Source organism: Durio zibethinus, chromosome 2 (assembly GCF_047325235.1).
Source record: "Durio zibethinus cultivar Kanyao isolate XHJ-2024 chromosome 2, ASM4732523v1, whole genome shotgun sequence".
Taxonomy (NCBI): Eukaryota; Viridiplantae; Streptophyta; class Magnoliopsida; order Malvales; family Malvaceae; genus Durio; species Durio zibethinus.
The window spans coordinates 39,317,389-39,372,547 of NC_143163.1; the positions used below are offsets into that span (position 1 = coordinate 39,317,389).

At 30.4% G+C, this 55,159-nt stretch overlaps 7 protein-coding genes across 10 annotated transcripts; 4 read left to right on the top strand and 3 right to left on the bottom strand.

Moving 5' to 3' along the window:
* Window positions 1–7,805: 7,805 nt before the first annotated feature.
* LOC149520217 (ethylene-responsive transcription factor ERF118-like) lies at window positions 7,806–9,184 on the bottom strand. The gene has a single exon (XM_089756795.1). The coding sequence runs from the start codon at window positions 9,182–9,184 to the stop codon at window positions 8,168–8,170; it is 1,017 nt and encodes a 338-aa protein (XP_089612921.1). The 3' UTR covers window positions 7,806–8,167.
* An 85-nt stretch (window positions 9,185–9,269) lies between these two features.
* On the bottom strand, window positions 9,270–10,774 carry LOC111318380 (uncharacterized). 2 transcript variants are annotated; one of them, XM_022921215.2, is made up of 4 exons: window positions 10,428–10,774; window positions 10,191–10,326; window positions 9,942–9,981; window positions 9,722–9,841 (listed from the first exon to the last, which is right to left on the bottom strand). In XM_022921215.2, exons 1-4 carry the CDS (start codon window positions 10,437–10,439, stop codon window positions 9,733–9,735), a joined length of 297 nt encoding a protein of 98 aa, XP_022776950.2. In that variant the 5' UTR covers window positions 10,440–10,774; the 3' UTR covers window positions 9,722–9,732. The 2 variants fall into 2 exon arrangements, with proteins under 2 accessions (XP_022776948.2, XP_022776950.2); XM_022921213.2 differs by lacking the exons at window positions 10,191–10,326; window positions 10,428–10,774 and adding an exon at window positions 9,270–9,407 and having other exon boundaries at window positions 9,562–9,841; window positions 9,942–10,162.
* Window positions 10,775–14,201: 3,427 nt separating this feature from the next.
* On the bottom strand, window positions 14,202–19,007 carry LOC111318381 (alpha-xylosidase 1-like). Its single transcript, XM_022921216.2, has 3 exons — window positions 18,740–19,007; window positions 17,944–18,626; window positions 14,202–16,317 (listed from the first exon to the last, which is right to left on the bottom strand). Exons 1-3 carry the CDS (start codon window positions 18,973–18,975, stop codon window positions 14,435–14,437), a joined length of 2,802 nt encoding a protein of 933 aa, XP_022776951.2. The 5' UTR covers window positions 18,976–19,007; the 3' UTR covers window positions 14,202–14,434.
* A 14,149-nt stretch (window positions 19,008–33,156) lies between these two features.
* LOC111317634 (protein NIM1-INTERACTING 2-like) lies at window positions 33,157–33,922 on the top strand. Its single transcript, XM_022920070.2, has one exon. The coding sequence runs from the start codon at window positions 33,421–33,423 to the stop codon at window positions 33,745–33,747; it is 327 nt and encodes a 108-aa protein (XP_022775805.2). The 5' UTR covers window positions 33,157–33,420; the 3' UTR covers window positions 33,748–33,922.
* Window positions 33,923–35,323: 1,401 nt separating this feature from the next.
* Window positions 35,324–36,604, top strand: LOC149520218 (uncharacterized). The gene is made up of 3 exons (XM_089755074.1): window positions 35,324–35,332; window positions 35,789–35,809; window positions 35,929–36,604. The coding sequence occupies exons 1-3, from the start codon at window positions 35,324–35,326 to the stop codon at window positions 36,433–36,435; spliced, it is 537 nt and encodes a 178-aa protein (XP_089611200.1). The 3' UTR covers window positions 36,436–36,604.
* Window positions 36,605–44,891: 8,287 nt separating this feature from the next.
* LOC111318383 (uncharacterized) lies at window positions 44,892–46,069 on the top strand. The gene has a single exon (XM_022921217.2). The coding sequence runs from the start codon at window positions 45,191–45,193 to the stop codon at window positions 45,755–45,757; it is 567 nt and encodes a 188-aa protein (XP_022776952.1). The 5' UTR covers window positions 44,892–45,190; the 3' UTR covers window positions 45,758–46,069.
* Window positions 46,070–49,488: 3,419 nt separating this feature from the next.
* On the top strand, window positions 49,489–54,910 carry LOC111318384 (ubiquitin receptor RAD23d-like). Of its 3 annotated transcripts, XM_022921218.2 has the most exons (12): window positions 49,489–49,612; window positions 50,669–50,830; window positions 51,246–51,299; window positions 52,172–52,242; window positions 52,317–52,364; window positions 52,531–52,708; window positions 53,446–53,598; window positions 53,680–53,748; window positions 53,863–53,910; window positions 54,010–54,119; window positions 54,206–54,284; window positions 54,591–54,910. In XM_022921218.2, the coding sequence occupies exons 1-12, from the start codon at window positions 49,547–49,549 to the stop codon at window positions 54,705–54,707; spliced, it is 1,155 nt and encodes a 384-aa protein (XP_022776953.1). In that variant the 5' UTR covers window positions 49,489–49,546; the 3' UTR covers window positions 54,708–54,910. The 3 variants fall into 3 exon arrangements, with proteins under 3 accessions (XP_022776953.1, XP_022776954.1, XP_022776958.1); XM_022921219.2 differs by lacking the exon at window positions 51,246–51,299; XM_022921223.2 differs by lacking the exons at window positions 50,669–50,830; window positions 51,246–51,299.
* The last annotated feature ends 249 nt before the right edge of the window (window positions 54,911–55,159 follow it).

Sequence of the window (55,159 nt, forward strand, 5' to 3'; positions counted from 1 at the left end):
GAGAGATCATAAACCACTAAGTGAAACACGAGGAAAAACTGTGTCCTAGACAAAAATTATGGTTATCCTTATGTGACCCAAATTATTGTTCTTGACAGCCTAATTTGTCCAATTAAAGCTTGCCACATACTGCTTTATAGGCTGATAATAATCTTTCACACATAACAGACAAACTGGTGATTTCGATCATGGGGCTTCCTCCTCGTCGATCTACCAAAGTTTTTTTATTGCAAATTTTCAACTTGCATCCAATAAGAGAATGACACCTACTGAATATTGATGTCAGATCACTGTTTCATAAAAGACAAGATTATGACCACCGCTGAAATTGTGTCTCTGAACGTGTTTTTTATGATCAGACTGTGATTGCTGTTATAGTCGAAAAGCTTTCATCAAAATCTTGAAGACACTGATATTTTATTCCATGCACATGCTTGAAATGTTTAGGAATTCAAAGAATGAAGATGGTTTCAGTAACATAAAGAGAACATACTCACTAGATAACAGAATTGATTTTACTGCAATTAATGTGATCACACAGCTTCTAGAGCCAAAACAAATAATAATATCTATAGAAATGTGGTGGGGAAAATGATGACGCCCTAAAGGGTTTTGTTTATGAGGCCTAATACTACAAACAAGAAATAGACATCACATTGTTTAAGCATTTTCTCAATGTCCTTTCAAGAATCGATGCCTCTAATATAATTTTTAGCAAAAGTTTGATCCGATAGATGTTTTAGCATTGCAACGTGGAAGATATGGCCAGAAGCAGCTTATTTTTAGCAATTGTGTGTTAATCAATATTGTCTACTTTTACATGGAAGCCCTTGCATTGTTACACACATATATGTACAAAGGCTGGCAGCTGAAATAAAATTAAATCACAGATAGTTAGGCATGCTTCATTCTTCCTTGTTTCACTTTTGTTGCCTAGTTAGTTTAGGAACTAATTTTGTTGATTTCTACATATGATATGTATTAAATAATTAAGGGTCTATTTTCTTAAATTAACATTTTTAACTATCTTTAGTCCACATCTATAATCATTTGTTAACCGGAGTTATAATAATAACGTGATTTTTTTACTTCTTGTTTTCAAAATTAATTTTAATTAAAATTAATGGATTCAAACTCTAATGTATAATAAGTTAATTAATATGAGATAAAAAAATAAAACAAATTTCCTACACATAAATTATACATATATATATAATTTCTTTCAATTTAATTCTTATGTTGTCAAATATTTTTTATGAAATTTTAACACACATATATGATGATTCCGATGTACTAAATGAAGACATCACTTTTAATACGTTCATACCATAAAAAACCTTATAATAAATGTCTTTAAAACAAAGAAAAGCAAGCAAAACCATTTCGCTCAAGGAGTCAAAAGGGATGGAATTAGGCTAAAAGGGGGCCACAATACCTAGAGCAACAAGTTTTATAAGTGACTGGAGATGGAAATTAAATAATGTTTTGAATGCACAGAAACAAGGGAAATATGGTACTTTGAACATCAAAGAAAACGACAACCAGAAAAAAAGTATACTCTTTCTCACTGGTGAGGCAAATGCACTTCATAATATTGTAAAAGACACACATCAAATTAAGCCATTCCTTATTTATTCCAATTTGGAAGATGATTTGAATTTGTCAAGTGTTAAATTTATCCTTTGAAGAAGGAACAAATAATTTCTGTATTTCTTAGAACAACATACTAAGCACAAAGCCACAAGCCAACTTAAAACTTTCTTGAGAATTTACTAAAAAAAAATCTTAAGAAAAATAAAAAGGGATTAGCACAACCTTGCTTTTTGACCAAGAGATACATTGCATTGGATACTGGTAGAGTCGCTGTCTCATTAATCTATTATATCTTACTTTCAAACGTTCATTTTGCATGTAAAAGTCCATATCTTTTAGCTCATAAAGCAAGGTTCATTCCAAACCTACTTTGGTTAGAAATACTCTGTTAATTGTAAAGTTTTAATTTAATTAAAAACGTAATTATGTGCATTAATTAACCTCCCGCTCGAGATCAAATGAAAAATATAATAATTAATATCTTAAGTAATAGTTAGATACCAATATGATTTGTTGAAAATGAATATGATTAATTAATCATAAAATATAAATTTTAATTTAATTATTCCATGTAATCATTTAATTCATATCTCTATCTCCAGATTGTGACATTTTTTATATTAAAAAAAATATAACTAATCATAAATCATAAGCCTCCTTTGTTGCTTCTCAATCGACGAATATATATTATCTTTTATTATTAGGTCACTCCTCTCTCTTTATAATCAATTCTCTGTCTTCCATCGCAAAGACCAGCATTAGTAAAATTAATAATACATCAATAATGTGTATCAATTAACTTAACGATTTTAGTTAGTTTTTTTTACACTTTAAATCCTATAGAAAAGAAAACTTCACTCCTTCTCGAAAGAATCCGCTTGCAAATTCCTTAATAAGAAGGTGGATAAATCATTTGGATTAAGTCTCATAATTTTTTTTATAATTAATTTTCTTTTAAGTAATTATATCAGTTTCTTGATTGATTATCAAATTTATAATTTCACTTTAGATTATCATGCTAATTAGGCGGCTAATTCCTATGAAAGTGAAGTGTGAAGGGAGTCGTAACCTTTGACATTTCTATAGAAATTTTTAAGCGCTATTCTCCAAATAATTTTTCCAAGTAAAGAAGAAAAGGATTCCCATCTCTAATGTTAATTAAGCAAAAAATAAAGACTATTAATTAAAAAAATTTATATTTGATGTACTATCAATATATAGATATTATCATTAATGACACTTCGTAAAAACTTAATTTTAAATATATTTGCTTTATAATATTTTAAAATTAATTATTTTCATGAAGCATCATTATGTGGTTCATTGTTTGTATATAGCATTTATATATTGATAACGTACTAAATATAAACTCTAAAAAAATTTGTTAGATTAAGTTACAAGGCGTGCAAGGATTAGTTTAGACTTTAAATCCTAATTGATAGAAACTTTGAAAATGTAAGCAAAGGTGCTGTTCAAGCTCTAATTAAGATCATTGACTTAATTTGCATATATTTTCAGATTACTATATACTATTCTTAAATATTCCTTGGTATACTTGCTTACTGATCTTCTATGACAATGAAGTTTAATTTTAATTAAATATATATGACCCTTTCCTTTGGCAGCATTAGATTTCAACGTTCAACAAATTATTAACGTTGTCAAGTTTATAATTTCTTTTTATGATGTGATAAGATATTTTCAAACTTTATCCAAACCTAATTTGTTTTTTTAGATAATGTGAAGGGTACAATATCCTAAATTGATCTTGTTTCTAATTTTCAATTCATCACTTGTTTTTTTCTGAGAAAGAATTTTATGCATTGCAAGAATTAAACCCAAATAAAAAATGTTATAAATTTAGATTTGTCAACGGACCACCTTAATGAATTCGAATTTGGTTTTTAAGCTCGAACTCATCCAGATTAACTTAACAAAAATTTTTATTTAATTTTTACTATAAAATATATTTAAAATATTAATATATTAATATAATATTTTTATTTTTTCGAATTTCTTAGACCCGGCTTGGACCATGGCCACCTCTGATCATAAGGTATGGATGGCAAAAAGCATCCATAATTAATTTCAAGATTGATGCAAACTTGACATTTTTAACTGAAAAAAGAGACGAAGTATGTTAAAAAGCTGATATGATTCTTTATGTTTATTCGAGAAAAAAGCTAGTAATGCAAGGAAGGTTTGCAGTATTTTTTTTTTTTTTTAAAGGAGAGTAATACCTTATTACATAAACAAAAAATATGATTTGTTCGAACCTAATCTTTAATATCTTCTTTAAAGCTTCTTTGTAAATCAGAGCCTGCGATATTCTTTTCTTTTGCCACCAAGGTTAGGCATGAAGGGCTTTTCAAGAGCAAAAATTTTCAAAGTTTCAAACTCTGACCATGTACACAATTCCTCACGTGGATATAAGATAGCCTAGTATTCTTATCCTTGAAAATGCCATGGATTGGGATGGGATTTTTTTCTTTTTGTTAGGAATATATGTTATATCAGGAAAGCCCACATTTCTACACTCTAGTTCAGTTCTAAATACATGCCAATAATGTAAAGTGTCCTGCTTGCTTTACTATTTAAAGCTCTAACAGGACCAGACGGCAATTAACGTTTGCAAAGTTGCAATTTCACACTGAGATTTTTCTTTGAAATAATCCAACTTTTGTTATTGAAGGACCAAATTAAAGAGGACCAACCAGACATGAATGAACCTTCCCCAAAACTTCACTTTTCAATAAATACTCTTTCCTTTCGATTTTTTTTTTCCTTTACATCTAGAAAGGGTAGGCTTGTGGCCTAATGAATTTGATTAATTTTGTTGTTGATTTTTGCGTGGAGGTTTCTCCTTTGTGCTTTTCACATGCTGCATTGAAATGGATGTGTAATATATACAGACTAATACAGTCACTTCAAGTCAATTCTACAAGTTACTTCGGTTTTGCATAGAATTTGATCAGATTAAAAGAACCCAGACTTTCCAATGGTAGATACGTTGATGAAATAATAATAAATTAAGCTTCCCTACCAACACAGGCGTTTATTGATTCTATTTTTTTTTCTTTTGGTCAATGATAAGGTTGGCTGGAGTAAGACAAAAAAAATTTGTTGTCATCATTAAATATCTTAATTTGTTCCTGCTCTCCATCAGATTTAAGACTTCTTAATTATTTAAGGGTAAGGAGGCCTGTAGATGTTAATTAAGAATTATTTAATTACTATTTTAAGAAAAAATTTTATATCTTTTTACAAAAAAAAATATATAACTAATTTAAATTTGCAACCTCTCAATATTAATTCTAATGTCATGTCAACTAATATTCACTTAAATAATTCTTAATTAATGACTATTAGACACCCATTTAACTGGAATAGTATTCATCATCATCAATATTATTATAAACTCGATTCCATTGAATTTTAATTTTAAATTTCTTGATTGGCATTCATTTACCCTCAAGAATTAGAATATAATTGCTGTAAAAATTGTCAAAAAAAAAAAAATGTTAAAATCATTGATGTTCCTGAGCTTGGGTCTGAAATACGGTTGTTTCCAAAAAAATAATCCACAGGTAAGAGAAACTAGAAAGAAGAGGATGAATACATATTTTCTTTTTCACAAATCTTTATTTCGTACACAATATTATCATAGATTTGTTCATTGCATGGATTTTTGCTATTGCTAGGTAAGGTTAGCAATTTGACCCAAGATCCAAATGTTAGGATTGTGCCTTGAATTTTTATTTTTTTTTTTGGTTAAAAAAATTTAGGCCTAGGAAAAATCATTTTATTTTAAAATATATCTTATTTTTTCATCGAAGATTTACATTAAACTTATAAATCATTCATAAAAAAAATTATTAATAAAAATAGAACTTATACTTTATAAACCACATATTTAATCTTTATTAACTCAATCAACTTCTTTTGTCACTTTGACCCATGGTGGGGCCGCGACATATTGCAAAATTAATTAATACAGGAATAACAAGCACCTAACTAGAATTTAAAAAAAAAACAAACAAACAAACAAATAGATAAAAACTTCCTTGAATAATCTATAAAAATGGAGAATCAAGAAATCCCTGCTTGGGCTCTCCTTCTCTAATCAGACCTAATCATAGGCTTTTGGGCCTTTCAATTGTTTGCTCATTCACTAAGTGGCCCATGCTTCCGCTTCTCCACATGATACCAAAGGAGGTGGGAAAACGGATTGCTTGGGTTTCATCTTTGTTTTACTTTTGTCTTTTTGGGTTGCTCCTAGGGATTAAAGCAACAAAATATCTTCCCCTATTATTAATTATTATTATTATTTACATTAAAAAGCCTATTTCCCAAACCTACCAGCAGAAACGACTGAGTTATAAATTCGAACGAGAAGGGATCTGTTATCTTTTAGTAATATATAATAATGATGGTGGCCACCTCGTATAGCCAGGCAAAAATGGACCTCTGTCTCAGTTCTTCATTCAGCACACTTAAAAAACCCATGTGGCATTGCTTACAAGCTACTCAAGCAAATATCTTTGCAACTAATATGATTATCAGCTAATTAACAGATATAATCAACAATCACTGTAGCCATCAACTCAGTTTAATTTTCCAGTAAATACTTAATCCCATTAACCTAACTTTTAAGTCTTATATCACTCTTTTCATGTATTATTATTATTATTATGTTATTTGTTGAATGATTTATTGAGTGATTTCATTGATTTTTTTTTCTTTTTCGAAATTCTTACGATCTGTTAGGGCATTTACTTAAAAACCATTATAATTGAATTTAAGGTTGAATTGTACTCTTATCATATGGATCTCTAGCCCAAAACAAAAGTTCACTTAACATAAACCAACAAAACTTTTTGACTTCTGCAAATAAAGTGGGACGAATGAGAAAAAAAAAAAAAAAAAAACACATATTCAACTTGACCAAGACAAAATATGGAATCCCATTTTTTGGTTGGCTTGACATATTTGCACCGGTCCCCATTAAAAGATGCTCTGAAGAACGTCATACAGTAAAACCATTAGATCAAAATCTAATTCAAATATAGTTTTAAAGAAAAAAAAAAGGAATAAATAATTAAATGGTGAAAAGGCAAAATACATATACTTTCAACCAATAAAATGAAAGTCAGCCCAAACAGTGTTACTCAAATTAATTAATTAATCTTAATGATGCCATACCTCATTAGCTGACCAAATTTGAAAACTATTTAATGCATAGTTTAGATTCAAGTATTTTAGTAGAGTATTAATATTTTTAAATCTAATAATATTATTAAATTTCTCAAATCACAAATATAAAAAAATAAATAAATTAGAGAAAAGAAAATTCAATGTATGATTGTTTTAGTTGTTAGAAATTTGAGACCATGACCATTGACTTAAAAAATGGAGCAATTTGCGCAAGACCAATTCACCTTCGTCTGCCCAAGTGGGATCCTCTGTTCATTTTCTGCAAACCCACGGGGGACGGCGATCTGGCAAAATCAAATCACTTCCACGAAATAATTAACCCCCTCCCCCCCCAACCCACGTCCAAACTATTAATAAGATCAAACATGTTCACGTTCCAATCACACTCTGGTCTAAGCGGAAACATCTGCAACAAATATAGTCCAAAAAAAGAATTATTTTTTATTTTTATATACTGGCAATGTACTTAAAAATCATCATTTGTAAACTATTTGTGCAGAAATCATACTGAAATTGAAGATTTGCAAGATTTGTCCTTTTTTGGCTTCTGAGTTCCAATTGATCCAATTAAGTGATGGAAAGTGGCATATCTTCTGGTGGAAAAAAAGTGAATGTTGAATAGAACTTTAGACATTACGCTCTGCTGCAACTGGTCTAAAGAATTAGTCCGACTTTGCTACTTTTAACTCCAACTTTAGCAGAAAATTGGCAGCAAGAAATAGAGAATGAAATCCAGCCGTTCCCTTAGAATCAAAGCATTAGTTACATGTAATTTTCAATTCCAACTAGAAGATCCCACCACCCACCTTTTTTTTTTCCCCTTAAAAAATAATGGACCTGATAATCTATACCACTAGTCTTTAGATTTATAAAGAGCCCAGATTCATTGAACCGCTATGACCAAATCAAATTATAATATTACTACCAAACACCTAGGAAAAAATAATCGCATGCTTCATCTAAGTAGAGCACAAAAGTAAAGCAAACTAAGATGCAAATTATATCAAATAGAAACTTTATTCCAAATATAATATCTTAAACATGTGAGGATGAGCGATAAAGATCAAAATTGATCAACAGATCAAGCAGTTTTCTCAGATAGCTAAATCCCTTGGACGGCTCAGAAGCACAAGAAAAAAACCAAAGGATTTTTCACCCCTCAAGAGGAGGAGGCTCATTCCTCTTTAATTCAGAAAACATGTAAATTAACTCACTCACAAAAAAGCAGTTCCCAATTATCTCATCTTGGAGAGTCCCTGAGATCTCTGATACCCTCAAACATTAATTAAAAACTTAAATATACTCCCAACTACTAAGATTATACCATTGAATTAATACTACTAATGCCTAACTGCAAAACTTATGGGCATACAATGTTGAGGGGGGGTTCTTCGCCAAAAAGAAAATCATCAGTGCTGAAATCACAATCAGGGAGCTCACTAGGTTCATCAGCTTCGATCCCACAAATACTGAGGTCTTCAATGCTGCAATAATCCTGCAACGTCATGCCAAAACCATTGACAAACAGATAATCAGCAGGCTCTGCATCTAAGTTAAGCTCTTGTCCAACTGAACCAGACAGTAATGGATCATCAATGAAACAGAAATCCGGTATCTGTAAATTGGCAAAGTTTGCATCAAACTCTACTTTGTTTGCACCCCCACAATCATCATTGTTATTTGAGGCTGAAACAGATTCAGAAGTATCCAATTCGAGCACTGATAATGGCGAAGTATGTGATAAAAGGCTCTCAGACTCTTCAGAAGTAGCAGGAACAGAGCTACTGTTGAGAGATGGAGCAGCTGAACATGAAGCATCATTGCTTTTATCAGAGGAAGCAGAAGCAGCAGCAGCAGCAGCCAAAGCCTCAAATTCGAGCTTTTTAGCATCATAAGCCTTAGCTGCATCTTCAAGGGTGTCGTACGTTCCCAACCAAATCCTGTTTTTCTTCAGTGGGTGCCTGATCTCTGCAGCCCATTTGCCCCACTTCCTTTGACGAACACCAACAGGTTTTTTGGTTTTAGCCACTAGAGATTTGTCATCAAGGATTTTACTCAAAGCCCTTTTCCTGCTAATAGGGGTTTTAGAGTTACTGTCTTGAGATGATGTCTCAAATTCAAGAGGTTTTGACCGAGAAGCCAAACCTAAAACAGGAAGTTTAATGTCATGAAAAACACGTTTTCCCCTTGGGGCGTTCCTAGCAATAGCTCTCTCTGATTCATCTTCACTTGAAGATGAATCGGTGGCATAAGGATCATGAAAGATAACACGAACTTTTCTTATCATTTGGGTTTCTTCTTCACCAACGATTGATTGGATTTTCTTGGACTTTTTGCAGGATTTATTTAGATTCATGGTTTGTTTTCGAGATGACATTTTTGGCAGCAAAAACTGGTAACAACTCACTTAAAACCCCCCTCAAAATACCCGGAAAATTGCGGACAACTATGAAAACAAAATCAAGGGCAAAAAGAGTAAACAAAATCTGAGACTATCAAACCGGTTTTATCAAGTATGAGCCCCTCTGAGAAACAAGAAAAGATAGAAGAATCGTTGTTTTATGTGAAAACCCCCAAAACACTTTACTCCAGAACAAGTCCTGCAAATAAAACAAAAAACAAGATCTATATCAAAACACTGATAACACCCAAAAATAATCACAAAAACACCAGATTCAGATAAAAAAACAGAAATGAAAAAAGAACTGAAACATGGGTTTTTAATCAAAAGGCAGGGTTTATTCGTTGACAAACCTTTTTGGTATCAAACGCATCGAAGCTGTCGGGAACACGAGATTCAGTCTCTGCCAGTAGAAGCAGAGGATCATGCAATAGTAAGAAGAAACAATTGTTGTTGAGGATAAAAGCCAGAGCTGCAACTGAGCCCCAATCAAAACCAGATCAAACTCAGCCGTCATAAATCCACTAATCAGCCTCCCTTAGCTCTTCGAAAGCGCAACAAAAGATATCACCAGAGAGAAACCACAACAACAGTACCAGCCTATCACTAAAGCCCCAGCTTCGCCTTTTTTCCCTATCAAGAGAAACCGAAACCGAAACCAAAATATCGTCTTAGCTAGTGCTACATATAGCAGGAGAATAATAAAAGAAAAAGACAGAGAAAAGGAGCTTACAAATCTATGGCTCTGATTTTTCCCTCTCCAACTGCATAACCTGACAAAAATCAGCTAAGATAGTTATTGTCGCTTCCCTTTGAACAGTCATATAGACTACAGGTAGAGACCAGAGTGAAAAAAAATGACCGACTAGCGATGAACATGGACACAAATGTCTATGGAAGAAACGTCATAAAAAATTCATTAAAAAATGTCTCCATTTCCCTAAAAAAAATCTAGAAAAAATAATATTAGTAGTTACAATACCTTTTACCTTTTGTGGGTTTGGACTGACTCTGGATTTTCTTCTTTTTATTCTATCCTTGACGTCTCTTTCTCGTTTCTTCGGCTCTGTTCTCTTCTTTCCCCAACGCCATTCGCCTTTTCCCAAGCAGTCAAAAACCTGCATTAAAGAGAATTTTATATTTATCACATATATTTATTGATTTATGGTAAATAAAATAAAAAAGGAAAATGAGCTGTCATGCGCATCCATTGTGTTACCGATCTTATCATGTCATGCGTATCATGTTTCCCAGCCTCAATTTCTTTTATTTGCGCGAGGTTTTTCAACAACACATTCCACTCGCGATTGTGTCCACGCTCGAATCGTTCATAACCTTAACTTTGGAGCCATGAGATCGGCCTCTTTGGTGGCGTGTTCGTTGCACGTGTGAGGTGAGGGATTGGGGATGGAGTGTCTGACGTCCGCAGCTTTTGATTGGTAAATGAAGCGCCGCGAGTCGGCAACGAATGGGTAAGGGTTTTCTTGGCATGTATCGATGAATTCTCGTAATATATGGGGCCTAGGACTCTTATAAATTACAATGTTGCCACTGATGAAGTGACGAGTATTTCTTTTCTCCCACAATTTTACCTTCTTAGGATTCCTTGGCATTCCTTTTTCACTTTTCTTGTTAGATTTTTAGAGAAAATCTCGGTTTTTTCAATTAATGATAAAATAAAAGAATTCAAAAACAATCAGATCAAATTTAAAATTTTCTTTTCTTAATTATCAGAATTTTTAGTAATTATTTTGGGTAGAAGAGATTTATTTCTATAATCATTAAAAATATTGCTTGCGCTTTCACTTTATTTTCATTTTTGTACTTAATGTTTTAAATAAAATAATATTGTATTATTTTACAGAAAAAAAAGGAAAAAAAAGTTTTTGACTTGCAATTAGCCCTTTGATTGGGAAAAAGACACGTGAACAAATAGAACCTGTTGCAATTTAGAAACTTCAAAAGCAAGGTAGCTTAATAATTCTTTTTTTTTTGCTTTTGATAACTTTGTTTTGTTGTTATGATTTATTAATAAAATATCAAATTTTTAACTTCAATAATTAAATTTTAAATTTTAAAAATTTTATTTGAAAAATGCTAATTGAATGAAACAAATAGTAATTTTTTTATTCAAAGAATCTTATCTTTAAAAAATTAATATTTTGTAAATAAAATCTAAAAGTTATAACTATTTAATCTGTTTATTGAAAGATGGCATTATAACACATATTATTAAAATTTTATATTTAATAAATTATCAGTAAATTATATAATAATAATTTTAAATAATTTTAAATTTTTAAAAATTAAATATAATTAACTTTAAAAATATATTTGAAATTAAATTTTTTAATGAAATATTAATATATAGTTAACTACTAATGAATAATATTTATACAAATGATAATATATTAAATATAAATTATTATATTTATTTCTTTACTTTCGACAATTAAATGTCAAAAAGTTAAATGAAAGCTACCCTATCCGTTTTTTCTGTTTACATTAACGGCATCGTAAATGGAGTATAATATAAGAAATTGCATATATAACGCCATGTCGTGGAAATCCGACACCCAATATTTAAGACAACCAACGCCCATATTTTACAATAACTATGCATTCATATTCGAATGGGCTAATGCTATTAATTACTCATAAATTATATAAAATTATTTATTACGTTATTTAAACTTTTAAAATATTTAATATGATATTTAAATTATAATTTATAAATTTATTAACTAATATAATATTTAAATGATTGATTATTTGTCATGTATCTTAATTTAAAATTAAACATATTAAAAAATAAATATTATATTAATTAATATAATCAATAATTTAAATTCCTATAAAATAACATTTGAATATTTTTGGTTTTTTTCATTTCAAATTTTATTTATCCACTTTCAAATGTTACTTTTTCAACACAAATACAAATTACATGATTTCAAACCTTTATATTTTGTAAAAGATACTTAAAACCCTTTAGAAAACATATTTTTATAAGATATGCAAAAGCTAACTTATACTTTATTTTATGGGTGTAGAAAAAAAAAAAAAAAAAGTAGGGTCATATTTTCATCATATATACATTATATTAAAGAAAATTTTCTATGCTAAATCCAAAAGTTCTAAGTTTATAAAATTATAGATTTATTATCTCGTTATTTCTTTAAAAAGTTAATACAATGATAATGAGATATTATTTTAAGTTTATGATGATCACACATGAATTTTAAAAGTTGGATTTAATTTTGTTCTTACTTTGTTATTTTTTTCAAAGAAGAAGATAAATGATTTGTTTAGGTATAAGAGTAAATATTTCTTTATTAAATTAAATGTATTAAAAAAATACAATCATAATTAAATAAATTTTAATATACATCAAAGAAACCAATAAGGTCATCAAATTAACCACCTATCAATCATCATCTAATTTTGAATAGAACTTGAATCTAAAGACTTAAAATTTTAAATATTTTATGCTTATTATTGAGATAAGATTTTATTAATAAATAAATAAATAAAAGTTAAAATTAATCTATGTAATAATATATTTAAAATATTTCACATGTTAAATTTTAATTGAAAATTTTTATTAGAGGTCAAATTGTATAATATAATATCAATATAAGATTGTTAATATTTGAAGAAAAATGTTTAATTTAAAAGTTTAAATATTTTATTCTTACTATTGAGACAAGATTTTATTAATAAATAAAAGTTAAAATTAATGTAATAATATATTTAAAATATGTCATACTTTACATTTTTATTGAATATTTTATTAGAGGACAAATTGTATAATATAATATAATATAAGATTATTAATATTTGAAGAAAAGTGTTAATTAACATATAATGATACTTTTTTAAAGGCATATTATTTTTTAAATAAATTAAAATTAAAATAGATTAAAATTTCTAAAAATAATGGGGCCTTAAATTACTGCAGCGGCTTCTAAAGAAATTACTGGTTATTACAATGCTGAGTTGTCAGCTGTTACGCAGCGGAACAAAATCAGAGGGCCACGTCATCATTCTCAGCATGACAGTAACGACCCTTCAATTCTAGAGAAAAGCGACGAATAAAAAAAAAAAAAAGTAGAAAAGAAAAACGAGAAAAAAACAAAGGAAGGAAACAAAAGTTACTGCAAACCGGGACTTTCCACGCAATTGCAGACAAAAAAGGGTCCTCCCTCCTTAATCCTCATCATCATCGACCAACCCCAACAAATGGCAGACACATGTCCCAAATCAACACGTGTCGACCGATGCTTTTGTGTAGGACCGAAAATAGGTGTTTTTGGCGGGAATGAATAGTGCCGTGGACTCCACGTCACCTCCTTTGGCGGGAAACCGACGCTACCTTTCACTATCGGTCCACTCATCTTCATTTGCGTAGCCCACCTGGCCTCTGCTCCAAAAACTAATTCCGCCTCCCGGCCTTTTGAGCTTTTGGTCAACTTGTCATGCATGCATCCATTAGGCATGCGATGCTCTCATCATCATCATCATCATCATCATCATCATTATCATAAACATAGATTTAATTTAATATAAACAGACTAGTGCAAGACTGAATGCGTGAGGAGGAGAGGGGTCACGTGACTTGTGATGACAAATATCCAATGGACATAAAGTGGACTTTCCTTTTTCTTGTTGTGCCAGTATTGGGCATGGGAAATGAGCAGTGGGGACGTTTTAGTTGGTGGCGATGCGGGACAAGATATCAGTGCTCTTTTCTTTTTTTTTTTTTTGGTAGGTATTGAATTTGGGTGGCGAAGCATGCATTCATTGGATTCACTGATGCTCGCTCGATGCAAACATGGCCACGTGCCTCGAGCCCTCGACTGCTCTGCTACACTCCAAAGCTCCCGCTCTTTCAATAAAAAATTCATTTCCCTAGTGCATGGTCGGCTGTGCTACAATAGTTATAACATATACCATACGTCCATACCAGTATAATACTATTAAGTCGAACTCATTTGAGACCCAAATTTTGCATTACTGCATTTTAAACCACAACATCGATTAACAGCCTCTAAGCATGCAATGAAGATTTAGACCTCACTTTGTTTTTGCTTGGTCGCATGGAAAAGGATGGGCACACATTAAGCTCATCGCCTCACCATGAAGAACCACAATTATGGAACAGCAAATCATCAACAATGAAAGGGAAAAAAATACCAAAAAGTACTTAAAAGTCTGAAGAAGAACTTAATGATCTTGTACCCCCATTTTCCAGGACATGACAAAGTTCTTTCCAACAGGTAACCTCAAACCTGTAACCTCTACCATCAAAGAGGTCTTCCTGTCTTGTCCATCATCAAGATCTTGCAGCTGCTTCTGTTCCGTTGAGCTCAATTCTACGCTGGAAGCACCGATGGCTACTGGAATTCCATTAATTTCAAGAGCAGATGTCTCTCTATTTCCACCCAGTCCCAACACAGTTACCTTCTCAATTATCCAACCTTTGTCTAAAGCAAACTTGCCATCCTGAACTTCTGACCAAACCTTCACAGTTCCTTTGTTCATTGTTGCATATAATTGGACATACGTTGAACAGTCATTTCCAAGTTTCATTTCTGGAAGCTCGTCATTGTCAAGATAAAGGTTTCCTTTGGCTTGTCCTTCACTAGTCCCAGCAGGAAAAGTCACTACAAGAGTGAATGGTGTCATTCTAGCTTCCTTTGAGATCATACCACCCTGCTGCATTGGTAGTATGATATTCTGGAACAAATGTACATTAACCTCAAGCAAAGGTGCATCGAGGGTAACGTACTGTCCCTTTGACACAATGGTTTCTGTCATATCAAAGACATTGTACCAAGAACCCGGAGGGAAGAGTGCTTTAACCTCAGTTTTCCCCTGCTCAAGCACTGGAGACACCATGAGACTGCTTCCTAGCAAGAATTGGGTGCTCAGCCCATAACACTCCTTGTAAGCAGGAAACGAGAAGAAAAGTGGCCTGGCTATTGGTGCTCCACTTATATGAGCCTCATATGTCAGCGTGTAGAGGTAAGGAAGAAGTTTATACCTCATCCCTAGAGCATTTTTAGCAGATTTGGTGACAGTCTCCCACTGATACAGCTCCTGTCTAGGAGAGTAGTAATTTGCATGATCCCTAGAGAAAGGGTAAAAAGCACCTACTTGGATCCAACGGTTACACAACTCTTCTGTTGGAGCAGGATAGAACCCACATATATCAGCACCAACCATTGGAACCCCAAATATACCAAAATTAAGCACAGTAGTTATTGAATACTTCAAATCTTCCCAAGTGCCCTTATTATCACCTGTCCAATGAGCAGCATATTTTCCTGAACCAACATATGTAGAGCGTGACAATATAAATGGCCGTTTGCCTTCAAGCCCTTGGAGGGCCTTGTGAGTAGCTATGGCTTGAGAAAAGCCATAAAGACTATGAGCATCATACTCTAAAACACCATTGTAGTGAACTGCGCTAGTGGCGATAGTTTTGTACCCTATTGGTACCTGCAAACCTGAAGCATTTATCTTGTATGGTGGATCATCCCATCTTGTCTTTGTTATGTTCTTGCAGTCCAAGCAACAGATCCAACCAGGTCCAGTGCCACTTGGACACTGCTTTCCTTTTGGAATTGTGCACTTCCCACTACAGAAATTTGAAGCTTCATTCATGTCAATCCAGAGCCCATCAACAGGGACAAGTGCATGAAATCGTCGAATTTCATCACCCCACCATGCAACAGTTTTAGGGTTGAGGAAGTCTGGAAAATTAACAGCCCCGGGCCACACCTGGGCCAAGTAGGGCTCACCCTCATACTTGATAAATACGTCATTGGCAATGGCTCTTTGGTATACACCATAACTAGAATTAACACCAATTCCAGGATCAATTATGACAATGTATTTCATGCCTATGCTATGTATTTTGTCGAGGAATGCCAGAAGCTTTGGACGGGGGTAGTTGACTGGGTTAAGGGTGAAGTCCTTATGGCCATCCATATGATCATCATCATTCCAGATCACATCAAGTGGGATCTTGGCCTTCTTGTAGTTCTCAACAACATCTTCAACTACAGAAAGGTTATGGTAACCCCATCGACATTGGTGAAACCCTGTTCATCAAATTTATACAAACAAAAAATATGAATATATTTTATTAATCTCAAGTCTCTACTGCTCATGTAAGATACTAAAAAAGAAATGCAAAAACGAAAAAAAGGAAGACCTTCAAGCACTCTCCTGCTAAATGAACAGAATTAGCATCAGTACAGCAAGAGAAGAAAATAATTGAGGAGTTAGTCAGATTAGCTCTAATGCTGATAGTCTTCACTTAACACAAGAAAAGGAAAATCTAATGACCAATTGTATTTGCTGTTCTATCCCTTCTTTACTTAGTTTCATTTTTCACAAAATGAGTATTGGGATGAAATTTTGCAGCAAAAGATTGTTATGGCATCAAAATCCAGGAAATTTCTAGCAACATCTAAATGACTCAACTGCAAGGATTTCCCCATAACTCAAGTAAATATTTTACCATTCTACCTATAAGCGATGACACGCAGCGGCAACTCCACATGCTAGTGCCTAAATACGAACAGATTAGTCAATTTGATCATGAGATATTTATCATTTGTAAGCTGTGTTATAGGAGATGCCCTAAAAATTTGTAAAAAACAAGCCTCAAAGTCACATGCGAGTCTACTATTTTTTTACAATTAGAATTCTATTATACATGGTGCCTTTGATGAGGAAAAAGGAGCAGAAAAACTAGTTTTTAACTTTGATCATATAACTACTGACACAAAAGGTGCTATAACATGAAGGGCAGCACAAATTATTTGGCTTTAGATACCCCACAGGATAAGGAGTCTAAACAGAGCTTTGGAACATGTGTGACAAATGCTTGAGGGTACATCCATCTAGGGTTAGCGTCAAGTTAGGGCCTACTAAGTAATTATTATAGCATTGTGATAAAGATGTGATAGTGGCCATCCAATTTCCACCTCATGTAGGGAAGATGATATTGAGCAGCGTACAGGTAAAGAGTGAGAAAGATAGTGCCTCCATGGGGGTTCCACAAGTTGCTTTTTACTGAATGGGTTAGCACTAGCAGGTCAAAGTTATTCCAATTCTAAAATAAAAAATCTAAAAGTAAAATAAAATAAGTACCGGGAACTTAATCATTGATTGTATCACTATAAAGACCTAAAACGCCAAAAGTCATTTTATCATTGATCAAAGCAAAAAGATTTCTTAGATCTAAAAGGTTGCTTCTGGAAAATTAATATACCAAGACATAGATAGATGGGGACTTTAAACAAGACAATAAAGCAAAGCAGATATGGGACCAATCCACCTACCCACATTAAAATGGGAACATAACATCTCCATCCTAATACATTAGACAAATAGCAGATATAATCATGGCTCCAGCTGATTAAGAGATCATATCAGCAATCTTACTCTTCACTATTCATCACACCAAGGTTTCTTATATAAATATTGACAGATTGCCTATTTTGATTCAAAATTATGCGGCATATGGTTTATTAATGCAACATCCACCATCAAAATTTAACCTTTAAGAATGAAGAATATAGTCATATCTGTAATATTTTATTAGTCAATTCCATTAGATTTAGCTTCAGAACTTTGCCTAATTAATCTTAGTAAAACATAAATGCAATGCCAGAAAACAGAAGAAAGAAAAAATAGAAGTGAGAAAATGGAAGGCATACCTAGAGACCAGTAAGGCATGGGAGCAGGCCTGCCGATAAGCGAGGTGTATTGATCAACAACGGCAAGGGGAGTGGGTCCAGCAAAGAAATAAAAGTCAAAAACACCACCAATAATCTTATACGTCAATGAATTCCCTCTGTAAAACACATCCATGCCATTGCTGTTCAACAAGAGAACAGCATGTGCAAACGGCTCACCACCCACATTCCTCAAGTCCATATAAACAGGGTGGGACCCATACAAATCAGTGTTCAGATTAATAGCCGACACATCGGTTGTGTACAATGTGTAAGGGTCATTGGGATACAGCTTGATTCCATGCGGTTGAGTGTTCTCTCCAAGTCCATACAGTGAAGCATCTTCAGGCAACTGAGTGGAAATCTCCAAGTACTGGTCTTTAAACACCATTTCTCCAAATGAGTCTGATCCACCTGAGCTGGAATTGAAAAGGGTCTGCCCATTTGATTTCCTTTTCACTGCAAAGCTAAAAGGGTCAACTGTGTAGCTGAATATGAGCTCGGACCCCGCAAGCTCTGAGACTGTTATAGGGTTCTTTCTTGATCTCCCAATCGTTTGTTTTGACACAGGTGGTTGGTCTCTTGGTAAAAGACTGTATGGGAGTTCCCATCTCCGCTTCTCTGCATCTGTTATGTGTACCCTCAAACGATCTTGAGTCTCATGCCTATAAAAGAAAAAGAACAAATTTTTATTAACAAACAGATGGTTTAACAGTGAGCTAACATTAACAGCAATCTACATGCAAAACAGGTAAAAATTAGCAGTGAATGTACTCACTTAACAAAGAATTGCAAGAGAGGAATATCAGGACCATAAATGTTGTTCTTTTGCTTGACCTGAAGGTGACCCAAAAAGCCACCATCAGGGGTCTCTTCAATGGAGATCAAACGGTAGCCTTTGCCAATCTTAGGGGGGGCAGACGAGGAAGACGAATGCCCTCCGGAGAAACATGATATTAAAACGAGAAGAACATAGAAGAAACTCGAAGAAAGTAATGAATTTGGAGAGAACATTGCTTACAAAGCAGAGAGCAGAGCAAGTGAGCGAGGAAAGCAAAGAGAGTTAAAAGGACTATATAAGACTGTTGAAGGAAAGTAGAGGTCATCGGATGTATGAGTGATGAGTGGGGTGATCTTCGACACGTGATGATGATGGTCTCTGAGCCAGAGGTCCATTGCTATTTGTTATCTTTATCCACAAACAGTGGTCCCACATGTATCAATGGCTTTGATTGTGGCGGTACGTTCGATTGATTGATTTATTAGTCATAGAATACCTTTGGTATTATCTCTCCTTTGCCGATATCGAATGGTACACCAGTAGTAACAACCACCCCAAAAGTAGCTTTGGCAACATTAGCATCTGTTATGGTAATTAGTATCAGCCAATAGAAAATTGATCACGGAAGATGAATCAGCTAGAATCCAATGCAATCCACAAATTGACGGAATCCTAGATTGTTCAGCTCAAATTCAGTTTTCCGAAATCTCTAAGTGACCAAATATTTAATTTTATATAAATATATAAAAATTAAAATTTTTTATAGAAAAAATTTGATATGAATAGCTTATATTTTTTTATATACGAATAAGGTTAAAAATCATCATGTTCTTTAATAAATGTATTTTGTTTATTTAAAATATTTTTATTTTACTATAATAATATTTTTTAATATTCAATAAGTAATTAGTTTTACTAAATTAATTACATTTATTACATTTTAAATATTCAATATATTTATCTTATATGAATAAATTACAATTAATTTGGTCAATAATACAGATAAAAAATTAAATAAAAAAGTAATTAATCATGAATATATAACCATATATTTTTATTATTTATGAAAAATTAAATGAAATTTAATATAGTAAATTAGGAAATAAAAATGAGTCATTTGATGAGTTGACAATATAATTAAATCAGAGAAGATTTTGTTTCATTTTAAACAAAAAAAAAAAAGCATCTTAGGCAATAATTCAGAATAAAATTTAATTACTTATAAATATATTTAATATTTTCTTATTACTTATGAAAAATTAAATGAAATTTAATGTAGTAAATTAGGAAATATTTAATGAGTTGACAATAATGATACAATTAAATTAGATAATTTTTTTTAAGATAATATATTCGGTAAGAATTCAAATTTTATAATTTTGAAAGAAAATTTGTATTAATTTCATGTCTTTTATTACTTATTACATTAAACGATTAATAATAATAAAATTTTAATACATTTATGATAATTTTTTTGTAGCAATATAAATACAAATGTTCTTTCAAAAAGAATATTAAGTAAATCGAATTTAATTATTCTCTAACTTTATTTTACTACAATTTTATCTCTATTATCTTATAAAAAATTTATTTTATAGTCTTGCTTGCTATTTTTTTGTAAGTTTATTGAGATCTTCCTCCTATATTTTTTTTCTTTGTGCAATTGTTAGGTTTTATTTATAGAATAGCAATTTTATCAAATATATATTTTAGTGTTTTTTTAATTTATAATTTAAAGGTGAATATTTGATATTATATACATATATATATTTTGAATAAGATGCTACTAAAATTTTTTTTTCGAGGTATTAATTAGTATAGGCTTAATGGATTTCGTTTATTTTAGGAGAATAATCAATAAAATTATGTTGATTTACAAAGTTTTACAATCAAATATAAAAAATGATTGATTAGTTTTGATGTTATAATGCTGGCACGCTATGCATTGATTAGGAACCAAATTATAAGGATTCTCAAATATTGTATTACAAACTAAATCAACCTAAAATGATATATTTGATTATGATATGACTAAATATCTATTGGTTTCAATTAAGAATGAAAAATTTATTTTATAAGTTCTTAGTGAATGAAGCTTTAGATAATGTAAGGGTTGTTAGTTTGTAATTTTTTAAAATCTTATAAAAAAAATGTAACAAATTATATTTTGTAAATTTTATCACTTTTTTCATTTAACAAGTCCTAAAATTTTAAAATTACTAAAACTAAAATTGAATTTTTTATATTAAATTTCCTATATTATTTTATATATTTTTTAAATAGATATTCTTAATTCAAATTTTTTAAAATAAATATTTTAAGATACCATATTGATATGCCATCAATTCATAATAAAAATACACACAATGTTGAAATAAAAATGCTAATGGTTTGGTTTTAATATAAGTTCAAACTCTTTCATAATATAAGATATATATATATATATATATATATTAATACAACTCCTTCATCAATTATAAGAAAGCATACATACAATTAAGTTATAAATTTAATATATTAATATTACAAAAAATTTCATACAATTAATATCAAAATTTATTTTCACATTGATTTTTTAAACATGTAACTTTATCTAATTAATTATTTATATATTCTCTTAAAATTAGGTGAATATATATGACATTAAATTTAAAATGGTAATTATATTTTAAATATTCAACACCAATTCACCACCTTAAAAGAAGTAAAGAGTTTTTAATTGTTATAAGCAAAATTGAAATTGTTAATTTGCATATACTTTTAAAGAAGCAAAATAGCAAACTATATTACTAATTAAAAAATGGAAGTGAAAAAAATAAAATTATTTTATACTTGTTAGTCATAGACTCCAAGGGCGTCAGATTGTGTGTTATTTTTTATTAAATTGTGTGTATTATTAGGTGTTGTTATAATTATTTTCTATTCATGCATTGGAGCTTTTCTGATGAGATTTTTTAGTTTTGTAATCATTCAGTTTTATGAATAAATTTATATTTTCGAGTCAGAAAAAAATCTATACAACATTTTTTTTTTTGTTTTGTACTTTTATAACTTTATTTTTAATAATCAAATCAAGATTATTTATTAAATTGTAAATAAAATGATGATAAAAAATTATTTATGGTGACTTAAGTTTTTTTATCAATCATTATCAATATTTTTATAATCATAAAAATAAAATTTAAAATGTTCTTTGTAATTATATTTAAATTTTAAATAATATTATATTACAAAAATTATCATAAGTACACTTATCCTGTATATAATAAAAATATAAAACTTTAAATGTTCAAATAAATAATATCTTATAATTAATTTTTTGAATTAAAAAATTGTAAATTTTTTTACCTTAAAATTTTTAAATATTTGATAGAAATCAAAACTTAACTTTTCAATGTTATAAAAAAAATTAATATGTTAAATATATAATCATGTATTTATTATGTTAATATAATCTTTCACTATTTTATTCAAATAAAATTTTTAAATTAATAATATTATATATAATAAATATTATAATCGTTTACTTATCCGTACATAACACGGTTTAAAATTAATTTTAATAGGAAGATCTGAGACTTGAACCATGATTCTTGGGCCTTCAGCTCCCAAGTTTCAGCAAGTGCATATTACTTTTAAGCTGGTTTTTTTCCCTTCCTGAAGTAAAAAAGCAAATGAACAGTACTTTACGCACAACCAGTTACCAGCTGTAAGCTGTGACAAAACTGTAGAAGCAAATCATGTTTGCATATAAAGAATTCCAAAGCTTGATAGTGTCTGATATTATAAGATCTCGTGAGCCCTCATTGAATAATGTCATTTTCTGTCCCCAAGAAAGTCCACATTTCTGTGCTATATAACTTGACTCGATTAAATTACTACCACTACTTTGTCTTCTGATGGCATATGTTTCAATTATTACGTGACAGAAACCAAATGGTGTTTGCATACATGAATTGCACCAATGGGCATTGGATGCTTGGCTTTTGGATCTCGCGCTTTCAGATCTTAGGCATTTTGCCTATAAATATATCACTAAACTTTTACTCTCATCATTTTGCTTCTTATATAAACTTTGAATTTTTATATATATATATATATATATTTATAAAAAAATATAAATATTAAAATTTAAAATTATTTTTTAAAAGTGGTCGTTAGAATAAAGTAAGTAATTTCAACTTTAAAAACAAAGTTTATCTGTTTTATTTTAGACTATTGAAATTTTTTTTTTCATTTTTCATTCGGCAATTAATTACGACTCTCTTCTAAAGAAGGGGTTTTAAATATTCATCTCCTATCTAAATTCTTAAAAAAAATTAAAAAAAAAATCATCAAATCAACAGATAAAAGAATTATAAATTTGTGGTAGCCAAAAGAGCCAGCCAACATATATAATAACGTGTGCGTTGTCACACGCAAAGTATTGAGAATGGAATCTCCATAACGGCGTCGTTTTTTCGATAATTTAATTAATAATGAAATACTGATGAGGTGGAATAATTTATGATTTGATGCATTGTTATTTGATTTAAGTTGATATTACAGTAGCTATGAAGAGTTATTCCCGGAAATGTTTAGCAAATTTTAATGCTAAATATCGGCAAGAATCAAGCATACCAGTATAAAAATATTAGCTTAATTAAAGCATGGTGTTGAAACGTGGTGACAAAAATCTTCTTTGGATTATATGCACAGTTTATTGTGCATTTTAATCAACGATATTGCTTGCTGATAAAGTTTATAGGCAGGATTTTTGGGAAATCAGTATGACAAAATGATTTTTTTTTATTACTAAATTTTTAATCAAAACCCAAAAAAAAAAAGGTACCATTCTATCATATAAGAGAAGTAAAATTATTATAATTTAATTTTTTTATTGATATTATATTATTATCTTATATACTGATGATAAAAAATTTAAGATTTACATAAAAAATTAAAATATATGTTATGTATTCAAAATATTTTTATGTATATTGACTTAATAATTTTTTATTTATATTTATATATAAATGCATCTAAAATGGCAACAGAGGTGAGGGTATAAAAGACAAATTCGTATTGACCATATAGCAAACTATTATAAGAGGTGGCCATTGACAAAATATTGGCAAGAGAGGTTGAGGCATGACCTTGCCTTATTTAGTAATTTCACGGTAGCCTGATTATTTCATCTGCCTCCTGAAAGGAGGCTAATCAACGACATATACTGTTGTTTTGTATTTAATTTCCAGGACATAGTGAATTGATCTATCAGTCCAGAATAAAGAATTTAGTAAATTGTTTCTTTTATTACGATGGATTTTTGTTAAGCTTTTTTTTTTTTTTTTGTTTTTTCAACAGAGCCATTATGAGGTATGGCCGGATGGAGACATGCCAAAGGCTTCTAACCTGAACTTAATACTTCCCTTTCTCATATGTTACATTTATAAATTCGCAATTGCTTCTCGAGGGAAAACTCTTTTTTCCATTAATTTTGACTAAAAAATATTTTTTTTATACATAAAAAGCTACTGCTTGATATAAGAAGAAAGATTGCAAGTGAATATTATTTTTTAAGAATAATTATATAAATTAATTAAATTAAATTTTGAATTTAAAATATTTTAAACTATTATTCCAATGACCAAAAAATACTTTAACCTCTCATTAAATCAAATAATTAAATGTATAATTATAATTATCTTTTAACTGTGTGAAAACTAGAAAACAAACGAACTAAACTATCTATTGGGATGTCGGTGACGTAACCCGGTTGTCTCAGTATCTAAAACAATTCATAGATTTTCATGGTTTCCTTTCAAATCTGCTTAGTTTAATTAGCTAGGCGTTATTTTGTCTTTGCCTCTCACCTTGATCACGCCATCTCTCCCTCTCCTTCTCTGTCGGCTGATAAATTGGCAAAACTCGTGACATTTTCGAGTCACACCTCTAACCACTGAAAATTTAACGTTATTTTGGCATTGATCCTTGCTGGTTGTTGCAGGGGAATGGGGGATGGACCAACATATATTTCAGACAAATCAGCCCAAGATTTGTTGGAAAGATATCAACCATCGGCCTCGAAGTGTGGCATCGTTTCAACAGCACCGAGGAAACCGATTGTGCAAAACCTGGGCTAGCTGACAAGAACTGGCCCGATTCTTCAAAATGGACCCGTAAAGCATTGTCCTGATTCATCATCTAGATCCGGCACCACTTGATCTTTATCTCCATCAAAAGGTTTCTCTAGTTGACAAAAATGGCACAGCTGAAGGCAATAGTGGGCCACGAGTTGGTTCCATTGCAACGCTCAGCATTTACTTTTCCCAACAATGACATTCAGTTTCTGGCCCCTTTTAGATCCGTCACTCTTTCATGTGCTCAAGCTCAACAAATATCACCAACACTACAATGGTCCCATTCTTGTGCAATTATTATATCGTACTCCGTTTGGGTATAACGGTTCATACATAACATTATAAATTTTTAAAATTAATTCGAATTCAAATAAAATTTTTGATTCAATTAAGTTCATCAATTTTTAAATTTAATTTTATATAATTTTTAATATATTTAAATAATTTATATAAAAATAATTATTTTACATTATAAAAATTAATAAAAATATATAATTCAATTTAATTTAATTTTTTTTAATTTTTTATAATTCAATTCAAATCCAAACTTAATATATATATTTAATATTTAAATATCATTTTGATAGAATAAAAAAATAATCTAAATTAAATTAAATATTATAATTTCAAACCAATTTTTTATTTTTAAAATTTTTTTTTTTCAATCCTAATTCACATAAAAAAGGCACGTGGGAATGACTTTTTTTAGCTCAAATCTTTTCTTGGGCTTTAGGTAGGGCTATTGCAAGCTTGAACTCATTTTTGGTGCAATGAAGATTTTTTTAATACGTGATTTTGATTTTGATTTTGGTGTAATAAAGTGGGCCAAAATAATTGTCTATTATTCTTTTTTTTGTCAAAATAATTTTATTTTGATTTTATTTTTAAAAATATAATATTAAATTAAAAATTTGTAAAAATCTTTCTTAAAATTTTTGAAATTCAAAGTTTACAAATCTTATTTTTTTTAATTTTATTATTTTATTAAAAGTAATGACCAAAGTTAAATTAATTTAACCAAAAAAAATTAAAAGACAATAATTTCAAGACAAAAGGAGTATAAAATATATATTTTTTCATCCGATAAATTCCATTCCAACTCTCTCTTGAATTCAGAAGAAGGATAAGGCTAGAAATAAAGACAAAGATATTTTTCAACTTTCAAGGCAGAGTTTGTCTTCCATTTTTTCTGCTTTTTCAGATGGGAAGAGCTTTCGCATACGAGCTAGAAGCTTTGATTTGGTTAAGCACTTGAACGGAGCAAGACAAAACTTGGTTAATGCAAGATTAGCAAAGTAATTACCGAAGCATATTCCTAGGAAACGATCACCTTTTACTTTGGAAAAGAGATGCCATCTTGAAGGAAAAGTAGTATTCTACGGTGAAAAACTTTAAAATCCTAGGAAGCTTAATGTTCCTGCTAAAAGATCATTTTTTTTACTTAAAAATAAACTCGAATCTAAAGCGGTTGAAATCTAAAAATATAAATTTAAAAATTTTGATCCGAACTCAAAAAGTATGATATAGTGATTGTATCTTTGAAAAAACCTACAAAAATAACTTGTTTAATTTCAATCCGAATCCGATTCAAATATAAAAAAAAAAAAAAAAAGTTGAAATTCAAAAACGTTGAAATTTAATTTAAAATGACCCAATTTAAAATGTTTTTGATCCGAACGCATCCTGTGCTGGCCGATTTCCTACTTTAACAATGTTGTTCTCTTTCAGGCCAGGAATAATTTTACGTATGGAAAAAAGCTTTTACAATATGTAGCAAAAGCAAAACATTCTAGTTCATGCTTTAATCTTTGGCAATCCTTGTCACGTCTAAGTTTTTACTCTCAACTTCAGAGTTCTTAACCCTTAAAAACATAAGTGAGACACCGCCAACAATGGTATTTATTGTTAGGGTAAATATTGAAAATCTAAAATTATTATATTTGAAAATTTTAAAATTTTAAAGAAATGTTGCAAAACCTATAATACTATCATTTTTTTTAAGGTTTTATTTGTCTTCATTGAATTATTTACTTGGTAAGTATGTAAAAAGATTATAGGCAATAAATTTTGATAATACAATGAAACCTAGTGATTAATTACATTTTACATTGATGAAATTAGTCAATTAAGCAATCATCGATATATCACATGATCACTGAGCTTTTATAAAGGTTTTTTACAGCAAAAATTATACAAAAAAACCTAAAATTTGAAGAAAGATGAAGAGTTCCAAAAATTATTTCTGTATGTCTTCAGAAAACTAGAAGAGCTTTTTATAAAACAGATAAGTGTTCTTTTCTACATACATGATTATCTATTTTGAATAGACAAAAACTATCTATTTTTAAACAATTAAAACCATTTGTTTCAAACAAATATATCTGTTTGCTTTTAATAGACTTAACTATCTATTTTTATTTTTATTTTTTTAATGTGAGATTATTTCTCATATTTTATTTGAGAATCTCTAACAATCTACCACCGTTTTCAAAATCATCCAGATTTCTGATAACATTGAAGTTAACCAAAATCTCATGGTAGATAATGTTTTGAACCAGCTATTTCATTTGGTTAATCGAACTTATCTCACATAATAATTTCAACATCCAATAAATGTTTCGTATCCAGTGACACATTTATGGTCATGTGTCTGCATCATCTTTTCATTAGTGCTGTTAGAGCTAAGCTTTTAAGCTTTTAAAAGTGATCGCACTTTACACTTACATAGGTAGCTTTCATTAAGAGTGTTTCCATAACTATAATACTACAACATATTTATGTTATAGGTCTATTAAGAGTATATTACTTATCCTTCCTTTATCATTACGGGTACCTAGCATTTTATCTGGAATGGCATTAAACATTATTATAGTGCTAGCAATCACATACAGATGATGTACTTTTTCTCATTAAACTCAAGACTTGACATTATACTAAGTATTGAGTCGAGTTTCCATCATGGGTGACTTTACTTCATGAGCTTGAGTCTTATCCCTATTAAGGTCTTTTCTATCAAGTATTTAGCAAGATTTTTTGTTAAAGGATCTGTAAAGTTTTCACTTGACCTTATATAATTTATAGTGATCACTCTATCTGAAATTAATTATCGAACATAACTATATCTTAATCCAATATATCTAAACTTTTCATTATATACTTGGCTATATGCCTTTGCTAGAATTGATTTATTATCACATCGGATAGAAATTGAAAAAATTAGTTTTGGCCATAAAAGTATTTCATATAATAAATTTCTTAACCATTCAGTTTCTTTAGTTATTGCAGCTAATGCAATAAACTCGGCTGTCATGAAAGAATCTGTAATGCATATTTGTTTCTTAAAATCCCAAGAAATGTCATTACCACCAAGTACAAAGATTCACCCATTTGTAGAAGCATAATCTTTCATATTAGTAATCCAACTAGCATCAGAATATCATTCTATAATTGAAGCATATCTACTATAATACAATCCATAATTGATTGTTTTCTTCAAATATTGAAGTACTTTTTAACTGTTTGTCAATGCAAGTTACTTGGATTACTTGTGTACTTACTCAACTTTTCAACAGCAAATGCTATGTTTGATTTTATACAAGTCATTGCATACATCAAATAATCAATTACTCTTACATATTGCAATTGATCGATTGTTTTACCAATATCAAATACTAATTTTAGTTGAGAATTCACGCATGTAGATACTAAAATACAATCGAAAATATTAAACTTTTTAAATATTTTTTCAATATAATGCAATTGTGACAAGGTTATGCCATTATTATTTTGGCTTATTCTAATTCCAATAATAACATCCGTTACGCCTATATCTTTCATTGAAAAGTTATTTGATAAAAATTTCTTTGTTTTCTTAACTTGTTTAGAATTAATGCCAAATATTAGTATATCATCCACATATAAACAAATTATGACTTCTTTGCCATTTTCAAATTTGCTATATATGCACTTATCTGACTCATTAATTCTAAAATCATTAGTAAAAACGATTTAATTAAACTTTGATGCCATTATTTTGGTGTCTGCTTAAGTCCATACAAGGACTTTATAAGCTTACAAACCTTATGCTATTAACTTGGAATGATAAATCCTTCTGGTTGTTCTATATATACATTATTTTTTAATTCACCCTTTAAAAATGATAGCTTTACATCCATTTTACGTATAATCAAATTATAAATCAAGGCAAGTGAAATTAGAAACCTAATTGTAGCAATTTTAGCTACTAGAGCATAAGTATCAAAGTAGTCCATCCTTTATTTTTGTGTAAAGTTCTTGGCTACCAACCTTGCTTTAAATTTATCTATAGTTTCATCCACTTTCATTTTTTTTTTGAAAATCCATTAACAGCCTATTGGATTAGAATTTGGTAGAAGGTTAACCAAAATCTAGGTGTTATTTTTCATTATTGAGTCCATTTCATCATTTATTACATTTCTTTCAAAAGCATAATCTTAAGATTTCATTGCTTCTTCATATGTAATAGGATCGGACATCGCATTAAAACAATAAGAAATTTTATTGTTTATGCCTTTATTAGTCACTTCCATAAGAAACATAAAGAAATTTGGTACAAAATCTTTTACTTTTCTAACCATTTTGCTTGTCCTTATTTCTTAACAAGATTCATCACTAATTTTAGTTTGTTCCAATGGATTTGAAAATTTTTTTCACTTATAGGATGAATCACTTGTAGTTGTCTCGAAATAGATTTAAATCTATTTTCATAAAAAATTGCATCTCTTGATTCAATAACAGTGTTAACTGAAATTGAATCATTTGGTTTATAACCATAAACCTATATGCTTTACTATTTTATGCATATCCTATAAATATGCATTTTATTCCCCTTTCACTCAACTTTTTTCTTGTGGGTTTTGAAATTTTAACTATAGTTCTATATCCCTAAACTTTTAAATAATTAAGATTTGGTTTTCTTTTATACCATTGCTCATATAGAGTTATTTTTATTTCTTTGTTAGGAATTTTATTTGATATATGATAAGCTGTTAATAAAGTTTCACTCCAAAATCTTTGTCTAAGACCAAAATATGATAACATTGCATTTACCATTTCTATTAAGACTATTTCTCCTTTCAACTACACTATTTTTTTATGGTGTAAAAGGAACAATAACTTTGTAGATTATTCTAATGGATTCAAAGTAACTTAGACTATAATATTCTTCACCCATATTTGACTTCAAGCACTTAATAAAAGATTCATATTAAAGTTCAATTTTAGATTTATATATTTTAAACTTATCAAGTACTTCATTTTTGGAATATAATAGATAAACATAATAATATATAGTATAACTTTCTATAAATGTGATAAAATATTTCTTTTCAAATAATGTAAGAGTGTTATGCATATCACAAATATCACTATGAATTAACTCAAGTAACTTTGCATTTCTTTTAACTTTAGAAAAAAGATTTATGGTAATCCAACATACATGTGTTACATTTATTAATGTATTGATTAAATTCAAGAATTAACAGAAGTTTACTCATATCATGTAATTTTTTATAATTTAAATGATCTAGTCTATAATGCCATAAATATGAAGATTCAACCATGTAAGCAAAAACAATATTCTTATTTTTATTAATAATATTGAGTTTGACTATCCCCCCATACATATACCTTTTTTCAACTAAAATTCTTCCTTTAGATAGAATAAATTTATTTGTCTCAAATAAAAGTTTAAAACCAAACTTGTTCAATAGAGTTTTACACACTAAGTTCTTCATAACTTCTAGTACATAATAAATATCATTCAAAGTTAGAGTTTTTTCAAAAGTGAATTCAAGGTCAACGATCCTTTTACTTTTGATTGTTGCTATAGGAAAAAAAATTTATGTTAAGGACACTATCATATTCATTTGGTTTGAATTTTGTGAGCATGTTTTTGTTCTTGCACACATTTTTTGTTACCCCAAAATCAGCTTACCAAGATTCATCATTTTCAAACATGTGGATATCTAAAATCATGACAATAAAATTTTCAAATGTATCCCTTTTTAAGGAATCATTTTTCTTATGTAATAACCGATATTTTTTCTTGAAATGTACTAGCTTACCAGAATGGTAACATGACCCTTTCTTATTCTTTTTGAATTTACGCCCATTAGCAATCTGCTTAAACTTGAACTTCTTTTTGTTAGGTTTAGTAGTCTGTCTTTCCTCCAAAACATGAAATTTGGCATCATCAAAACTAAAATTATGTTATTACTTTTTGTATTTCTCTTTAATTAAAAGATGATTAGCCAAAGCTTCAAGGGATTTCCTCTTTTTTATGTTTCAGACTTCTTTAAAGTCCTTCCATGATGAAGAAAGTTTGTCTATTATAAACGACACAATAATTGTTCCATTCATACTCATATTATATTATTTAAATTGATTAAGCATTCTTTTAATTTCATGTAATTTTACACAGTTGTTCAATTAAAGAATGTTTATCAACCATATGGTAATTATTGAAATTTTTAACGAAAACTTTTTTGCTTGTTGCATTTTTAGTCATATACTCGATCTTCAATTTGTCTCGTAACTCATTTGCAATAACCTCATTTTGGTATATATCAAACATGCTAGCAGATAAACCGTTCAGAATATAACCTTTACATATATAATCTAAATTATCCCATTTTTACCTTTATTTTGTTACAGTAATAGATTCTTCTATTTCATTTTCTTATAGCATGGGAGTCTTTAAAACATATCAACCTTCAAGATTGAAAATAAGAAATGCATTTTCTTTTACCATTTTTGAAAATTGCCATCATCAAAATGATCTCATTTTACAAAACTATAAGCCAATTCCTTGAGCATTGCTTCAGTAGCCATTGTTGAACCGAATAAAACATTAAAATTGTTAGAGCAATCACTAAAAATTTAAAATTACTGCTTCTAGTAAATCTCAAAATTTGAGAAAAAGCTCCAAAACGCGTAATGGTATTACTTTCCTTAAGGTTTTATTTGCCCTCATTATATTATTTACTTAGTAGCTGTGCAAAATGATTGCAGGCAATAAATTTTAAGGATACAATGAAATCAAGTGATTGATTATGTTTTGCACTGATGAAATTAACCCACCAAGCAATCGCCAACTTATTACAAAATCATTAAATTTCTATAAAGATTTTCTGCAGCAAAACTTTTATAAAAGAAATCAAAAGTTTGAAGAAAGAGGGAGAGTTTCAAGAATTATTTTTGTATGTTTTCAAAAAGCAGAGGAGCTTTTTATAAATAGATAAGTATCATTTCCTACAAACATAACCGTCTATTTTAAATAGACAAAAACTATATATTTTTGAACTGTTGAAATTATTTATTTTGAAAGATTTATCTATCTGTTTTAAATAGATTTATCTATGTGTTTTTGTTTTTATTTTTATTTTTTAATGTGAAATTATTTTTCATATTTTATTTTAAAAATCTTTAACATTTATTCGACAACATAATTTTATTATCTTAAGATAATATTTGATATTTTTTACAAAATGATCATAATAATATAATTGTGAAAGTAATGTTATCATTGATAAAGATTATTATATCATAATGAAAATACTTATCAAATATAATAATTTAATCTCATGTATAAATTATTATAATTTTTAAAATTATCATTTCATTCTAAATGTTACCTAAAAAGGTAATGTTTTTTTATCAAATTGATTATAATTCTAATTCCTTTCACACAAATAGGTAAATCAAACAATGCAATTAGATTGAACACGATAACGTGAACAATTATTATTTAGTCAAATATTATAATGTAATTGCATGTACTTCTCTTCGATCAAACATAAAGTTTTTTTTTTTTTTCAATTTGGATATTTAAGATCTAATTATTGATAAAAAAGTGTCATACTTGTTTACGTATTTGACAAAATATAAAAGATCATCGATGACATTCACTTTATTCGCGTGATTAGAAATGATGATTTTTTTTTTCGTTGAAAAAATGAATTTACAATATTTTTTTAAATTCAGTATGTAAGTTGTTAAATCACTATGATTGAACTTCAAAATCATTTTTTTTCAAAAGTGAATCTTAACACGGTGATTATTTTATTTTCGAGTTCTCGAACTAAATTCTCATGCAAATTCACTCCCAATATCGCTTTTTTTAATATATATTTTGGATTATAGGTACAGTTTGAACTTAAAACTCTTTTATTGTAAAATTGATTCCACTTACAATTTGATACTCCCAATCGTACTCAATTGCTACAACCCACCATCCCCGGTCACCCACTTTACGCCACAAATGTCACATCAAATCTGTTCATATGTCGCCACACCCCTGACATAATCTGCCATTATCGTGACGTAATCTTGCATCGCCAAATCCTCTCGTTTCGAATACCCTACCACCCCACTTAAAACTGGCCACGTCATGAAAATGAAAATGCTTCTCAAAAGCTCTTTAGGTTAACATCCGAACGCGAATATTGCTTTGCCCTTTTTGACAAAATTGAAAAGCCGAGAAGGGAGTTGGGAGAGTGGTGACAGACTGACAGGTGTATGGAGGGTGACAAGAGGAAGTCGGACGTGAACGACGCCGTTCCGGGAGGATATCAGAAGAGGGAGAGAGTGGACGTTAACGGGGAGGAGACGACTGTGACGGAGGAGGACGTGGAGGAATTCTTCGCGATCCTCAGGCGTATACACGTGGCGATAAATTATTTCAAGAAGGGTAACTACGACATGCGCGACTTAACGGAGCTGGGAAAGGCAGAGTCGCTGAATTTGGGACGGAACGTTGAAGTAAACGGCTGTAAGAAGACGGAGAAGGAAAATGTAGGTTTGGACTTGAATGCTGATCCGGGTACGGGTTCAGACCCGTTTTAGTTAGTCATTTCCGTCTCCATTTTAAATGCTAGTCTATCTGATTATCTTAGCTACATTATTGTTATTATTATAGATTTTTGGCCTATTGGTTACTCTAGTTTTGAATGCTGTTTATTGAGTGTAATTTACGAAGATATTATTGCATAGCCTTTCTTGCTGCTCTCAACAGCTTCACTTATGCACTTTAAACTTTTGAAAATTTCTTTTTCGTCCTTGATTTGATTAAGAAGAGCTTAAGGATTGTGAATACTTATACATTGAAGTCTAGAATTCTTTTCCATTCATCAAAAATTAGATTTAACGAATAAAAACACGATATTTTAACCAAAAAAAATATTTTTTTATATATTTTATATCGATTTAAATTAATACGTGAATTGTTAAATTTAAACAAAATCATTATGGTGTTGGACAAATGGGAGGGTAATGAACTTAAATTCGAGCTTCTATTTTTCGTGCCCTAACTGTGGCTTTGGGGGAGTTGAAGCTGCCATAATGATATTCAACTAATATTAAATGATGTTCTTATTATATTTATTTCCTAATTAATTTCTATCACCGTTTAAATAGACTTACCTAATATTCTTGTACGATTAAAAACTTGATTCGTTGAAAGATAAAAGGAAACATTGAAGACTTACCCAAAATTCCAAAAGCAGAAATGTAATCAAAATGAGGAGGGATGGTAATATTTAAAACAATACTAAGAGATAGAATGGTTTTGTAATCAAAAAATTTTAATGTATTGAGTTGGGTAGACCTTCAAAGGCAAATGCTTGGTTAGTTGAACACGAAGTGATGTGGAAATGACTATTTTATTCCTGGTTTTGCATCTTGTTTGTATTAATTTTCGAAGAATATTTTACTTACTGTTTTCATTATAATTTAATAATTATTCAATTTCAATACCAAAATTTTGAAAAAAATTTTATATCGGTAATAAATGCATATTAGGGATGTCAATATGAGACAAATTGAGTATTTTTATCTTTATCTTTTGATTTTTATATTATATTCATCTTTGTAAATGAATATTTTAAATTTATTATATTTTCATAGATATTTAATGAGTATGAATAATTTTTATATCTATAATTTTAAAGAATTTTTAAAATTTTTAAAAATTATTAATAAGTGTAAAATTTATATAATATTTATATAATTTTATATAATTGAACTATGAATTATTAATTATAATGCAATTATTATAGGTGCTGCCTTGTTTGATTGCTATACTTTAATGCTTTATTTGAATGAATAATGAGATTAATTACAATGAAATTTAAAATAATAATAATTATTATAATTACAATTGAAAAAAATTAATAATAATTTTATATTAAATGAATTTTATTAAAATTAATATTTAAATTAAATTAATGATGTAATAAATTTAATTATACATCGTGAAAATATAATTGAATCCAAATGGTCAATAAATTAATAATTAGGGTCTATTTAGATAGACAACAAGTTTAGTTACGGTGAGATTAAAAATAATAATAATGGTGAGATTAGTTATTATAGTGGTAAGATTAAAATTAATTATAGAAATATGTATTTAGATATAAACGCAATGGTGACAGTGAGATAAATTTTAATAAGATAAAAAATGACAATTAAAAATATTAGTTTAAAATTTATATGTAATAAAAATTTAAATTATTTAATTAAAAAATTTTAAAAAATATTTTTATGTAGTTATTTATTTTAATTAATTACTCAATTGTAAAAATATATATTTATTTATTATACTGAATTGATAAAATTATTTATAATTTTTAAACAAAAAAATAAAAGATAAAATGATAAGAATATTTTGGTCCTTACACCATATCTTCAAGGGCAAAAAAGAAAAAAAATGGATAATATTAAAAGACATAGCTACGGTAAAAAAAATAATTTTTTACTGAATCTAAAAAATCTAGTAGCGAATTGAAAGTGTGGTGCGATAAATTCTTCCCACCGTGCCTCACTGTAAATTTATTTGGATCACAAAATTGAGTTTTTAGTTTCCAACTGCACCTAACGGTCGGTGCAGTTGAATCCAAATGCAGCCTTAGTAACAAATAAATGGTGGCACATCGACAGCTTCACCAGAAGAAAAGGACAACGATTTTATGTTATTCTACGAAAAAACAGAACAAAAAAGAGAGGAATAGGATTCCCTATTTCCCGTAGTGGCTGTTCCACCTTTCTAACGTCATCTATCCTAATTGCCATGACGCAAAACTCATTACAACACCCCATCCGTCACCCCCAAAGAAGAATAAAATAGTAAGGAATAAGAATTATCTGTTGTCTATAAATATAGCTGATACTATTGTCATTAGGATTATCATCGACGTTTCACTTGTCATGGAACCGGAGAAGAGAAAGCGGGGAGACGACGGCGAAGTGGACGGAAAGAGAGGTACGGAAAGGCAGGATATGAACGGCCAAGAGTCGAATGTGATGGAAACGGAAGTGGAGGAGTTTTTTGCGATCCTAAAAAGGATACGCGTGGCGGTTGAGTACTTCGAGAAGGCTAACGGCGGGGGACATAAGGTGACGACGGGTAACGGATGGAGGCCGAGTTTTGTGTTGGAGGATTTCGAGGGAGACAACGACGTTAACAACGAAGGAAAGCGGGTGGATTCGGAAGAAGATTCGGGTTTGGATCTTAACTTGGAGCCTGTATCTAAATAATAAGAAAAAAAAAAAAAAAAGATCGACTGATCATTAAATCCTAATTTAATTTGCGCCGGCTTCTTTAAACATAGCTGCTACCGATATTTATGTCCTTTTATTTTTCTTTGTATTTTTAGAAAAAATGTAATTGTAATTTTTGTAAGCAATTATATAAACACTTTTTCAACTCATTATCTTAATTATTATAATTAAGGCACGGGTATATGTAATTAAGGCATTTTGTGATCTCTTTAACTTCACTTCATGTTTGTTCATTCTTGAGCTCAAATTAAATAGAATAGTGGAATGATTCGAAATTTAATTTAATTATATAACTAAACTTTTATTATTCAAAATTTAATTTAATTAATTAATTAAATTATTATAACTAAACTTTCATTTCTTTTATATCAAAAATAAAATAAAATAGTGAGTTTTATTGACTTTTTCTTTTGACCGCAAGAAAAGAAAGTTTTACTGAGTTTAAGTATAGTTTTTTTAGTATTTTTAATATTATATATAAATAAATAAGATACAATATAGTCGTATAGATGAACATGTTTATAAAATTTATTTCAATTAAATATTTAATCTCAAACTCATTTGAATTAAAAATATAAAGTTTAACTCAAAATCTCAAATATTGATTTATGGATTAGAGTTGAAATACAAATAAAAAAAAAAAATCAAATCAAGTTATAATCAAAGCTTAAGTTTCTAGTGTTTTTTATGGAGTTCAAGCTCAAGCCTAACATAACATCAATGTATCTTGATTTAAAAACAAACATTATATGATCATGTTTGGTATATAAGATAATAGATAAAATAAAATAATAATCATCTTTTATTATATTTGATTTATATAAAAAATAGATAAAATTACAAATAAAAAAAATCATCTTCTTAACATAAAATGATTTAATATTTTTAAAGTTAAAAAAATATTTTTAATCTATAAGATTAAATTTACATATTTTATTATACTTTTAAAAATTATATCAATAATTTAAATTATATAAAATTTGAAAAATAATAATTTTGATTAATAAATAAATTATTTTATCATAATCTTTATACATATTAAACTTAATATAAGATAATATTATTTAATCTAATTTATTAATAATATTATTTTATTTTATTTTATCATAATCATACATATCAAATATATCTCTAAAACCTTAAATATATATAAAAAAATAAAAAAATCCATGTTGCATAAATTAACCATGTTTTTATTATTATCTATCTAAGTCAGACAGGAAAGTAGGGAGGCAACAATTTTATTGTTGCTATTAGCTATTTCCTCGGTACTCCCTCCATCAATGCTGTTAAAAGCAGTTTTTTGTTCGATAGAACCTGACCTTCCCAAATGTTGAATGGGGATGGTTTCGTGCAAGCAAAGAAAGTCCAACACTTTACATTTTTCAATCCTATAGTGGTTCTCGATATATATATATATATATATATTATGAAGTAACGCACTGGCCTAAATAGTGAAAGCTGTGAGAGCTACCGTCATACGTCATTGACTCGTTAATTCTTTAATTTATCACCACAAAAACTTGATGGAATCCGCTTGAATTTCATCATATAGAAAAAAACAAAAAAAACCTAGGTCGTTTTAACTATGAAATTCAAACTTGTACTGGCCCATATTTGGCCCTTTTAGTTTAAGCCCTTAATCCTGATTCCTGGAAAAAGAGAAAGGACACGTTCAATGGGCATATAATTTCACAAAGCCTGAAAACTTAGGTCTGCCGCCTTCAGGCCCCGAAATCACAACCATTTCTTTATTGCCTAGACCTATGTATTCTTTTTAATATTTTCGACACAAGGACACGACAGTAGAATAGAATAAAAGGATACACCAAGAATTTTTTGTTTATAATAAAACGATATATTATTTGTTTTAATTCAAAAATTTTACAATTTTATTTTATAAAAAAGATTAAAGTGTTACAATAATAATCTTAAAAGTTTTGAAAATTAATCTTTTTAAAGATCGATGAAATTTATGAAACGAAAAAACAAAAAAATCTTTAATTACTTCATAAATCGTATGAGGATATCAACAAAAAAGAAAAAAATATTTTTTTTACTAATGAAAATATTTATCTGCAACCTCCATATATTTTGAATAAAAAAAGACAACAACTTGTTGAACAAAAAGTATAAACCCTAAACTATGGGACGAATCCGCCGCTGATTATAATACCCTAATTTGTTCCTTTGAAAAAGTATGAAGCATGAACCATGTTAATCAAATATTCCAATTTGTCCTCTATAAGATAAACGATAAACAATATTCTTTGCACTGATTGATTCCAAATTTTCCACCACTGTTTTTTTCAAATGATTTTGTCTCCTTGGCAGCCAAGCCAATCAACTAAGAAATTGCAAACTGCTAAACAAATTTGAAAATCAGTCGCTAACTTTTGACTAAGCACATTTGACATAATCCCTTTGCCAGCAGGTAGCCCATGAAAACATAAAGAAACCCAAGATATTTGGCTAAGCCAAAACCAAGCATACAATGGGAATTAAATTAATTAATTAACTTTGCCGACGAAGTTGAAGTTAAAGTCACAGCTAACTTTGGTTAGGACAAATCCATAAGCTGTCTAACTTTTGTCTGATTCAAAGTGATGGAGCATGTGGTAGAGGGCTAAAGAGTTGATGCTTTGGTCGTGACAGGCATGCTTATCGCTTTATACAACAAATAAGAGCTTTGGGTTTATCTCTTTTTTATTCCAAAGCTAGTGGGTGGTGATGGTGGCCTTAGCCATCGTATGCAGTTGATTAGGGTTAGGCCATCTGCCTCCTTTCTATTACCTTCAAGCTTCACATTTATTTTCTTTTTGAATTTTGATGAGACATCAGTCTATTTCACACGTTTTTTTATTTTTTATTTTTACGAAAAAAGATAAGAGAGAAAGAGGGAGAATTAACCCATATGTTTGTTGTTGATAATATCTCTATTAAGTTTCTAAAGTCAATGGTTCATACCCTAACGATACATGTGACTCCTGCCAAAATGATTAATAGGGGAAACTAGAATCAAATCAAGAGACACCAGCTCCTTACTCCTGAGGGCTTTACCTGACCGAATAAGCCATTGTTTCTTGGTTTATATCTGATTCATTACTTTCATCAGACCAAGGAAACAGTTGATTATCAATTCATGATTCAACCGGTTTGGTTGCCTATTCAATATCCAATTTTTTCAACACTATTCAATACTTAGCTACGCTTCCAAGTCCCACCCACCATGATGTCCTACCGTTCCAATTGAACCATAAAATCCAAACCAAGAATAGGAGAACTAGAAAATTAGTTTGTTCTAAACGTCTATAAGGAATTTTCTCAGTGATCTGAAATACAGTTGGCCAGCTAACTTCCTGTAGACTTGTAAAACCTTTGGGTCAAGCCATTAGCCATCTAATGGGAAGATGAGTAAAAGAGAAGAGTATAGGAAGATGGGTAGAAATTGCTTTCCAATTACGAATTTTCTTTGATTCAAAATAGTGAAAGGGAAACACAAGTTATGGGTCCATTTCAATACCTTATCTTTGGTAGTTGTTTTTCTTTTTTCCAAGTTAGATGTGATACCTATTTCCTTGAAAGCAAAGCATAGCATATGTAGAAAATGTGATGGATGGACCCTTTGCTAGTCTTCCCACTTGAAAATGTCTTTTTTTTTTTTAAATGTAAATGTCAATGTTTAAGTTATCATGTGGAAAATAATTAAAAATCCATAAAGATTTGTTCCCCTAAAAATTGGTAATTTGGAATATTTTAGAAGCAATAATGTTGATTTCAACCCAATGAGTTGTTGAACTTGTAGAGAACGTTAAACATGGTGAAAAAGCTTTTGCATATTGACAAAGTCTACTTTTTCACATGAACAACATTTAAAATTATATGAGACATCATTATTAATACCGTATGATTTTATTGAATATAAGGAGAATGTTTCCTCGCATTTCAAAAGTATGAATTTGAATTTAATTATTATTTTTTATATAAATAAATAATTTCGGAAAACATAAACGTTAGAGAGAAGGGCTATTATTAAAGATTGAACCAATCTCATGGAGTATGCCGTATGAAAACATGTGACCAGTTCATACGATTGAACCAAAATTTTTTTGGCCAAAGAATAAATCAAAGCTTTAAGATGCTGTTAAGATTGTGAAATCCAATCATATCTAAACCTTAATTATGTTAAGTAATCATGAGACACGCTTCTAAAGATACAATGTTATTAATTTTTTATAATAAAGATTAAAATTTAAATATATTAAATAACATCTTTTAAAAATAATTATTTAAATCAAGTTAATTATATTTGAATTCAAATATTATTAATTTTGAGTGCTTAACTAAGAAGCCTGGTGGAATAAATCAAAGTGATCGAAGACTAAAATTTTTATATTTAAAAGGAAAAAAAAAGATGCGTTTCGTAGTGCGGTACTGATAATGTGATATGATTAACATTAAAAAAATAAAAAGAAGTTTTGCGTTTTATGCGGTCAACAAGCGGAGTCTGTTGTCGAACAAAATACAGCCCTTACTCATTCAATGGATTAAATTAAAAACAAAAAAGGATAAAATTTTGTAATAATTATTCAAACTTTTGAATTTGATATTTATTGGCTTTAAATAAACTAAATCGACCAAAACATCAACTTGAATCTTTTTTTTTTTTTTTGAATTTAAGAGAAGCCTTTTCATATTGCAGATCCAACTTGAGTATTTTTCTTATAAATTTTTATTATAATCATATAATTATTTGATTGTAATAAAAAATTATGTAGAACATCGATATTTATAAATGTGAATTTTAAATTTTAATTAATTAATTGCATATAATAATTATACCACCCATTTCAGCATGTAAATTTTAGGTTTGACTTCCATTTTTGGTAAAATTATTAATTATGATGATTTGAACAAGTAATGTATTATGTCATTGAAAAAAAAATTATTTGATCATTGGAAGCTATTGATGCAAACATTTTTTAAAAACAAGTAAAGAAGGAAATATTCAAATCATCAAAAAAGTATGCAAAGATAATTGCATCTTATACTATTAGTATAGTTGAAAAACTAATCTGTCCTACAAAGCACTTTGATTGAAAGAATATTAAAAAGAGAAATATAAAGTTGAAATCAGATGAATGTGGCAAAGTTATGACCATTGAACTATTTTTTTTTAGTTATTGGAACTGGTTTTTCATCTTTTAGTCGAATCTGGTGTCACTGTGGGTTAGATTCTGCCTAGCTATCGCCGGCCCGGCCTCCCACTTGATCGTCATCTTGCTTTTTTTTTTTTTTTTTTAATCTTTATTTGATTTAATGGAAAACAGGAGCTGGGAAATTTATACGGAACATTGTCCACAATTAAATCTCATTGTTACGTTGAACTTGGGAATCTGGATCCTCATCAAACTAGTGGCAATTTTGTTAAAATCCATAATTAATCTGCAATGCATTTTTTATTTTGATACTATAATTTTACAATTTTATTTTAAAAATAATATTTTATAAATTTCAATTTATATATTATAATAAAATTTCAAAATATTTTAATAGAAAATTAGGGTGTCATTTTTTTTTCTTAAAAATTTTACATTTTCATTAAATATAACATAAAAAACACAAAAAAATCACAAAATTAAAATTATATAAAATATTATATTTTAAATATAATTTACATCGTATAATATTTTATTTATTCAAATATAATATAACACTTAATTTTTATTCTATTATTTATGGTTCGGATATTATTTATAAAAATTAATATTTAAATTATCAAATATTATTTATTTTAATATAAAATTTTTATAAATTTAATTTTAAAAAATATCTTATAAATTTAAATTTAAAGATCATCTTATATTTCACAATAAATAATACGTGAAATGAGTGTCACAAATTTGATAAAGAAGACTGGTCAGTTAGGTCGAGAAATCAATTTGGTCAGTGAAAAAATAATAAATTTATTAGATTAAATTGAAAAAAACCGGACTAATCTGACAGACAGCAAATGTAACAGAACAATAAATAAAGAAAACAAATAGGACTGACGATCTGTACCTTAACTTGCCCAAATAATTCTTGAGTCTGTCAAAACACCATTTCCCTACCATCTCCACCGTTCATCTTTTTCCCGCCAACCCGCCACAGCGGAATATCTACCGTACATTCCTCATTATTCTCATTCAATTTCTCTCATAGTAACTGCCCACTGGATTCTTTTTCCAATGTATGTGATGGGCTGATGGCTAGTGTATTCTTATCCTTATGTGAAAGATATTGGCCGTAGGATATTATCATTGCTGATTAGCTGGTGGCCACTTGGAGAATGGTTCTCCACCGTAGGATCTGATCCAACAGATCCAAGGGAGCCCTCGTGAATCCTGATTAGTACGTGAGTGACGTAATACCAGAACCATCCTTTTGTATCATGTGATTGCTTTTCTAGAATCCCCACCACCTGCTAAACACGTGGCCCCCACTTTGGAAAACGTATCAATCTTTCTGGATACCATCCTGTATTTTTTAAAATTTAACTAATATTGCAAGCTAAATGAACAAATCCGAAAAATGAAATAATCTGAAAAATACGGAAAGTGGCACGTGGAAATCAACGTGCAAGGCAGGGCAAGTTGTAAGAAAGTTTGATTTTTTGAGGAGCCGCTGCAAAACAAGTAGCAGCTGACACGGCAGCCAACTTGGCCGTGAAATCCGCGGCAAAGGCAGACGTTGCAGTCTGATTCTTCACATTTATTCGAATGCATCTGTTTTGGTGGGCTTTGCGTGGTTGCTTTGCTTCTGGAAACGTGTCGGCTTAGGCTCGCCGAAAATTAAAGCTGGCTAAAGGGGCTTAGGGTGTGGGTCCACGTGAAATGAAATTAGATTTTTTAGGGGTGGGAGTTAGGAAGGGACGGGGAAGTGATCCGGTCATTGCCCAAGTTGGGCAGATCTTTTTCGTGGTCACACGAAAGCATAAACTGAATCGGTGGTTTGATTGGGGTAGGTTTCATTTTCATGGCTTTGGGTCGGTTTTCACGTGCCTTGTGACTTGGGGTTTATTTGTTCGTTTATTTACATGTTTTTTCAATGCAAATTTTCTTAGGTGGTGGACATATCGTTTCACCAACTTTCACTGATAGTTGTTTGTGGAAATATGAAACGGATGCGGCAAAGAGAGTTAATTGTGTGGTTTAATATTTCTTTCTTTATTAAGTGGATGGGAAAGCGATGTGATCCCATTCATTTTTTTTTTAATCTCTTAGCATATTTTAGAAGGACAAACTTTTTCTTGTGCAATAAAAGGACGAGTTTAGTGCGTTGAAATTAATATCATAATCGTTGCATAATCTCCAAGCTTTGCAACTTCTTGTAATAATACAAAATATTTTTTTAATTTAGTCATTAAAATGCAAAAGAAAAACATTACAAGTGTGGCTGAGAAGGTACAAGTGTGTTTCAGCGTAAAAATGACTTTTGAAAATTATTTTTAAAGTTTTTCTGTGTTAGAATTTCAGAAAACATAAAATCAGCGAAAAATAAATACTACTGAAAATATTTTTATTGGTGTTTGATACTATAATTGTGATTAAAATCATTAATTGTGATTAAATGTAGCTTCAACAATGCCAAATGAGTTCCAAGTAGTTGATAGAAATATGTTAAAGAAATACAAACCATTAAAAAAGAGAAGGAGATATATACTACCAATCTTTTATTTAATTAGACACAGATGAAATAAGATTTTTTTTTAAAGTAACTAGAAATCCTTAACTAGACAAGATCATTGAAAAAACTTAGTGGACTTTAAAAAAAGTTAAAATAAACATGAAATCATTGGTTGCTTTCATGTGAGGTACATTAATTTGGGTTGATGTGTAACCAATTCACTGTTAACCAATTCACTATTAACCAAATAAATACGTACTACATAAAAAAGTTTTCAAGAAAATAATAAAAAATAATTATTATCTATTCAAATATTGAATAGTGCACATTTAAGTAAATTTATAATTAGAATTTAATAAATTTTAATTAAATAATAATTTTAAATTTAATTAAAATTATAATTTTAACCTTTAAATAAAATAATTAAAACTCTTAAAAAATAGTAGAGAAAAACATCCATATCAAATGAACTTGACCAAAATACCCATCTCCACACTCTTTACCGCTTTCCCACCAAACCAAACCGACAAACCCTCAGCCGAGCCACGCCAACCAACAAAAGCCAACCTCAACAATATTAAAAAAATAAAGAAAGGGCAAAACAAAGCAAAAAATCTAATGGCCGTGATTGACTAAGCTTGTGGGTCCCATCTGACCGGACCTCAACATGGGATTCAAATCCCATTAATAATATTCAAATTGGGAACTGGTCTAGACTCTGGACGCCCCCCTTAATAAGTAAACCTCCAAAATAATAATTAAAAAAAAAAAAGCAAAGCTCCCTGATAACCAAAGAATTTGCTCCCACCCACGCGCCTGTGTCTCCATCATTACTCACTGCCTCTCTGCCTTCTCTCTATCTCTCTCTACTTTCTCTCTCTACTTTGGTCTCATTATATAAACTCGTGTCCCCCTGCGCTCCCTCGTCACAACGAACTCGCTCATTTGCGTCTGTTCTTTTAACAATCTCTCTGCAAGAAGAGAATCCAAACCTAAAAAGCACGGCCTAAACCGCTCGGGGAGCCGGGTTTTTTTTTTTTTTGAAAAAAACATATTCATTTTCATGGAAGATTTAAGCAGCAAGAAGCGAGTTAGGGATGACTCAGCCGAGTCGGATCTGGACTCGCCCGAGGTGAAGAGACTCAGAGATGATTTATTAGATTTTCTTGAGGACTCTGATTCTTTGCCTGTTAATTTAGATCTCGCATCTGTGATGAAGAGTTTCGAAGAGGAGATATCGCCGACGGGATCGACTTCGTCGGCGTTGCTGCCAGTGGTGGATCTGACATCAGAATCTGGTGAGTCTCAACTGGATCTTGGTTACCTTCTTGAGGCTTCCGACGATGAGCTTGGTTTACCTCCTCCTACGGCTACTACAACTGGTGGTGAAGAGGTACGGAGCGAGGTGACTGAGTTGGTGCGAGTCGACCCTGACTCGTCAGGAATCGGTGACTTGTGGGTGTTTGAGGATCAGAACCCAAACTTCGACTCTTTCGAGTTTGGAATCGGAGATAATTACAATGGTGACCATGTGGCGTATGATGGATTATTCGAGTACTCTGATGTTTACTACGATTGCTCCGAGCTTTCTGGTTCGTTATGGCGGCCGGAAACTCTGTCGGCGGAGTAATATTCGAAACGTAAAACGAAAAAAGAAAAGAAAAAAAATTAACTCAAAAGAAACCAAATATACTTCGGTTTCAAATGGAACACAAGGCATAGCCGATCTGTAAATATTTTTTTTACCTTTTTTGGGTTTATCTTAGTTATTTTTTTATTAAAAAAATTACAAGTAGGAATAGAAATTTGAAATGAAAAAATCCTGAGGGGACTTAAAAATGGAAAAATTCAATTGCTTGATGGCTCCTTTGTACGAACCTGTTCTGTCCTGACCAAAAAAGAAACGAAAAATGGTGGTGGCAGAAGCCTTTTCTTTTGTCCAGATCTGAATCGGATACCACTTGCTAATATAAGCGTTTGATGTCGAAGTTAACTAATATTAATAGTGTGAAAGGAATCCCAGGAAATATTGTTCGTCTAAAGTGGACAAAGCGATGGAGTTTAGTTTAAAGAACCAAAAGCAGACAACTAATATTCAATGAGCCAAACCAAAGCTAAAAAACTAACGTCGGTGCCAGAGGTTACGAGGAAAATTTTTGTCCGCTTTTACCTAGTGTTATATCTTATTGAAACGGTAACTCTGTTTTATTTGTCATGTGTTGTGGGATTGCAAGATGTGAATCCTTATCATATTAAGGGTGTCGATGGTTAAACTAGTCTTAATAAAAGCTTGATTTCAGGGCAAGCAATGAAGGCAACTTAGCTTTGGCTCGGTGTCACCCTGATTGTGTCTGGAGTTTTATCAGGTTTCCTGGTTCAAGTTCAAGCCAGATCGCGGTTTAAAATATGAAAAATTAAAGGGATAAACGCCCCATGCGATGAGTGTTTTGAGTGTTAAAACAGGACACGAAAAAGTTTCAAACACCGGACGGTATGATTAAAATTGACAATGGATCAGATTTTATATATATAAAATTTGTATTCGATTTAATTTCATAAATTTTTTTTATATTCTCGATATTATATAAATTTATATTTAATTTGATTTGATTAAAAATTAATAAAATATTATTTTATGATATAAATATAAAATTAAATAAATAATTAAATATATATCAGATCAAATTAAATTTGATTAAAATTCGACTTTGATCTTATTTAAATTTTTTATTATTATTATTCAATCTAATTCATGATTTTAAAAAAATTAAAAAAATCAAAATTCGTCAAGTACGGATTATTCTATCTTTCCTAATTGTGATGGGATCGAACGGGGCATACATGTCCTGGGCTTTTTCGATATCATTTTAAGGTGAGAGTGAGAACTGTTAATGGGCCGCAATATTAAATACGGCCTTGTTTTATTAAAAAACTAGAATACTTCTCCCCTGTCCCAATTTATTTATCTTGTATTAATTTTCATAAAATTAAAAAAAATAATTGTAATAATTTTAATATAAAAATTATTTTTAAAAAAATTAAAGTTCTATGGTTTAATGTTAAAAACTAAATAAAATCATAAAAAATAATTTTAAAATATAAAAGAATAAGAGTCTTAAATGTTCAAAAAATGAAATAGAACATAATTTTGGAACATCTCAAAAAAAATGAACAGAAAAAAAAAAGACAGAGGGAGTAACAAAATTTCTCATAAGAAACTTTTATAATAATAATTTCATCTTCATTTGTTGGCATGGGTATTAATCATTTAATCTCAATACATTATATTAATGTTGTGGAGAACATTGGTTAAACTCTTCGAGGTTTGGGTATGGCCTAAACTTCTGCTGCCATTCAGGATTTGTTCTGGGGTGAAAGACCTATTTATGACCTTAAGAACAAGATTGTCAAGCTTATGGTAACCTGATGATTAAGCCCAATTACTTGAGAGGCTTCTGCATGGCCCAATGTTATGGTTACAACATTGACTTGCGATTCTTTACCATGTTATGCATAATTATCGTCTGATAAGTAGCCGTAATGGGCACAAAGCTAACGCGACTAGAACCAAATGCCTAGCAAAGGCTACTTGCTTTAGCCATAATATCTTTTCAACGTCTGTCAACCAAGCTCTCTCCATTATGAGAGGAATCCATGAAAATAAAGTTAATTAGCAGTCACCAATTACAATCAATCACTCAGTTATATCCGATCAAGTACTAGCTTTTAGCCACAATCTTATACTTGTGTCTCCAAATGGCCATCCCAACATAAATATTGTTATTCTTCAATGGTACAAACAACCACTCTTTGATAATGCACCGTATTTGGCATTCACTTACAGCCTCTATTAAGCCTATATCCTTACAGTAGTAAATCTCCACATCAATGTGCAACATCAGGGAGTTCGCTATATCCACAATCAGACGGACCGTTTATTTACAGGCTCAATTGCTCTAATTCTCTCTTATCAGACCATACTTGGTCCACGTCTTATTTGTTTCTTCGCTCTAGCCAGACTTGGTCCAATGTCTGCCATTGGGCCTCGATAGTGGGTAAAGCTCAACTTGCTTCCCACATATCTACTTGTTTTTCCTTTTGCTGATTCGTACGTTATTGAGTGAAAGCGAATTGAGTCGGATTGGCACGATAAAAAATTTTAAATTGGATTTAAAATTTATTATTTAAAATTTAACTTAAAATTAATTAAATTTTAATTTGATTTAAGATAAAAATTAAATTATTTAAATTCATTCAATTAAATTTTTTTTTGAATAAAAAAATTTCAGTAAGCATTTTCGACTTTAAAATTAATTATTTATATTTAAATTCAAACTCAATTTAGTAAATATATTTAAAAAAAATAAAAAAATTTTTCATTAAAATATAAAAATTTAATTAAATTCAAAAATTATTTAAATAAAATATTAAAATATTTGAATCCGACTCACTTAATAAGTTCAGTTGCTTAAATTTAATTTGACAGTGAATGAATTAAATTTAAATTTTATTTAAATTAAATTCAAATAATTTATTAAAATTAATGTATTATTTAAACTCTTATATTACACATGTATATTTCTCCAAACAAAATTTTAATTAAAGTTCCTCATTGACAACCAAATTCTATTATAGGCAAATCTTTTTGGTAATTTCCATTTTATAATAAAAAATTATTTATTTAAGTAACTCATTCCTTTTTCATGTTATAGCATTTTTTTTTATTTTTTTAGTCTTATATATGTAACCATAATTATTGAAAAAAAAAAACCCTTCTTACTTTTAATAGTAACCAAGAAACCTGCTTAATTTTCAATGGTTGATACTTGAATTAAGTCTTCTTGTAATGTTCTTGTTCATAGTCCAATACAAATTATTTTTAACCTAACTTATTTTTCTTTTAATAAATCTTTTGTCACTATGAAAACTAATTGTCTGACATCCAAATATATAGATAATTACTTTGAAGATGCTGTCATTGAGTCCTAATTATTGGACGATTCTTTTACTTTTCATTTATTGTTATATATTTTTTAAGAAATATTATTATATTAGTAGGATTTGTTTAATAAATAAATTAAAAAAATTTAAATTAGTAAAATTTAACTGGGCGTGCTTTCTGATAAGCAAACATCCAAACAGTAAAACTTCAAAAAGAAGTAGGTAGGTGAACTCATCACCGTCGACTCAATTTATTCCACGTGTCAAATGACTATTTGATCCATTTTTCAATCTAAAAGCACAGAAGTAACGCCCTGATAGGTTTTAGACTTAAGGACTCTACCAGATATTCCTTACTTGCCAGCATTTCTCTCTCTCTTTCTTCGCATATAAATAAGATCGGCGGATTTTAATAAAAATAAAAGAAGAAAATAAAATAAAAAAAGACTGCGAGATCGAAATTAGCATTCAGCAGGAGATGAAGATTTTCGTCAAAACTCTCAAAGGCACTCACTTCGATATCGACGTCAAACCCGAAGATGCGGTTCGCTTCTTTCTTTTTTTTTTTTTTTAAATTTCAATTAATTGTTTTTTTTTTTTTGTTTTTCGGATTTAACCTATGAATTTTACAGTTCACGAATTGCGTTTTTTTTTACTAGGGTTTTTCTGCTTTTCCCTTTTTTTCCCCCAAATTTTGAACGTTAATTAGGGTTCATTTAGGACTGTTCAAATCACAATACGCTGCTATTCTTTGGATTTTATTGTGCACGTGGTCGAATTAGTATGCGTCAGATTTAAATTGAAGATCGTGAATGATTTGTTCAATTTCAGTCTTTAATTGATTGAATATGGTGATTTTGATTGGTGAATGGTTTAGCTACTTCAATTAAGTTTAAGTGGTCTGATAGTCGTATGGTTTGAATGGGTATCATATCTTTTGGGGAAAATTAACAATTCCCTATATATAACGTATCAACTTCTGTGTCGTGAGTGACATGAGAAGTAGTTGTTAATGTGTATAGTTTTGGAAAAGGGGAATGTGCTAGTAATTCACTGAAATTATGGATGATACTTTGTCTCTGGGCTTTATTTTTGCATGAGTATTTGATTAACTTGTGTCCTTTCATACGAATTTATAGATTGCCATGTCAATGGTAGTTCCAGTGTACAAGATTTAGGGTTTGATTGGAGAAACACAAGCTTTTAATGTTGAATATGCTAATATCTTAATTTTTTGAAATGTTCTTTCATTGGTGCTGAACTTTCTTAAATCATTGTGAGTATAAACACCAGATTGAAGTATAGAGATTGTTTTTAATAAATTTTCTGTACATAGGTTACCATTGTGAGACAGAATAAGAACAAAGTTCTGCATTCTGCGGTTAGCTCTAATCAAGGGTTGGGTTGTTTGAAGGATGTGGATAGTCTAACTATTTAATAGACTACTATTATTTTAATTGTTTTTGCTACTTTTTATGCTTATTAGTTTTTTTTTTTTTTTGACTATATTCATGAACATGAACGTCTTGGGATAAAATGCATATTGCATCTGCCTTTTACTTCATCACTTGTTATACAATGCTTGTGAATTTTCTTCCAGGTTGCTGATGTAAAAAAGAACATAGAAACTATTCAAGGGGCAGATGTTTATCCTGCTGCACAACAAATGCTTATTCATAAAGGCAAAGTTCTTAAAGATGACATGACACTGGCTGAGAACAGTGTCGCTGAAAATAGCTTTATTGTTATCATGTTGACTAAGGTGAGATTGGTTACAAACTTACAATATCGAGATCCTTAAATTCTCTCCCCCCCTCCCTTCCTTCTCTCTCTCTATCTGTCTCTCATATTTGTAAATTTTAAGCTAACTCTTTCTGACCTTGCTGACCAAAGCATGCTTAAATGCCTAAACTGAAATAATTTTTTGATGTGGCTGTTGAAGTCAAAAGTTATGTAAGTTATGGCTTATGATGGAGTGTGGTATCATTATGTTTTTTTGAAATCTGGTTGTTGCCTTGCTTTAATTGCATCTTATAAAATGTCAATTTGTTGCTAAACCAGAAATATGACTACTTTGTGTCATTTGTTGGCCTTTAACCTACTTGTATCTTCATTTGTTTTCCATTACTGTCATTTCAATATTAATTATTTACCTTTTTTGCTTAAACTAATGCTAGAATAAGAGTTCAACTGGTGAGGGTTCTACTGCTTCAACAGCTCCTGCAACTAAAGTAAGATTATGATTTTGTCACCTCTCTTGCTGCATTTGCCTTTCTTTTTCTAAATATACTTATGCATGTGCATAATTGTTCGTGAGCAGTTATTGCCACTGTGCTTTTTCAGCTATATTGCTGAAAAGACATCTGCATTTGTATGGCATGAAAAAGCATTAGGATTCTGTTTTCTCCTAATGGAAGATGTTCTTCACTTAAATGCTATGATGAGTGATGAGCAAGCCGCTTGAACAAAGGCAATTTGTATATGTTTAAATCATTAAATAGGTTACAGGTAGTGAATTGAATGATTTAAGACGTTGGTTTTTCAGATATGACACAGGTTTGAGTTGTTTTGCCTCTAAAGCCTTCCTATCTGACTCAAACTATTGAGCAATAAACATAATGCATAATGTTGGAGTCTGAGTTGGTCTAATACCAAACTTGGTCTCTCTTTTAAACATTTTTGAGTTAGTTGCATGATCTCTTATTCAAGTTAATCAATTTCCCATTTGTTTTCTCTTTTTTCCCTTCCGATAGCATATCAACAAGAAAACTAAGGCCACCATCCCACTCTCTCCTCATTGACTCCATCTACAAGAGTTTAACTTTAACTAGCAAATTTGCTTTTTTGATTTATTTAATGCCACAATAATGTGTGAATGTGTGAAAACTTAGCTATTAACTCATAAAATTTGATCTTCAAATTTCTTTGAGTATGAATATAAATGTTTTTTTTTTTGTTTTTTTTTTTATATACTATACAGTTTTAGGGTAAGTTACTTCAAAAAACTGTGCAGAGTTTGCAAAAGTTATTGAGTGAGTAGTTATTTTGGATGGAAATATTTTCTTACTCTTTTCTCATAGTAGATAAAATGTCTTCTTTGTAGGCTCCCCAGGCAAGTGCACCACCACCGGCTCCAGCACCAGCTTCTACTGCACCTGTTGCAACTTCAGCTACGTAAGTTCAGTTATTCCACACTTTTGTTAAGATAGAACAGCTAACTGATTAATTGCTTATTAACTGTTTTTCAGGGCTGCTCCTGTCACTGAATCTGCTCCTGTTGCTTCGAGTACTACTGTGTGAGTAACTTATTCTCGTATAGTAACTTCATGCTTCTTATTTGAAGGATGCAAGGCATGCTTTTGATATAATCTGTCTTCAAGTGCTTTCAATAGGCAAGCTTTTAGTTTTCCTCTTTTGCCTTTTGTATTTTTGTAATTTCTTGAATAATGTCTTTGGAAACAGGTCAGAGTCTGATGTTTATGGCCAAGCAGCATCTAATCTGGTTGCAGGAAGTAACTTAGAGGGAGCAATCCAACAAATTCTTGATATGGGTGGAGGGACCTGGGATAGGGATACTGTTGTCCGTGCCCTTCGTGCTGCTTATAATAACCCAGAAAGAGCTGTTGAATATTTGTATTCTGTAAGTACTTGTATTTCACTTGAAGATGGTGAAGCAAATGCTTTCTTGATGAGTGCATCCAGTTGCCAACTTATGCATAGGGTTATTGACAGTTTACTGTCATTGTTTTATTGTTCTCCTTAATGTATTCTAATAGGCTGAGCTCTTCTTGAGAGCTTTTCTGGGAATGATGATTAGATCATTTGTCTCATTCATAATTAGATGAAATTCTACTTGCAACTTGGTTTTTGCCCTTGGTGCATGATGATTAAATTTCTATACAATCAAAATATGCTTCCTTTGTTCCTTTTTGCTGGTACTTTTTGACTTGGTGGATAGGTGTGCGGTTTTTGGAGCAAAAAATATGCTATGTGTAGGAATTGTGAATTTTTCTTTGATTATTTGTTTTTTTTTTTTTGAAAAATCTTGAAATCATATGCCTTACATATCAAGAGTAGTGATATTCACTTTTTGTTATCCCCTCCCTGTCAAAAAAAAAAAAAAAGGAACAGGAACAGGAAAGCTGGATTTGTATAATATGATGGGTTTTAATGACATTTTATACTGCACCATTTGACATTTCTTGTCCCGGTCCTACAGTGTTGCATTGTCTTCTGTAAATTTGTTAATTTCATTTACCCAAGTCTTTACATGACTTAAAAACAGTCCATTTTGTTTATTAGAATAAGCATTCATCTTGTTTCCTACAATTGAGCTGCTTCTTTTCGTTTTATATAAAATTTCATTTCAAATATTAGGGTATCCCTGAGCAAGGTGAAGCTCCACCTGTTACCCGTGCCCCTATAGTTGCGCAAACCACTAACCCTCCGGCACAGGCTCAACAGCCAGCACAAGCAGCAGCTGTTCCTACAAGTGGACCTAATGCCAATCCGTTAGACCTCTTTCCCCAGGTATAGTTGCCATGCAGTAAATGTGTTAAACTAGATTACGGAAAACTTTAACATTGACTTGATGGTCTTCTATTGATGCAGGGCATTCCCAACATTGGTGCAGGTGGTGCTGGGGCAGGCACTCTTGATTTTTTACGTAACAGTCCACAGGTCTCACTCTCTCTCTGTCTCTTTCTCTTCATATGGATGTATATGGGCTTGTGGGTATGACTGTCATGTAGATTCCTACCTACAACTAAGATCATTTTGCCTTTCTTGTTTCAGTTCCAAGCTTTGCGAGCGATGGTGCAGGCCAACCCACAAATAATGCAGGTTATTCTCTGATCCCTTGTTTCTGCTGCTCATGTGTGTTTTTCAATTTTCTTTTTGTTGTCCACCTTGTCTGAAGGGTTCTGTTTATTTATTTTGCAGCCTATGCTTCAAGAGTTGGGGAAACAAAATCCTCATCTAGTGAGACTTATTCAAGAGCATCAGGCCGACTTTATTCGCCTGATCAATGAACCTGCTGAAGGTGGAGAGGGGTGAGTCTTGTCATTTTTATTTGCTTATTTCATGAACCTAGTTGTGAATGTATATCAATGCTTATTTGCTGTCTTCTGTGTCATAGGAACATATTGGGGCAATTGGCTGAGGCAATGCCGCAAGCTATACAAGTCACACCTGAGGAACGGGATGCCATAGAACGGGTAAGGCATCTTTTGCATAAAAGCAGACTTGGATGTGTGCATTATCCCTGGTACTTATAGATTATTTACCTATCATTGCCATTGCTTGTGGAAATATCTTACTCAATTTCTTTCGCCTTGATCTTTGTAATGAGATTAGGGCAAATGGATGAACATATGCATTAGATATTTGTTGTAGGCAATAGTTTTAGATAATTGGTTAAAATAATGGTGTCAGGATTGATAATTTTGTGTCAACTTTGTTGCTTTGAATTTGTGCCTACAATGATACGGTTCATGATCTACTTTATTCACTATCTCTTACAGCTTGAAGCAATGGGCTTTGATCGAGCAACCGTGCTCCAAGTGTTCTTTGCCTGCAACAAGAATGAGGAACTGGCAGCCAACTACCTTTTAGATCATATGCATGATTTTGAGGATTGATTTGGTAAAGAAAATGGTTAGGTGAAGTACAATTTTTTTGTCTTACTGTTATTCATGTTTCTCCCCCCTCCCTCCCAACTCGAGTGGCTTTTATTTCTTAATCAAGTTATGTGAAGTGTTTGGTGCAGACGCAAGGGATGTCAAGGTGTACCTTTCTTCGTTTTTAAGGACCATTATAACGTCAAATACAAGTGTCTTTCTAAGTTTGTGTGTACTGTAGAAATGATTTGCATGCAATCATTTATTTGCCTTTTAAAACTTTCTTAATTAGTTTACATTGAATTTAGAGCCTCATCCTTGTCGTCTCAAGGGGATTAGTTCTCTTCATCGAAGAGTGGAGGCCTAACTCCCAAGTTTCTTCAAGTTCAATTCCAACTTGAGCCATAGTACTTGCCCAAGGTTGTTATTGTACAGCAACATGCTCCACTAAACTATCACAAGAAGCAAGCACA

Bases quoted from the DNA above. Each gene is read 5' to 3' on its own strand.
- LOC149520217 (XM_089756795.1), bottom strand. From the start codon at position 9,184: ATGTCATCTCGAAAACAAACCATGAATCTAAATAAATCCTGCAAAAAG.
- LOC111318380 (XM_022921215.2), bottom strand. The intron at 9,982-10,190 runs GTATTGTAACTA...GATTTTTGTCAG, and splicing joins AAACCCACAAAAGGTAAAAG to GTTATGCAGTTGGAGAGGGA. The intron at 9,842-9,941 runs GTAAGCTCCTTT...TTCTCTTGATAG, and splicing joins AAAATCAGAGCCATAGATTT to GGAAAAAAGGCGAAGCTGGG.
- LOC111318381 (XM_022921216.2), bottom strand. From the start codon at position 18,975: ATGTTCTCTCCAAATTCATTACTTTCTTCGAGTTTCTTCTATGTTCTT. The intron at 18,627-18,739 runs GTGAGTACATTC...TTTCTTTTATAG, and splicing joins CTCTTGCAATTCTTTGTTAA to GCATGAGACTCAAGATCGTT. The intron at 16,318-17,943 runs GTATGCCTTCCA...TTTGATGAACAG, and splicing joins CATGCCTTACTGGTCTCTAG to GGTTTCACCAATGTCGATGG.
- LOC111317634 (XM_022920070.2), top strand. From the start codon at position 33,421: ATGGAGGGTGACAAGAGGAAGTCGGACGTGAACGACGCCGTTCCGGGA.
- LOC149520218 (XM_089755074.1), top strand. The intron at 35,810-35,928 runs GTAACAAATAAA...TATTTCCCGTAG, and splicing joins TGAATCCAAATGCAGCCTTA to TGGCTGTTCCACCTTTCTAA.
- LOC111318383 (XM_022921217.2), top strand. From the start codon at position 45,191: ATGGAAGATTTAAGCAGCAAGAAGCGAGTTAGGGATGACTCAGCCGAG.
- LOC111318384 (XM_022921218.2), top strand. From the start codon at position 49,547: ATGAAGATTTTCGTCAAAACTCTCAAAGGCACTCACTTCGATATCGAC. The intron at 50,831-51,245 runs GTGAGATTGGTT...AACTAATGCTAG, and splicing joins TTGTTATCATGTTGACTAAG to AATAAGAGTTCAACTGGTGA. The intron at 51,300-52,171 runs GTAAGATTATGA...TCTTCTTTGTAG, and splicing joins CAACAGCTCCTGCAACTAAA to GCTCCCCAGGCAAGTGCACC.